The 72,089-nt window shown below is 43.0% G+C and overlaps 1 protein-coding gene across 1 annotated transcript; it reads right to left on the minus strand.

Annotated features, from left to right (window-relative positions):
• Positions 1–27,112: 27,112 nt before the first annotated feature.
• ECHS1 (enoyl-CoA hydratase, short chain 1) lies at positions 27,113–56,705 on the minus strand. Its single transcript, XM_073596930.1, has 8 exons — positions 56,528–56,705; positions 51,796–51,993; positions 45,645–45,772; positions 38,597–38,696; positions 29,819–29,923; positions 28,953–29,072; positions 27,583–27,650; positions 27,113–27,497 (listed from the first exon to the last, which is right to left on the minus strand). The coding sequence occupies exons 1-8, from the start codon at positions 56,694–56,696 to the stop codon at positions 27,432–27,434; spliced, it is 954 nt and encodes a 317-aa protein (XP_073453031.1). The 5' UTR covers positions 56,697–56,705; the 3' UTR covers positions 27,113–27,431.
• Positions 56,706–72,089: the final 15,384 nt, after the last annotated feature.

Below are 72,089 nucleotides of genomic sequence, written 5' to 3' on the forward strand. Positions count from 1 at the left end.
AATGTTTATCAACATGAGGACAGCACTAGCATATAAAGAAGAGATACATTGTATCTCTCCTATCTTTTAGATCAAAGGAATGAACTTCCGTCTGTAAATAAGGTCAGTTTAACCACATAACTACTTCCCACCCGGTCAATGTACATAAACGGCTGGTTGGGCGCTCTCTCCTTCTGAGTGAACGTTCAGGAACGTCCCTCAGAAGGAGCAGGATCGCGCACGCGCGTGCCCGTGCAGCGGCGCGATCCCGGTGCGCTCGTGTCACCCGGACACGGCGCATCTCCGATCGGCAGGAAGGCTCTGTGATTGGCCCTCCTGATCACATGACGGCCGTGTCCAATCACAGCCATCATGTGATGTAAACAAAGCCGGTTGCTAGGCGATCAGCTCTCCTCTCCTCACACAGAAGTTGTCGCAGAGGAGAGGGGATCGCTGCAGCCGGCTGATGATCAGTGAGCATGAGCTGTTTTTTACAGCTTTTTACTCACTGATCACCAACCTAGTGTCAACACATATGTCCCCATACAATGTAAAACACACACATGTCCCCACATAACGTAAAACACACATGTCCCCACACAATGTCCCCAAAACACATGTCCCCAAAACACATGTCCTCAAATAATAAAAAAAGCTGTCCCCCACATATGTCCCACTAAAATCACATGTCCCAATGATTATCTGCACACCGTGATCACCTGCGCACATCTGTACATGATCATTTGCGTGCATATGTCCGTGATCACACGAACCAATTATTATACACTTAACGGGATTTTTTTTTATAAAAAACATGTAGCAGAATACATTTTGGCTAAAATTTAAATTTTTTCCAAATTTCTGCTCTTTTTGCGCTTATATCGCAAAAAAAAAAAAAAAAAATGGAGTCGTGAATAAATACCACCAAAAGAAAGCTCTATTTGTGCGAACAAAATTTCATTTGGGTACAGCGTAGCATGACTGAGTAATTGTCATTAAAAGTGCGAGAGCGCTGAAAGCTGAAAATTGGTCTGGGAAAGAAGGGGGCGAAAGTGCCCAGTATTGAGGTGGTTAAAGGCCAAACCTTTTTCTGACATTCATTGCTTACAGGTTAAAATCAGTATCTTCTGCTAGAAAATTACTTAGAACCCCCAAACAATATATAGAGACCCTAGAGAATAAAATGGCTGTTGTTGCAATATTTCATGTCACACTGTATTTATGCAGCTGTCTTTCAAACGCTTTTTGGGGGGAAAAATACTCTTCAATTAATTTTTTTTAAAAAACAGTAAAGTTAGCCCAATTTTTTGTATAATGTGAAAGATGATGTTACACCGCGAGAATCGTGATCCTCATTCTAAGCAAAAAAATTGTGATTCTCATTTGAGCCAGAATCGTGCAGCTCTACTATGTAGTTTGCAAGGATTTTAGCAAGCTCTTTTTTATGCATGAATTCTTACTTTTCCCTGTCCTGAAGGCATGCTTACATTTCAGTGTTCTTTCTCTAAGAGATTTCTAAATGGGACAGCCAAAATTCTTTACCACTAGAGGATCAATTACAGTGTAAATTAAAAAGGTGCCATGCCTGCATCCCTTTGAACAAGGAATAGCCTCACAAAAGTATGGCAGCAAGCATGAAACTCCTATTGCAGCAGAGAGTGCATGTATCTTGACTAGCTGAATTTAAAGTAGAACTAAAGGCAAAACATTCTCATCTTGGACAGAGTAATGCCCCGTACACGCGGTCGGACTTTGTTCGGACATTCCGAAAACAAAATCCATCGATTTTTTCCGACGGATGTTGGCTCAAACTTGTCTTGCATACACACGGTCACACAAAGTTGTCGGAAAATCCGATCGTTTTAAACGCGGTGACGTAAAACATGTACGTCGGGACTATAAACGGGGCAGTGGCCAATAGCTTTCATCTCTTTATTTATTCTGAGCATGCGTGGCACTTTGTCCGTCGGATTTGTGTACACACGATCGGAATTTCTGACAACGGAAAAATTTTATCTCCTGCTCTCCAACTTTGTGTGTCGGAAAATCCGATGGAAAATGTCCGATGGAGCCCACACACGGTCGGAATTTCCGACAACACGCTCCAATCGGACATTTTCCATCGGAAAATCCAACCGTGTGTACGGGGCATAAGGGAGGGTTATCACCCTTGTCAGGTTTTACTTTGCCATCTGTGTCCTATTGGGGAAATTTCCCTTCACATCCTGTTCCATAGCCACATCCAGGAAGTGAGAGGAAATCCCTCCAAAGCAAGTGTCACCAGGATCACCAGAACTAGCATCCCCATTTTAGGATTTCCCCTCTATTACTGTTCTGGGGATAACCCAAAATTTGGAATTTGTTTTCACTTTCAGTAATGCTGATTATACAAGACATTGCAAATCTCCCTGAATGAGGCACAGTCAGCAATACAAACTGACAAGTATTCTAATCCTTCCCCACACTATACGAAACAATACATATGCCACCCAGAAAGCCCTGTATCTTTTCAGATAATGGTTTAAATGAAAGCGAAGACAGAGACATTCTCTAACAGACTCTCTCATTGCAACCAGCAATTGCACAGATGATGTCACTGTGAAACCAGGGGTTTGCTTATGGAACACCCCACCACTTCCTTAAGATCTACATGACCTCCCACATCCGGGAGATTGCGCACACCTCTCAAGTTCCTGGTATTATCTGGATGAATACAACAAACTCGTGAGACCGCATCCTTCTTGGAGTATATACAGCCACTCACCACCTAAGCCTTGTCCGACCCAATCCGGCGTATGCTCCATTGGGTCCACCTCATCTGGTAAGCCTCCTCAACTCTTGGTGGTAGTGAGCGGATTTTCAGTCAAGATGTCTATATAAGTCTTCAATATTTTGTCTTAACATATTGCCATATAGACTATGTATCTTTGAAGTTCATATGAGGACTATATGCTTAAAAGCAGATACAATTGATCCTCCTTACTGTCTATTGACTTGTTTACAGTTTTATATGACATTGTTCAGGGCCACACTTTTTTGTTGTTTTTCCATTTTACACTTTGTTGGTCGTGTTGGCTGCTTCCTTGTCTTTCGTTTTAGGGTAGCGCAGAATTATTCTATATCTAGTACTTTCACACTGGGGCGGGCGGGCGTCGGCGGTAAAGTGCTTCTATTTTTAGCGCTATTCGGCTGCTAGCGGGGTGCTTTTAATGGGCAGGGGCGCTTTAGAAGCAGTGTATACACCGCTCCTACAGCTCTGTAAAGATGCTGCTTGCAGGACTTTTTTACCGACCTGCAAGCGCACAGCTCCAGTGTGAAAGCACTCGGGCTTTCACACGGGAGAGACAGGAGAGGCTCTTTACAGGCGCTATGCAGGCGCTATTTTTAGCGCTGTATCGCCTGTAAAGCGCTTCAGTGTGAAAGTAATCTAAACTTCTGATCTGCCAATAAATTCTTTCTTTAAACCATGCACTGTTCTTGGTGTCATTTTTTTCTGTTCTAATTGGTTCTATTGGAAAAGCTTTTCTTCTCGTATTTAAAATATATGAACCTTGCTTTTATATGCTGCTGTTACACACATATTTCATGTATGTTCTTTTATGTGATATGGATAATTGTGCTATGTAACGATGAACTAGAATTTATCAATAAAAATTACCAATATATATAAAAGAAAAAAAAAAACTTCTGATCTGTAAAACAATTTAAGTTAAACCAACCTTAAATGTTGAAGAAAATGAAATATATTCATAAACCTTTTTTTCCCCCCATTTAACCCCTTATTAACCCCTTATTAACCCTTAAACATATTTAGCACTTTTTCCCTTACTGTAGCTATTGTTTTAATGATTTGTGATTATGATTTTTTTATTGCAATTTTTTTTATCCATCAACACTTTTGTATCGCAATAGCACACGACGAGTTGCGATGCCATTCATTTTCAATGACACACCACCGCACTGCATTGTAAAGTGTTGCCGTGCATTGCATTAAAAAAAGAAGGGTCATGTGCAATTGTAAGAATGTTGGGGTTCATTGGCTATCCATTCATTTTGAATGAGCTACTTTAAAGTGGGAACTATACTCACCTAGAATCCAGTGATGCACCCTCCCCAGAACTCATCGCTGTCCCTTCTGGCGGTCAGCTTCTGGGTCTTGATCGGCGGTTGCTGTCATTGGCTAGGCTGAGTTGACATCACTCCTTTGTATGTGCAAGAGAGGTCAGATTGGGCATTGCCAAATTGATGCAGTGAACTGCGCTTATTGTACAGGGGAGGACAGGCAGGTAAGTAGCTTTAATGCAGAATGAATGCAGCCTGTCTCTTTAGCATTAAAAATCCTGCCTGTCCGCCCATTTTCATTTTGGAGCCCAAAGTTCCACTGCTTTATAACAGAAACAATATTGTTTTAAAACTACTACTGGTTGAACTAGAACTAAAAAGAGCATTTTTGTTTTGGTTTGGTAACATATATCAACTGCATAAACAATAAAATATTTTTGCAAGACAATATTACCAAAAAAGCCTTTTTTTACAAAATAAAAAGTGTTATTTCATTATCCTAAGTGATGACAAAATAATCAGCGAAAAGCTCAAATAAAATGCTTTGATCCATTAGGGGTATATAGATGTACACTGTAAAAAAGAAGAATAACATACAAATAGAAATAAAACATAAATAATATGGGATGGGGTCTAATAAACAGAGCAAATGGGGATAACACTGTCCTGGCGCCACAGGCACATTATGCCATTGACTCCTATCCCCATCACCATACAATAGATCTCCTATCATCTAACCACATGCACCGAAAGGAAATATACTCTTTTGTGAGAAATGAACACCTCTGACCAATTACAGCATTCAAATCAAGCACCAATTTGATATGAGCACCAAGCCAGAGGGAGAATGTATAATATGAGAGGCATTCACCAGTTACAATGTGTCTTCATGTTAAATACTTTCAGACAGAGTAACCAGAGCCCAGTAATTAATACCGATGAAAAGTGGAAAAGCACAAGAGTGAAAACAGACATTCAATAACAGGAGCTGTACAATGTGACTCAGTCATCATAGGCAGGGAGCTAACAGAGGGTTTTAGCTAATTGGGGTATGTGCTTCATAGCAGCTGAATGCCGCTGTCACAAATATGTCTTGGCAGGAGTAAGCATTAGCTTCTGTGTTTCCATCCTGACTTACGATAATTCAAAGATCAGGTCTGGCTCATATTCAAGCTCTGCAGGACTTGTGCTGAAATCTGACAACAAATGCCGGTTTATGTTAAATTGCTCTCAATCTTTCTGAGTGCACATGTGGACAGATGGACCCACAGCCTCTCTGCAAATTATCGGCATTGAATAAAAATAGTGGCACCAAAAAATATCTTAGAGATTGTTATATATTGTGAATTTTTTTTTTAATGTTATGGGTAAATAGATTTTCAACTGTTGTAGAGAACTCACCTTTCTCTATTATTTGCATAAATATGTCTAACTAGAAGTGGTGGCTGGTGGTATATCCACCCTTTTTTTAAGCCAATTAGAGCCTCAAGCTTTAATCACGTGCTTCTAAAAAGAAAAAATTGGAATTCATGCGTCTGGCATGTAGATTAGGGGTTCGGCACATGGATTAGGGGGGCGGCGCCCCTGTGTCCCGTATGGACAGGCCGCCACTAGCTAGTTTACAGAAAGAGTGGAAGTAAACTCTCTCACTCAACATGACCTATGTTTAATCATTATGTTGCTAGCATTAGTAAACAGATAGGAACCTACTGTATGTTAAATATTCTTTCACCTGCTGTCTGCATGCCTCAGCTAAGGGCAGGTGGATTCCTTGAAGTAATTGCTACACGAATCATCTGCCCTTACTCAAGATGGTCAAATCTAGAAATGCTAGAGAGTGTTTCTCAAAGTGATTTCTCAACAAAATAAAGCATGGAGACATTGCTGATTAAGTTAGTTTGCTTTGAATATTAAAAATGAATAAAACAGCATTTTCATTTGGTGGAGCTCTTGTAAATATTAAATTGGAGAAGTGGGCACACATATGCACGTATGGTGGACCTGTCCTATAGTCATCTTATTCAGATGAAATATTTAGCATGCTCAAGGTTCTAATGGGGACCCACATAGCACTGGACCCTACTATACAGGTACTGCTACTGAACGCGCAATCACGATCTTACAACCGCCCAATTTAAATTACTTCTGTATGTGACCACAGCTTCTAAACAGAACATTGCCAAGGCTTGGAAAAAGCCTACAATATGCATTTTGGAAACTAAACACAGAATAACCCAATTTATGATACATAGTAAAGTTGAGGCTACCTTACTTGACCGCATATTGAAACCTCTAAAAATCTGGCACCCATGGGTGGACCACTATTTTTACCCTCCAACTTTGATTGATCATTATTGGAACCCTAATTTCTTAGTGTGGAATAGAGATGGGCCGAACACCCCCGATTCATTTTGTGCCAGAACTCTCGAACCCCATTGAAGTCTATGGGACCCGAATTTGAAAAATCAAAAGTCCCCATTTTGAAGGCTTATATGCAAGTTATCAACATAAACAGGGTATGGGGGCCCAGGTACTGCCCTGGGGGACATGTACCAATGCAAAAAAAAAAAAAGATTTAAAAAAAGTTTGTAAAGGAGCAGTGATTTTAATGATGCTTAAAGTGAAACAATAAAAATGAAAAATTCCTTTAAATATAGTGCCTGGAGGGTCCCCTTAGTCTGCCTGTAAAGTGGTGCATCTGTACTGTTTATAGAACCTGCTGCAGCAAAACTGACATTTATAAAGAAAAAACATTTAAGTTGATTTTCCCTGCAAGCTTTCTTTATTTTGGAAACAACGGCTTGGGGAGCCAGTCTGTATGATGAGGCCACAATTTAGTGCACTCGAAAAATATTTTTGGGAAAAATTCTAGTGTTTCTTTGACAGATTTTGTATGGAAATAACAAAGTTTTGCACCACAGTGAGCAAGCCTTATGTGAAGAAGCGAAATAATAGTACACTCTATTATGGTCTATTATGGTCTGGTCTATTCTCATGACCCAGAAAACCAGTGGATCGTCTACTGGAAAGCTTTCCATGTCTGAATCTTCCTCCATATGATGCAGGCGCTGTCAATGGGATATTGAAGCTGAAAACCCTGTGCGCCGAGGACCAAAAAAATGTTTTTGATGCATCACTGAGGCGGCCCCATTCTGCACTGCTCCTCCTTTGACCAACAGAAGCCTCAAAACTAGCTTTCATGAGACTGTAACTGTAACCTACCAGAATCTGGAAAGGCATTACATAAACTCCTCTTTAAAGGTGTCCTCAAGATATTTCATCCTGTGCTCCTTCTACGAGGGCAGGATGAGTTCCGAGACTATTCCCTTGTAATGGTGGTCAGGGAGGGTTGCCAATCAATAATGAGCCATCTCCTTGATGCCAAAAAATCTCGGGTCCTTTCTCGGGCTTTGAAGAATAAGCCTATGCACCACAAGTTTGCGGAGGCATGAGAAGCATGAGTCCTCAGGGTCACTCAGGATTACAGTATCTAGAACTTCCTCCTCCCAGCCACATACTACTCCCAAGGTATCTAGGGACTGAAAACCATCTCTTAATGTTTGACGTATGTCTTCCTCTGCTTCAATGCCTCCAAAACTGCCAGAATCCTCCTCCCTCTCCTCGTGTGTTCCGTGGCGTCGCAAGAATGGTGTCTGCATAAAGCAGGCCTTGAAAGGAAAGGGATACCCTGTCCATAACGCTACACAGAGTATGCTCCAGCAGGAACACAAGAGAGATGCCTGCTGCCTCCTCTAATGGTGACTGTACAGTGCATGCATCCTTTATCAGCAGCTACTGGCGTGGGGAAAAAAGCAGAGCTGCCCTAAGCCTGTCCTTGTGCCATACTCACACAGGTACTCGTTGATGGCCCTTTGCTGCATGTGCAGCCGCTGCAGCATTGTCAAAGTTGAGTTCCACCTGGTGGGCATGTCACAAATCAGGCGGTTTATGGGCAGGTGGAATTCCCGCTGAATTTAGCCAACTGAACACTGGCTGTGTATGACTGTCTGAAATGGTTCAGACTCTTCGGGTCTACCTTAGAAGATCTTGCAAACCTGAGTACCTTTTTAAAAAACGCTGCACCACCAAATTGAGGACACGTGCCAGGCATGGTACATGTGTCAACTTTCCCTGTAGAAGGGCAGACAGAAGGTTAGTGCCATTATTACACCATCATTCCTGGCTCAAGCTGGCATGGAGTGAACCACCTCTGGGCCTGCCCCTACAGAGCTCAAAGAATCTCTGCTCCGGTGTGGATCCTGTCCCCTAGACAGACCAGCTGAAGCACTGCATGGCATGTTTTAGCCTGACCCCTTGAACGCTTAGGGGGTACTGGTGGTTCATAGGACAATTCAGCAGAGGAGGGCATGGAGGAGGGAGTGAAGCTGACAGACGTTGCATCCTCACCACCAGCTGCATGGAGATGTGGTGGCAAAACATGCTCCAGCACTGAGACCTATCCAGCATCCTTCCTAGTTGCAAGCAGAGTTACTCCGTGTGCTATGAACAAAATATATCATCCCTGACCATTCTTGCTGGACCACGTGTCAGCAGTAATGTGGTCCTTGCTGCTGACTGCCTCGCCCAACGATGCCAGAACACTGCCTTCCACATGATGATAGAGCTGGAATGGCCTTACGTGAAAAGAAACAGCGACTGGGAACCTGCCATTGTGGTACAGCACATTCTGCAAATTCACAGAAGGGGTGTGCTGGTGGTGTGCTGCTGGCAGACATGTTGCAAGGACCTGTGACATCCTTTCCTACAGGTGATACTCGAAAAATAGGAATAACGTGCAAAAGTTCATTTATTTCACTAATTCACTAATAAAAGGTGAAACTAATGTATGAGATAGACTCATTACATGCAAAGCAAGATAGTTCAAGCCGTGATTTGTCATAATTGTGATGATTATGGCTAACAGCTCATGAAAACCCCAAATCCACAATCTCAGAAAATTAGAACATAGTGAAAAGGTGCAATATTCTAGGGCAGGGGTCCTCAAACTACGGCCCGCGGGCCGAATCCGGCCCTCCAGCATTTTTTATCCGACCCGCGGACTGCCCCTTTAACATTGCAGCACTCCCCCTGCCATCTGCTCCCTCCATCACACAGGACGGGAAACATGACAGGCCCAGACAAAGGGTGCTAAGAAGCAGGTGATTGGTAACTAGGCATCAGGGCGGTCCCAAGAACCAATCACCTGCCCCTCACTTCCAAAGTCCTGCCCTCCGTCCGGACCTACCATGCCTCATGTCCTGCGTGATACAGGTAAGTGTTGAGTGGGAGTACTGTGATATTGATATGGGGGGATCTGTGACACACGGGGGGAGTCTGTGACACACGGGGGGAGTCTGTGATAGGGGTAGATCTGTGATGTGGGGGACTCTGTGCTATGGTGGGGGACTGATGTGGGGGACTGATGTGGGGGACTCTGTGCTATGGTGGGGGACTCTGTGCTATGGTGGGGGACTGATGTGGGGGACTCTGTGCTATGGTGGGGGACTGATGTGGGGGACTCTGCTATGGTGGGGGACTCTGTGCTATGGTGGGGGACTCTGTGCTATGGTGGGGGACTGATGTGGGGGACTCTGCTATGGTTGGGGACTCTGTGCTATGGTGGGGGACTCTGTGCTATGGTGGGGGACTGATGTGTGGGACTCTGTGCTATGGTGGGGGACTGATGTGGGGGACTCTGTGCTATGGTGGGGGACTGATGTGGGGGACTCTGCTATGGTGGGGGACTCTGTGCTATGGTGGGGGACTCTGTGCTATGGTGGGGGACTGATGTGGGGGACTCTGCTATGGTTGGGGACTCTGTGCTATGGTGGGGGACTCTGTGCTATGGTGGGGGACTGATGTGTGGGACTCTGTGCTATGGTGGGGGACTGATGTGGGGGACTCTGTGCTATGGTGGGGGACTGATGTGGGGGACTCTGTGCTATGGTGGGGGACTGATGTGGGGGACTCTGTGCTATGGTGGGGGACTGATGTGGGGGACTCTGTGCTATGGTGGGGGACTCTGTGCTATGGTGGGGGACTGATGTGGGGGAATCTGTGCTATGGTGGGGGACTGATGTGGGGGAATCTGTGCTATGGTGGGGGACTGATGTGAGGGACTCTGTGCTATGGTGGGGGACTCTGTGCTATGGTGGGGGACTGATGTGAGGGACTCTGTGCTATGGTGGGGGACTGATGTGGGGGACTCTGTGCTATGGTGGGGGACTGATGTGGGGGACTCTGTGCTATGGTGGGGGACTCTGTGCTATGGTGGGGGACTGATGTGGGGGAATCTGTGCTATGGTGGGGGACTGATGTGGGGGAATCTGTGCTATGGTGGGGGACTGATGTGAGGGACTCTGTGCTATGGTGGGGGACTCTGTGCTATGGTGGGGGACTGATGTGAGGGACTCTGTGCTATGGTGGGGGACTGATGTGGGGGACTCTGTGCTATGGTGGGGGACTGATGTGAAGGGCTCTGTGCTATGGTGGGGGACTGATGTGAAGGACTCTGTGCTATGGTGGGGGATTCTGTGCTATGGTGGGGGACTGATGTGGGGGACTCTGTGCTATGGTGGGGGACTGATATGGGGGATCTGTGATGGGGGAAGTATGTGATTGGGAGTGGTTCTATAATGAGGGGAGTCTGTGAAATACTGATAAGTTTATATTGATTACAATTGCTCTGTGCTATGGTGGGGGACTGATGTGGGGGACTCTGTGCTGTGGTGGGGGACTGATGTGAAGGGCTCTGTGCTATGGTGGGGGACTGATGTGGGGGACTCTGTGCTATGGTGGGGGACTGATGTGAGGGACTCTGTGCTATGGTGGGGGACTGATGTGGGGGACTCTGTGCTATGGTGGGGGACTGATGTGAAGGGCTCTGTGCTATGGTGGGGGACTGATGTGAAGGACTCTGTGCTATGGTGGGGGATTCTGTGCTATGGTGGGGGACTGATGTGGGGGACTCTGTGCTATGGTGGGGGACTGATGTGGGGGACTCTGTGCTATGGTGGGGGACTGATATGGGGGATCTGTGATGGGGGAAGTATGTGATTGGGAGTGGTTCTGTAATGAGGGGAGTCTGTGAAATACTGATAAGTTTATATTGATTACAATTGCTCTTTATTTTAAATATTGTACTGTTTTTTCCTGGTTTTTTTTTTTATTTTTGCACTACAAATAAGATGTGTGCATAGGAATTAGTTCATATTTTTTTTAAACTATAGTGCGGACCCCCAACAGTCTGAGGGACCGTGAACTGGCCCCCTGTCTAAAAAGTTTGAGGACCCCTGTTCTAGGCTCAAAGTGTCCCACTCTAATCAGCTAATTAAGCCATAACACCTGCAAAGGGTTCCTGAGCCTTTAAATGGTCTCTCAGTCTGGTTCAGTAGGAATCACAATCATGGGAAAGACTGCTGACCTGACAGTTGTGCAGAAAACCATCATTGACACCCTCCATAGGGAGGGAAAGCCTCAAAAGGTAATTGCAAAAGAAGTTGGATGTTCCCAAAGTGCTGTATCAAAGCACATTAATAGAAAGTTATATGGAAGGAAAAAGTGTGGAATAAAAAGGTGTACAAGCAGCAGGGATGACCGCAGCCTGAAGAGAATTGTCAGGAAAAGGCCATCCATGGACTGAGGCTGGAGTCAGTGCATTAAGAGCCTCCACACACAGACAGATACTGGACATGGGCTTCAAATGTCGTATTCCTCTTGTGAAGCCACTCCTGAACAACAAACAACGTCAGAAGCGTCTTACCTGGGCTAAAGAAAAACAGACCTGGTCTGTTGCTCAGTGGTCCAAAGTCCTCTTTTCTGATGAGAGCAAATTTTGCATCTCATTTGGAAAACAAGAACCAAGAGTATGGAGGAAGAATGGAGAGACACACACTGCAAGATGCTTGAAGTCCAGTGTGAAGTTTCCACAGTCTGTGTTGATTTGGGGAGCCATGTCATCTGCTGGTGTTGGTCTACTGTGCTTCATTAAGTCCAGGGTCAACGCAGCCATCTACCAGGAGATTTTGAAGCACTTCATGCTTCCTTCCACAGACAAGCTCTATGGGAATGCTGACTTCATTTTCCAGCAGGACTTGGCACCTGCTCACACTGTCAAAAGCACCAAAACCTGGTTCAATGACCATGGGATTACTGTGCTTGATTGGACAGCAAACTCGCTTGACCTGAACCCCATAGAGAATCTATGGGGCATTGCCAAGAGAAAGATGAGAGACATGAGACCGAACAATGCAGATGAGCTGAAGGCAGCTATTGAAGCCTCCTGGTTCTCCATAACACCTCAGCAGTGCCACAGGCTGATAGCTTCCATGCCACGCTGCATTGAGGCAGTAATTGCAGCAAAAGGGGCCCAAACCAAGTACTGAGTACATATGCATGCTTATACTTTTCAGAGGTCCGATACTGTTCTATGTACAATCCTTGTTTTATTGATTGCATGTAATACTCTAATTTTCTGAGATTGTGGATTTGAGGTTTTGAGCTGTAAGCCATAATCATCACAATTATGACAAATAATGGCTTGAACTATCTTGCTTCGCATGTAATGATTCTATCTCATATATTAGTTTCACCTTTTAAGTTGCATTAGTGAAATAAATTAACTTTTGCAGGATATTCTAATTTTTCGAGTATCACCTGTATACTATCATACCTGTCAGTGGAGGTAGACATGAAAGGGGAGTAGTGAGGAGGAGAAGAATTGTGTCCCTTGTGTGTGTGGCTTTTAGATGCTCTTGTCAACGAGCTGAGTGGTGGGAGGTTAAATGCCTTGTCAAGCATGTGGTACCCAAATGGCTGCTGTTTTTGCCACGCTTGATCTGCTTGTGGCAGAGATTTCAAATTGCAACAGTGTGATCTGCTGCACATGTGCTAAAAAGGCCCCCACAGCTGAGCTGTGGGACGTGGGCCAGGAGATAACAGCTCCACAATCTGATGGAATAGGGTGGCTGCTCTCTACTCTTCCATGATGGCTGCCCCTGGAGAACATCCTACCCCGTTGGTGTTGTTTCTCCCCCTCACTTTCCTCCTCTGCTCTATCTAGCACCCAAGTCACGTTAATGACCTCATTATCATCATCCCCTCCATCCTAATCATCACTGGAGCCAACTTGGCAATATGCTGCAGCTGTGGGAACATGACTACAAATTAGTTGTTTATCAGTGTTCTCTCTCTGTAGGCCCATGTTGTTCCCTTCCTCTACCTCAACCAACAGCAGATTCAAGTAATGTCTGTGCATCCCCAAGAAGCAAGTGGTTTATGTGTTCAAATAATTCAGCTGACTCCTCCATGCATGATGCTATGGCAGGAGTAGCTGTGAACAAGGAGGCAAAATAAGCCACTCTGGCAACTGCAGTGGACTGCGCACTAGTGTCAGCTTGGGTCATAGAGGAAGAGGATAGTTTAGTAAGCCAGTCCACCACCACCTCTGCATGCTGTGGCTGGATAGTATGGCAACATCACTAAACAGAGACAAATGTGCCCTGCACAAGGACAAACCACGTCCACCTTTGCCTGTGGCACCTGACAGAAATGTAAAAACTATAAAATAATAAAAAAAATAAAAAAAGGAGAACACCAGCATTTCATTCAGAAAAACTCTGGCAGACAATTAAAAAAAAGGGGGTATACGGGGACAAGGAAAAAATGGGGGGGTATACAGCACTAAATGTTATGTAATGCTGTGTTAAATACTGCACTACACTACACCAACACACTACAGAGGACACTACAGTGGAGGGTGCGGGGGACAGAGGACACTATGAGGGGACAAATGACGCTACAGTGGGGGGGGTGCAGGGGACAGAGGACACTATGGGGGACAGGGGACACTACAGTGTGGGGGGGAAGTGCAGGGGACAGATGACACTGCTTTGGGGGCACAGGAAACTTGCTATGGGGGAGTGATTTGAAGAGGGACAGAGGACACTGCAATAGGGGGGACCCTACTAGGGACCCCATCACCCCTGGGGACAGGGACCCCATTTTCCCTGGGAACAGGGACACCTTGTCCACTAGGGACAGGGACCCCATACCCCTGGGGACAGGGACCCCTTCTCACCTGGGGACAAGGACTCCTTCTCATCTTGTTACAGGGACCCCATCACCCCCTGGGGACAGGGACCCCATCACCCCCCGGGGACAGGGACCCCTTCTCACTTGGGGACAGGGACCCCTTCTCCCCTGGGGACAAGGACTCCTTCTCACCTGGGGATGGGGACCCCATCACCCCCTTCGGTGTCTGTATTACATTGTATATCCCTGGTTGTTGCGGTCGTTCAGGTGCTTATCTAATATTTTTTTGAAACTATCGATACTCCCCGCTGAGACCACAGCCTGTGGAAGGGAATTCCACATCCTTGTTGCTCTTACAGTAAAGAACCCTCTACATAGTTTAAGGTTCAACCTCTTTTCTTCTAATTTTAATGAGTGGCCACGTGTCTTGTTAATAAATTGAAATCATATCCCCTCTCAAGCGTCTCTTCTCCAGAGAAAATAAGTTCAGTACTTGCAACCTTTCCTCATAACTAATATCCTCCAGATCCTTTATTAGCTTAGTTGCCCTTCTTTGTACTCGCTCCATTTCCAGTACATCCTTCCTGAGGACTGGTGCCCAGAACTGGACAGCATACTCCAGGTGCGGCCGGACCAGAGCCTTGTAGAGTGGGAGAATTATCGTTTTATCTCTGGAGTTGATTCCCTTTTTAATGGATGCCAATATTCTGTTTGCTTTGTTAGCAACAGCTTGGCATTGCATGCCATTGCTGAGCCTATCATCTACTAGGACACCCAGGTCTTTTTGCATCCTAGATTCCCCCAGCTGTTCTCCCCCCAGTGTATAAATTGCATTAATATTTTTGCCACCCAAATGCATCATTTTACATTTTTCTACATTAAACCTCATTTGCCATGTAGTTGCCCACCCCCTTGATTTGTTCAGATCTTTTTGTAAGGTTTCCACATCCTGCGGAGAAGTTTTTGCCCTGATTAGCTTAGTGTCATCTGCAAATACAGAGATTGAACTATATCTTTACCTCCCACCTAGCCACTGCACAAATGGCTGGGTGGTCCTTTCCTCGTTCTGAGTGGACGTTCAGTAATGTCCCTCAGAACGAGTGTTCGCAGAGCCAGGAGGCACGCTGCGGCTCAATCCTGTGATCATTATGATCACAGGATCCAGCTGAGCAGAGATTGGGATATGGGTGCTGTGACTGGCCCTCCTGATCACCTGACTGTGTCCAATCACAGCCGTCACAATGTAAACAGAGACACGTGTCTCTGTGACAGTTCTCCCCGCCAAGCTCAGTGCGGGGGGGGGGGGGGGGAGACAGGGGGAATCTGCAGATCTGTGACAGCTCTCTGTGTGAGGATGATTTTACACAGAGAGCTGTTACAAATCACCCCACAAATAGTACACCAAGCACCACTGATACCCCTGTCCCCATAAAAAAACTGTCTGTCCCCATCACTGCCAACACCAAATAAACACTGATTTGGGTTATTTTTACCAAAGAAATGTAACAGCATCATTTTTGGTCAAAATTATCAAGAGAAATTACTTATTTGCAAAATTTTATAACAGAAACTAAGAAAAATGCATTTGTTTTTATTTGTAACGTAAAAAATAAAAACCCTATCAGTGATTAAATACCACCAAAAAAAAGCTCTATTTGTGTGAAAAAATGTAATTTGGGTCCAGTGTTACATGACCGCACAATTCTTATTTAAAGTGTGACAACGCTGAAAGCTGAAAATTGGTCTGGGAAGGGGGGGGGGGGTGAAAATGCCCAGTATTGAAGTGGTTAAAGTGAGGTAAACCTGAACCTGTTATTATCACTATGTTAGGATATTATCTTCATTTATTAACAGGTGAACGCGGCCCTTCAAGCATTCACATACATTGAATCCGGCCCTTAAGTGGAAAAAGGCTGCTGACCCCTGCACTACACTATACTCACGCACCATACAGTGGAACCTCGGATTGCGAGTAACGCGGTAAACGAGCGTTTCGTAATACGAGCTATTATTTTTTTAAAATCCTGACTTGGTTTGCGAGTGTTGTCTCGCAAAAAGAGCAGGATTCAAGCCTCTGCGGTGTGCAGTACCGCATTTGGCCAGAGGTGCGGGGGCGCCAGTGACACTCGGAGCCGCTCGGAAACACTCCATTCCCAAGTGCATCCGAGCTGTCTCCAAGTATTTCCGAGTCTCTCCGGCGCCCCCCCACCTCTGGCCACATGCGGTATTGCATGCGATAGAAGTCAATGTGGAACGAATTATCTTCGTTTCCATTGACTTCTATGGGGAAACTCGCTTTGATATGAGAGTACTTTGGATTACAATTTCTCCTGGAACGGATTATGCTCGTAATTTAAGGTTCCACTGTACTAAAATGCTACACTCAGAGTCACAATAAGTGAACACACTAACTCACTAGTAGCAAACTGAGCCCTGCTCTATCGCCACTCCAGAAAAAACACACTGCAAAAGCTTCCTGTGGGAAGGAACCTTTTATAGTGTGGGGTGGGAGTATGAGCACCGATTGGACAAAGTTATCATCACTTTGTCCAATCAGGGTGCTGACAGTGCTTTGTGCCCTAATTGGCATTGCCTTGCACCTGACCAGCGGTCAGGTGCATTGCTTCACCCAATTAGGGCCTAGAATGCACTGTGAATATCCCGCCGAGTAACCCGCAAATTCGGGTGTTTGCCTAACGGGCGAACAGGCAATCTTCAGGCCGAACGTTTGCTTGGCCCAAACGGTTTGCATAACTCTACTGTGTTATAGATGAAAGGCTATTAGAACATTGGACTTTGTCAGACCTGGGAGTGACTCCAAACCCCCCTTTCTTCCCTTTACCTCTCACTTTCCTTCTACTTCTTTCTCTAACTTTATCTTAACTATTTTTGCCTAAATCTATACCCAAGGCTTGTTATCAATCACTACGAACGGAGAGTTCTGGAGATATTAAGCTGAAATTAGGGGAAACTATGCTGTCTAACTTTTAAGGAGTTCAATGTAATTATCAAGATCTGTTGATCACCACTTGTACAAATTTTAAAATTTTCATCTTGATGCCTACGGAGTGTATTACTGTGCAATTTGGTTTGAGCTTCATGCCTGTACACTGATGTGTCGTTCTCAATAACATTTTTGAACAAAAAAAAATTGGAGAAGATGCTGCCGCTTATTAACATGAGGCCCTTGTACTAATTAGGAGTGATCACGTCTCTGTTCTGCTGTGACTGATAAACACAGCAGAGGAACTGCATGCTCCAATCTCTCTGCCTATCCCCACCCTTGCTCAGCTCAGCATGAGTGGGAGGTTAACCCTATAGGATCTGGTCATATAGTGTGATCATCGCATTGGCAGAGAGAGGGATGTGCACTGTCTGCTGACAGCTCACATCCTGCACTCAAGCTCTAAACTAGTGGGGATCTACAGCTGTTTTCGATATAGAAAAATACATTCACTCTGAAATAAAAACAGGCATGTGGCCTCTCCCCCTAATGTTGGCTATCAGAACGAAACACGCAAGGCGGGGCTATTGAATGTGATGTTATCATGCACCGTCCACTAAAAGTGGACCCAAAAAAATGGTTTGCCAATCAGATGTATGTATTGTGGCACTGCTAGATTTTAGGATGCCATCCAGGAGTGCACATTTCTACTAAGTAAATTGGAGTGCGTTTCAGACTAGGAGGATTAATCTCTTCATGTGCAATTTGACCATCAGTTAAATACAGCCATCACATTCCCCTCAAGTGGTGGGACCACAGTGGTACCAGGCTTATCCCAACTATTCAGAGTAATGACATTAGGATGCTGGCAGTGCTTTTAACCCTCAAATCCTTGCATCTGCTGGTCAATGCCAATGCTGTTACTTTTCCCTATAAGCACATAAGTCTCATGCCCCACAGGTAAGTGGTGAGGCAATAGGCAGGTGATCACAGCAGTCCCAGGCTTGTCCCATCATCTTAGAGTAATGATATTAGGAAGCCCAGTCTGAGAGTTCTAGTTAATCAACATATTAAATGCTATATAATGATCCCCAACACTAGTGCCAGTGACTGTAATTCTTATAGCCAGCATTAATGTCCGTGCCTGCAATGATAGCCCCCAGCATTGGTGTCAGTGGCCATAATAACAACCCTAAGAATTGATGTTAGTGGCCATAATAACTCCCAACATTTAAGGGAGTGACTATGTTTCTATTACACCCACCCCCCTTTATTGAGGGTCATTGGCAGTGCTGTTAACCCCCTCCTCCTTGCATTGCTGGTCAGTGGCCATGTTGTTACTTTTCTCCAATAACACCACCAGCCTCAGGCTCCCCAAGAAAAGAGGTGAAGCAATGGGTAGGTGATCAGAGAAGTACCAGGCTTGCTCCAGCTGCTCAGTGTAATGACATTAGAAAGCCAAGTCTGACAGTTCTAGTCAATGTACGAAATGTTGTACTACAAAGTAATGTGTACTTTGAAGGAATACATGTTGATCCAGTGCAATGACTGGGTTAACCTCCTGAAGGTGGCAGTATAATCAAACCATGAAGAGCGCAAGCAATGTCCATCAAGGAAGAAAAAAATTCAGTTATTTCATCCACTGTCTGTTGATGAATTTTCAAAAGCAGAATGATTTATTATCATTATAATGCAGCTGGAGCCTCCTCACATAAAAGACATGACATACATCACATGGACATTATCTTCATAAACACAACATACATTGCAAAATACATACTGCATATTTAATTTACCCCAAAAAGCCTCTAGCATTCAAAAACGATATATACTGCAGAAAGAACCTGTTTCGCAGCCTGGTGGTATGAAAGGAAATAGTCCTAAATCACCTGCCAGAGAGCAACACTGTAAACAAAGCATTCGCAGGATGGGATCTATCCTTCAGGATATTCATAGCTCTCTGAAGGCCCCGCCTCTCCCCCAGTTCTTCAATACTTGGTAAATACACCCCCTTGAGGGGACGTGGCTTGGCACGCAGCGCAGATGGCAGCATAGAGAAGGAGCTCCACTCTTCCCGCAGCCTTTCAGCCACACACTGACCGCTCAAATCCGGATCATGGGCAAACCGAACCAGTCTCAGTCCGGTACACCTGCCAGGAGCTCGTCCGTGGTCCCACAGCATACCAGACCTTTTAAGGTCCCGGCGTCAGTCGGCTCGGGGCTCAGATACCTCCAAGATGACGCCCGACGACCACGAGGACAACTACAGCGAAGACTCACAGGCAGCATCAGATGAGATGGTGAGACACCGCTCTCCTCCCGACAAGCCCTTGACATACGCTTATATGTCAGCATTTGTTGCTGACATAAAGAATACCTTCTTTGCTGTTACGGAGCTAAAAGCACATATGCTGGCCCTGAATGAAAGAGCTCATAATGTCGAACGCCTAGGGCAAAAGAGGGATAAAGCAATCGCCAGATTAGAGTTTGTCTCTGATGCCCATACAGCCCAACTAATAGCAGTTAATCGTCACCTAGAAGATTTGGACAATAGAGGTAGAAGGCACAACACCAGGGTGAGGGGGGGTGCCGGAGACAATCTCACCTGAACAAATTGTTCCAGCTCTGACCTCCATATTTAACAACCTGCTGGAGAGGCCTATGGACACTACCATTGATTTTGAGCAGGCACACCGGGCCCTCAGGCCCAAGCCGAGTGAATTGGCGCCGCCTAGAGACATAATATGCTGTATTCCAAACTATAAGCTTAAAGGGGACATTTTAGCCCATGCACGTCAAAATGAGCTGATCATCTTTAATGAGCAAAATAATCACACTATTCCAGGACCTTTCGCCAATCACATTAAGCAACCGCAGGGCTCTGCGTCCTCTGCTGGAAACTCTGAGAGATCACCACCTTAATTACAGATGGAAGTTCCCGTTTGCCCTTTCAGTCACTCTGGATAGGGTTCCACACACCCTCAAAACCCCGGATGAGTTACCATCATTCTGCGCAGCTCTCCAATTACCACCGGTGAACCTGCCTGAGTGGCAGGGAATTTCCGGTTTCCTTCAGTAGCTCAGTCTCACCGCACTCCATGTCAACCAAACATGTACCCAAGAAGGGGAAATACCAGAAGCAGCAAGGAGCGGACCCCATGAGATATTCCCAAGCCACCAGGAGTACAAGAGCTAAAGAATACACCTGAGGTAACTGAACTATGGGTTTCTCTCCCTTTCTCCAGATAAACTGCAATGCGGAAGTGTACGCCATAAGTTACAGTTTTGGCCATTACACCTCCCTGAGTATGTCCCTGTTGAATTTCCCACTGGGAGTGGGATCATTTCGGTTGTTTGGATGTTACCTAGGCGGGCACTTGAACGTTGCTCTTTGTGTCCTAACCGCCATTTCAATGCCATTGCGTCGCTGGCAGAAAAATTACGTTATTAGAAACCCAACATAAGCAATCTGGCGCAGAAGCCGCCTCTTTGGAATTGCTAGAAACTAGGGAACGATTGAACTCCTTGCTCAATCTTAAAGCAAAACGCATTCTTTATTTTAGGAAAGGCTTCTATTATTAACATAGAGACAAATGTGGCAAATTTCTAGCAAAAGCTCCCAAAGAAATAACCCACGCTCAATCTATTTTATCCATAAAAACTCAGAAGGTCAAGCACTACACAAAATGGATCAAATTGCATCACAATTTCACACCTTTTATACAAAGCTCTATAATCTGCCCTCACCACAAACCCCCAGATTTCCAGGGCACTAGAGAACACATTTTGCGTAATTATATCGAAGAGAGCGGAATGCCCACTTTAACCTCATCTGAGTGTGAATTTTTTAGAATCACCTATCACAGAGGACAAGCTTTTATTGGCTATTAAGGTTCCCAAAACGGGTAAGAGTCCGGGCCCTGACGGGTTCACGGCCCATTATTATAAAACCTTTACTGACATCTTAAAGGCCCCGCTCCTCCACGCCCTCAATTACCTCAAGACCTCAACATCCACATCAAGTACGTTCACGTCGGCACATGTCGCATTGCTTCCCAAACCGGCTAAAGATCCCACGGACTGTTCAAGCTATAAGCCAATCTCGCTATTGAACCTGGACCTAAAACTTCTGGCCAAAATTCTGGCCACTAGGCCGACATGCTTTCTCCCAAATCTTATTGGGCCAGAACAGGTGGGATTGATGCCGGGAAGGGAAGCACGTGACAATGTCATAAAGACCCTCAACCTGATCTATTGCGCACACACAAAGAGAATCGACGGCCTTCTCCTGTCAACTGACGCGGAGAAGGCCTTCGACCGTGTGGCCTGGGACTATCTATTTACTACCTGCAGACACACTGGCCTCGGATTGCACATGATAGCATGGATAGTGGCTTTATATCACAAACCACAGGCGCAGCTTAAAATAAATGGTACCCTCTCGGAGGCAGTAGATATCAACAATGGCATGAGGCAGGGTTGCCCCCTATCCCCTCTTTTGTTTATTTTGACCTTAGAGCCCTTTATTCATTTAATTAATGCAAACCCAGACATAAGAGGCTTCCAGATAAGTGCCCGCACCTATAAAGTAGCTGCATATGCAGACGATCTTCTATTCTCGCTTTTACAGCCACACGTTTCAATCACGAACTTGATGAAGGCCTTTAAACTTTTTGGCTACGTATCCAATATGAAAATAAATCACACCAAGTCGGAAGCCCTCAACCTTATGCTACCACCTGACCTACTAGCCAGAGCACATACCTCTTGCTCATTTAAGTGGGTACCTTTATCCACGTATTTGGGAATAAAACTTACGGGCAACCTAGTAGACATCTATAACGCTAATTTTCCTCCATTGTTAAACAACTTACAAACGGACCTTAAGGGTTGGACATCTGAACCCTTTTCATGGTTTGGCAGGGCTACCATACTTAAGATGGTAATACTGCCTAGAATTCAATACCATTTCCATACCCTGCCCATACCAATCCCCTGTCAATTTTTTAAACGACTCCAGGCTATCATGCGCACCTTTATCTGGATGGGGAATAAACCACGCATAAAACTTTATACCCTTACAAAATCAAAGGAGGGGAGGGTATAGGACTCCCTGACTTCAAACTTTACCACTTTGGGATACACTTAGCCAAAATCCTGGATTGGAATTGCCATAGGGAGCAGAAAGACTGGGTCACCTTGGAGGAGGCATCGTCTACACTGCACCTGAGATTCCTCCCCTGGATGAAACTGCCACACAATTTACAACATCACCCACTTGTAGGAGCGACATTGAAAACATTCCACGCGATGACAAGATGCTACAAACTGTCTTCATCCCCAGGCCCCCTCACACCCATCATCCAGATTTCCCACCAGGGATGGATTTACGATTATCCTTAACCTCTGACCAACAAGTGCCCCTTTTATTAACACACTGTGTTGACGCTAACAAGCTAAAGCCCTTTGCCTCTGAGAAGCAAGATTTGTGCTCCCAAAACTATTTCTCATACTGGACTTATCGCCAAGTACACAACTATACTATATTCACACTTCTCCGGCCAAACAACAGCTAATCAGACACACCACCCCCTTTGAACAGGTCTTCCTCTCTGGAACCCCGGTAGCCAAATCTACCTCTCTCATGTACTCTTGGCTTCAGGGGGACAGAGGTGGGGAGACCCATGGAGCACGAGCACAGTGGGAAAAAACTTTACCGACAAACAATGACGACAAGCCTCAATTTTCGCACACAAATGTTCCATTGGAAAAAGATTGCAAGAAATGTCTTATAAGCTATTAATGCATTGGTACGCCACACCGGTAAAGGTTAAAAAGTGGTACCCACTGTCCCCGGACTCTTGTTGGAGATGTGAGCAAGCTCAGGGCATGTTACTACACATCTGGTAGGACTGTCCCCTACTAAGGCCCTTCAGGAATAAGGTGTGTGAACTGATTAAACTCATCACAGCTTCAAAAATCCCTCTCACACCCATGTGCTGCCTATTGCGGATTGCTCCATGAGACGTTACAAAAAGTCTTTGACAAGACACTTGCTGAATGCAGCAAAAATCCTGATTCCCAGGCACTGGGAATCGAAGGACATTCCTTCCATCTCCGAATGGCTTAATTCCATAGGGGATATTTATCACATGGAGAAAACAGTAGCCATTGCTAGGGAATCCTTTGAAAAATTTAACAAACTATGGTTTCCCTGGGTGGTGTTTCGGTATTCTGACCAATATTTACAACTTGATACTGGTTGAAACCATCATTGTAGCTTGGATCACTACTCTAGTAGGTTGGAACACTGATTGAAAGTTCACCACTGTAGAAGATTGATGCCATGGTTTCTTTTATAGGCACGAATTATTTTCATATTCGCTCTATTGACAAATCCGTCATTAGGCTCTCTTACCAAGGACCTTTTATCAATGACCCTTAATCCCCCCCCCCTTTTTATGTATAGCTCATCGTACTGGCCCAGGGCCCAGATAAGCCAACAAGACTAAAGTATTAGATCGCATGCCTTGCTGTGATCCAAGGCCAGGGTCCGGCTAGAGACTAGCTATCATTTTATTGTATATGTTTAATTTTTTTTTGTTTTGTTTTCCTTTCTTGTCTTGAAAAGTTCATGACTGTTACATAGTTACATAGTAGGTGAGGTTGAAAAAAAGACACAAGTCCATCAAGTCCAACCTATGTGTGTGATTATGTGTCAGTATTACATTATATATCCCTGTATGTTGCGGTCATTCAGGTGCTTATCTAATAGTTTCTTGAAGCTATCAATGCTCCCCGCTGAGACCACTGCCTGTGGAAGGGAATTCCACATCCTTGCTGCTCTTACAGTAAAGAACCCTCTACGTAGTTTAAGGTTAAACCTCTTTTCTTCTAATTTTAATGAGTGGCCACGAGTCTTGTTAAACTCTCTTCTGCGAAAAAGTTTTATTACTATTGTGGGGTCACCAGTACTGTATTTGTATATTGAAATCATATCCCCTCTCAAGCGTCTCTTCTCCAGAGAGAATAAGTTCAGTGCTCGTAACCTTTCCTCATAACTAATATCCTCCAAACCCTTTGTTAGCTTTGTTGCCCTTCTTTGTACTCGCTCCATTTCCAGTACATCCTTCCTGAGGACTGGTGCCCAGAACTGGACAGCATACTCCAGGTGCGGCCGGACCAGAGCCTTGTAGAGTGGGAGAATTATTGTTTTACCTCTGGAGTTGATCCCTTTTTAATGCATGCCAATATTCTGTTTGCTTTGTTAGCAGCAGCTTGGCATTGCATGCCATTGCTGAGCCTATCATCTACTGTTTAGGCTCAATGTACTGATTTACTGTACTCACGTACACTTTGAACTCTGGAAACCATCTTTTCCTTAATAAAAAATTTTGAGAAAAAAAAAACACCCCCTTAATAATCTTCTGCTGTTTTTTTTCACCCTCTAACAGTAGGGTTCACATCTATGCGTTGTTGTGGGACGCGTTTGCACAAAATAAATTCAAATGAATGGGCTGCCGTGCCTGTGTTGAAGCAAAAAGGGTGCATGCACTGTTTCAAAAACACAGCCGCAGGGAAATCACGTGGTGTTTGACCACATGATTTCCCTGTGGTTCCTGCACATGTACTGTGATGCCATTCAGAATGGATGGCAGCCCTGTGCATTTTCACTGTGGGTGGTGGCGGGTATTGCTGCAATTACCACAGCCACACGCAGAAGTATGAACCTAGGCTTAGGCATTTGTGTCGAGGACCATGCACATCCCTTGCCACAGACATGCGATAAGTCAGCACACTCTCAATGGCAGCCTTATAGAAGATAAGAAGGATTGGCTCAGAAAAGCCTGCCCGACAGAGCTTTCGCAAGAAGTATACTCTTTGATGAGCTTTACCCACCAGATGGGATATATGTGCCCTGTCAATGACAGATCCTCCCCAATTATTGTTCCCAAGAAACGGAACGGATGTACCCTCTCGACACCCCATCGATCACAACTGGCTCATAGCTGGTCTCCTAAACTCTCCTTTGTCTTATCCACATTTAGCTCTAAAATATTATCTTTGCACCAACCCACAATGTTTTCCTATTTCCTGCCGATGTGCAGCCTCGTCACCTTCCCTCATTCTCCCAACTAATGTGGTGTCATCTGCAAATTTTAGAGCAGCGTTCACCTCAAAGTGAGACACAAATCATACTGTAAGTATATAATGTAAACAAAAAAGGGGCTTAGCACCTGTGGCACCCCTGTACTAAGGGACAGCATCCATGAGTAGCAATTACCAGTCCTTACCCTCTGCTGCTTATCGGCCAGGAAATCCAAAATCCAGTTCCAAAGGGTTGGGCTTAATCCCAGCTAATTTAACGTTTTGCAACATACCTAAACCCAATTAAAATATTGCAGCTTACCATGCCTTACATGTGGTTGCAGCATTAGTTTTCCTTTTTATGTTAGGCTAAATAAGTTTATTAAGAGCATACTTCTATTTTATACAACTACAGAAAAATATCGGATGATCCTATACAGAATTTGTGCCCTTGTAACTTCCTTGGGACCAAACTGAAATCTCAAACATTGTAATCAGTCCTCTTAGCCATCTTTTAAAATGTAGCCAAACTGGGATAGCAGCCTAGGGTGACAATGTTACACCACTATAGATTCAGTGAGATACATTACAGTAGATGAGCTTTGTCAACCCAGGACAGGAAGTAAGTTAATGGCAGATTCACTAGGTGAAAAAATGGTAAAAACAAAAACCAATACAGCAATTACAACTAAGGACTGGTAAGATAAAATGTATCACGTTTTTGTCTTTTGATTCAGGTACGTTTTAGGTTTGTTTTGTTAAACCGATTAAATGTTCCTGTGTTTCCGCATAAGGGGGCTATGCGTTAGCCCAAAAAAAAAAAAAAAAAAAAAAAAAAAAAAAAAAAAAAAAAACACTGTTTCAGTAAAGCTCAACATTACACTCCAGTGCCTATTTTCATACTAACTATCCATAGCGATATTAGCTGGTTTAACTATTGCCAAAATACATTTTACTGCCTGGTAAGTACAGTTTTCGACTACTCAGGTACCTGTTTTGTAATGCCTACAGCCTCAGGTTAGAAAAATAATGGAGGGGGCAATGAGGGACCTAGGGTGAAATTTTCTTTAATGTGTAAATAAAATGGGGGAAGATTTCAATCGTTCATTGCAGTATTCATTAGTGTTGCACTGTTCCCTTTCCATGTGTCATTGTATTTATTTCATTATTGCTCATAGATCATATTTATTCAAACCAAGGACTATTACTCTAGAACAGCCTCTCTCAACCATGGTTCTATGGAGCCCTAGAGTTCCTCCAGAGGTTGTTAGGGAATCTTTGTTCCTTGAGCAATCTGCTTCTCAGATAAGTAACCACTGACATAACTAAAGCCATAAGCTTAACGGTTTCAGAACAGTTACATTCCCGGCATGCCAGGAATGCCATGGGTCACATTTACTTGTACTTTAAACCCGTCAATCCATCAACTGAGCACATGTGCAGCACCCATAGCAGTTACAGATCAAACAGAGACCAAGATAGCAGCTTCCTTGGGTGAAAAGCATAGGAGGGTTTAGTTCTAGTTTAATTATCTTTTTGACCCTCTGAAAGGGGGGGGTCATTTTCTCATTGACCACCAATGTAAGGGGTATTATCCCCACTGAGCACCAATGTAAGCATTTTTAATTCTGATAACCAGTATAAAGACACTCTCCTCTTAATGTAAACCAATTTAATAACGTCCTTCTCCCATTCACCACCAATGTAAAGGAGCATTTCTCCACTGACCAGGAACATTTTAATAGCAACCAATTAGGGGAGCACTACATTGATTAATTTAAGGGGCATTTTTCCACTGACCACCTAATACCTGAAAGTTATTTTAATGGTTCCTCTGTGTTAAAGGTTGAGAAAGACTCCTTTAGATAATTGACATACATTTTTTTCCCTCAGTGTATATAAAGCATTGCTAAAGGTCGTTGACTGAGAATGAAGCGATTGTTGGTGAAACTTGAATAGGTGAAACATGGATAAGAAGACCATAATGATAAATAAAAACCATACAAATTTCTTCAACATTTTATTTATTAACATAGAATGGACTTTGTGACATTAAAATCCCATTGATTTACAATATTTACCAGGGCACAGATCCTTAGAAACCGCTTTCATTCCTTAGACACCAACTAGAACCACAAATCGCATAGAAGGTAATGAAAAGTCAGATGTCCTGAATACCTGTATTAGAAATGTAGAGTCTTCGGCTACTTTATAACCTCTCAAGTGCTTTTCATTGGTAAAATTAAGGCATGGTGTGATTGCACTTTCATTGGCTGCAAAACCACAACATGTTTCAGATTGGTCATGTACATATTTACTGGATAGTTTACTGATCTGTAAAATTTGCTTTCCTTTTCTCCACAAATGCAGTCATTCCTTCTTTTTGGTCATCCTGAAAAACAAATCACATTTGATGTTCAGTTCATTACTTGAGTCAATTCACAGTTAGAAAATGAGAACATCGTGAAACACCTTACCGTAGCAAATGTGGAATAGAAAAGTCGTTTCTCAAGACGGTTTCCTTCGGACAATGACAATTCAAATGCTGTAGAAACAGGCACCTAATAAGTCTAGCATAGTTATTAGGCAATAACAATATATAGACATTTTTAACTTGGCCCTAAAGCAGAACTCTAGCCAAAAAAATTAAGAGTCCATTAAAAGATGAAACAAGACAACACCTCCAAATACAGAGATGTTTAGTTTTCCAGATCATTTAACCCAGTTTCTCTGAGCACAGGCTGTCATGAACCCAACCCCTTGAGCGGTACCATCTTGCAGCTTGGGCTCAGAGCTAATAACTGTCCTCTAGTAAAAGCACTCTACCAGCTTCTAAGTCTTTTCTCTATACCACATTTTAGGAGCACTGGGAAGAAACCTAAGGTTAGCCTTGCTCTTAGGGCTGCCGACTTACACCAAAACACAGTGCAGAAAAGTAGTATTCTGTGCGTGAACATGTGGTGAATGCGTTGCCTTTGCGATCTGCATGTGGGTGCCAATGTACTTCTAATGGCAACTCAAAAGCAGATCTCAAATGCAGCGTGTTTGCAGGCACCAGATCACATTGTACTGCAGTACCATGAGGTTTGAAGTAGTAGTGCTTGCACTATTTTACCTATGTTTCAGTGCGATTTGCAGTCCATTCAAATGAACGAGCTGTCAAAATTGTACCGCACAGGATCACACACGTTGTGGTGTGAACCAGCTGTCAATGTAGTTTTATCCAGCGAAAGATTCTACCACATACTGCTCAAGTCCCTAAGCAGCTGACTTATTTTTCTATGTAAGTATTATAAAGAACATCCAAAAAAGAAAAAAAAAAAAAAAATTGACATATCATCCTAATAGAAGGGCAGGGATTAAAAATACAAATTTCTTTGACCTTTGATGGAGTTGTCCTTTAGGTTTTCCCTTCATTCTTTGGTAAAATGTGGCTCCCGAATTCCTTACCTTTGCCTTTTCAGAAAGAATTAACAACTGTGTCCAGCTTTACTGCACATGTACAAAGCTTTCTCCATTCCTTTCTATGGACAGTCCAAAATATTGGCGAAACTCAAGCATCCAGAAGAGTAATGAAAGGTAAGTACTTTACTACCTGGGCTTCATTGATTGCTGTGGAGGGAAACCTTAAAAGGACAATTTCACGAAAAGTGAAGTTGTCAATTTAAAATTTCCTGCTTCTTTCTAAATTTAATATATAAACTTTCCCACCCGTGCATGAATCCATATATTTTGCAGAGAATTAGTACAGCAACAGTTAATAAAATATTAACTTGCATCTACCTTTTTGTTAGCACAGCTAGGACAATACAGATTTGTAACATAGAATAATGTTTTTTTCCCTCACCCCCATTGACAGCCTCTTTGGCCATAGCCACAATGAGTTTAGAATGCCGAGCTATCTTTTCAGCACAGCCGATAGCCTCTTCAACAACTTTATCTGCTGGGAACACTTTGCTGACAAGTCCTGCAAGTACAAGTAGTAAACATACATTCATTTTGTTAGTTTAAATCTTTAAGGAAGGAAAAATTATTTTATATATATATATATATATATATATATATATATATATATATATATATATACACATACATACACACACACACTGGAAGTTCAACCTACAGTGTATACTGGGTATACTGATAATACATTTTCTATCATCTAACCTATTTTGCAGGGGGCAGAGCCAACCAAAATGAATTTGTCAGACCTAGGTCCCCTCTACTGAATTCTCCTGAAGAATAAAATTAAAAATTCAATAGTGGGTGTGCAATGCTAAGCATAAAATGGAGCCAAGCCATTTACAGTCTGCAATTGTAACTCCCAAAAAAGATCTTTCAAATCTGTGAAAACCCAATTAGATGCATCGGCAGGCTGTTCAATAATATTGGGCTGTCATGACATAACCTGAGTAAAGATACTCTATTACAAGTTGTTTGTTCTCCTGTTCATAAGCTGATGCACATATCTGACACATATAAACTATTCGTACTTCCATGTACAGGCAATTATTCTACCAAATGACATGGTTTCTGTGAATACAGATAAGGGTAAAAAAGTAAAAATGATTCAGGGCAAGTTCTTTCAAATTATAGTATTTCATTTCCTACCTCTGGTAATTCTCCTTCTAAAAAGTATTTTAGTATAGGTAAAAAGAAATGATCCTTCTACAAAGTATTTAGCATAGGCAAAAATCACAAGGAAATGAAAACCTGCTTGCTTGGCGTCATTAGCAGATATGCGATCACCAGTAAGAACCATCTCCATGGCGAGAGATTTCCCAACAGCTCTTGTCAGCCTCTGAGAACCACCTGCCCCTATGTTAAAAAAAAATATATATATATATATATATATATATAATAATAATAATAATAATAACAATATTGGGAGATGACAAAATATGAAATTTTCCAGGAAGCATTGTATTACAAGTATGAAAACACAGGGGAAAATATATGCTTTCTCGGCAAGTCATCTTGTTTGATACGATTGCTTTTTATGTAAAATGATCTTCCTATTTTCTCTGCACTTTAACTACTTCACCTCCAAAAGTTTTACCCCCTTCATGACCAGGCCATTTTGTGCTATTCAGCACTGCGTTACTTTAATTGGCAATTGTACGGTCATGCAACACTGTACCCAAATTACTTTTATGTTAAAGGGGTTGTAAAGGTAAAATTTTTTTTTTTTTTAAAAATAACAAACATGTTATACTTACCTTCACTGTGCAGCTCGTTCTGCACAGAGTGGCCCCGAACCTGGTCTTCTGGGGTCCCTCGGCGGCTGTTTCAGCTCCTCCCCGCAAGCATTAACCACCTTAATGCGAGCTCCCTCGCATGGTGGTTAGTGCTTGCGGGCGCGCTCCCGTGATACAGCCGGCGGCTATAACCGCTCACTGTATCACTCGGCCCCGCCCCCCAACGCGCCGCGTCATTGGATGTGACTGACAGCAGCGCGAGCCAATGGCTGCGCTGCTTCCAATCCATCCACTGTAGCCAATCAGCGGCCAGTGTGAGCGGAGGAATAGATGTCGGGAACGCGAAGCTGACTTTCGAGGCGTCAGGTAAGTAAAACGGGGGGGCTGGGGGCGGCGGTATTGTCAGAAGTTTTTTCACCTTAAGGCATAGAATGCCTTAAGGTGAAAAAATTTTTACCTTTACAACCCCTTTAACTTTTTTCACACAAACACTGCTTACTTTTGGTGGTATTTGATCACCATTGGGTTTTTATTACATCATAAACAAAAAAAAAAGACCTAAAATTTTGAAAAAAATAAATAAATAAATAATATTTTCTACTTTTGGTTGTAAACCATATCCAAAAAAAAAATAATCAATACATCAGATTTCTTCATAAATTTATGTCAAAATGCATTCTGCCACGTCTGGTTAAAAAAAAAAAAAAAAAACCCATTAAGTGTATATTAAAAACTGGTTTGTGTAAAAGATATAGCATCTACAAATTATGGTATATACACTGGAAATGAGCTGCACACAGAAGGTTTTTTTTTTTTTTTTTTACCTTAATGCAAAGAATGCATAAAAATAAAAAAACAGTCTACCTTTAGAACTACTTTAAATGGTACCTACAAATGATACAAATTTACCTTAAAAAAATAAGTTCACCTTTCTTAACATGTTACATCCATATTCAGATGCAGAAATCCTGGTAATCCTGCTATTACCACACTTCCGTGCTAGGGCGACAACTGTACTGCACAGCGTTATTGTCCTAAGAATGGAAGTTAGGACTAGGCCATTGTGTTAGGACTGAACAACACCTCCTTCTCTTCTCCATTAACACAGGAGAGGTGTTCTGTAGTCCACAAAGATAGCACGGAGCAATGCTAACATTGCTTTCTGCTTCTGGGCTGTTATCAGCTTGCAAGGTTTCTGCCTTTTTTTTTTTTTTTTGCACTTGTCGATAATAAAATGCTTTCCATGGTATATGAGAAAATAAAATTCTGCGTAAGACTAAAGAAAAAGCTGCAAGTGTAAAAACAGTGTTGCGCTTAAAAACTTCATGTGTACCAAATGAATAAAAAGTACAGACTATACAGTGGGGACAGAAAGTATTCAGACCCCCTTAAATTTTCACTCTTTGTTATATTGTAGCCATTTGCTAAAATCATTTAAGTTCATTTTTTTCTTCATTAATGTACACACAGCACCACATATTGACAGAAAAACACAGAATGGTTGACATTTTTGCAGATTTATTAAAAAAGAAAAACTGAAATATAACATGGTCCTAAGTATTCAGATCCTTTGCTCAGTGTTTAGTAGAAGCACCCTTTTGATCTAATACAGCCATGAGTCTTTTTGGGAAAGATGCAACAAGTTTTTCACACCTGGATTTGGGGATCCTCTGCCATTTCTCCTTGCAGATCCTCTCCAGTTCTGTCAGGTTGGATGGTAAACACTGGTGGACAGCCATTTTTAGGTCTCTCCAGAAATGCTCAATTGGGTTTAAGTCAGGGCTCTGGCTTGGCCATTCAAGAACAGTCACGGAGTTGTTGTGAAGCCACTCCATTATTTTAGCTGCGTGCTTAGGGTCATTGTCTTGTTGGAAGGTAAACCTTCGGCCCAGTCTGAGGTCCTGAGCACTATAGAGAAGGTTTTTATCCAGGATATCCCTGTACTTGGCCGCATTCACCTTTCCCTCAATTGCAACCAGTCGTCCTGTCCCTGCAGCTGAAAAACACCCCTACAGCATGATGCTGCCACCACCATGCTTCACTGTTGGGACTGTATTGGACAGGTGATGAGCAGTGCCTGGTTTTCTCCACACATACCACTTAGAATTAAGGCCAAAAAGTTCTACCTTGGTCTCATCAGACCAGAAAATCTTATTTCTCACCATCTTGGAGTCCTTCAGGTGTTTTTTTAGAAAACTTCATGCGGGATTTCATGTGTCTTGCAATGAGGAGAGGCTTCCGTCGGGCCACTCTGCCATAAAGCCCAGACTGATGGAGGGCTGCAGTGATGGTTGACTTTCTACAACTTTCTCATGACTGCATCTCTGGAGCTCAGCCACAGTGATCTTTGGGTTCTTCTTAACCGCTCTCACCAAGGCTCTTCTCCCCCAATAGCTCAGTTTGGCCGGACGGCCAGCTCTAGGAAGGGTTCTGGTCGTCCCAAACATATTTCATTTAAGGATTATGGAGGCCAATGTGCTCTTAGGAACCCTTAGTGCAGCAGAAATGTTTTCGTAACCTTGGCCAGATCTGTGCCTTGCTACAATTCTGTCTCTGAGCTCTTCAGGCAGTTCCTTTGACCTCATGATTCTCATTTGCTCTGACATGCACTGTGAGCTGTAAGGTCTTATATAGACAGGTGTGTGGCTTTCCTAATCAAGTCCAATCAGTATAATCAAACACAGCTGGACTCAAATGAAGGTGTAGAACCATCTCAAGGATGATCAGAAGAAATGGACAGCACTTGAGTTAAATATATATGAGTGTCACAGCAAAGGGTCTGAATACTTGGGACCATGTGATAGTTCAGTTTTTCTTTTTTAATAAATCTGCAAAAATGTCAAGTCTGTGTTTTTCTGTCAATATGGGGTACATTAATGAGGAAAAAAAATGAACCTAAATGATTTTAGCAAATGGCTGCACTATAACAAAGAGTGAAAAATTTAAGGGGGTCTGAATACTTTCCGTCCCCACTGTAGATGTATAAAATTATACACCAAATTAATATACGAAGGGGAAACAATATATCCAAGTATACACTCAGCGAAATAATTTTGAAATTCCATATTAACAAATAGTTATACGGTCGCCTACAGGAGGGTTGGACACGGACAACCGAAAATCATTGCAGGCCAGCCCAGGATAACTCCTCCAAATCCCAGCATGCCTCACTGAGTAAAGGATTTTACAGTAAGTACAAGAATCCCCCCCCCTTCTCATCGATTGAGGGACACAGGAAATCTAATATTGTTGGGATATCCAAATGCAATTCAATTGAGGGGTGGCAAAAAAAAAATAAAAAATCAGGGACTGTAGCTCAAAGAGCCACCTAACCTTATCCTGGAAGCTGCATCAGATGGGGAATGAACCTTCAACTGGTAAAACATTTGAAAAGACAACCAGGTGGCAACCATGCAGATCCCAGAAACAGTGGCCTAATCCTGAAGGACCCAAGAGGCACTTACAGACTTATTAGAGTGCGACTTGACAGGAAAGGTGAAATCCTAAAGTGGACCTGGCAGAGTCATTCATAAAAAAAGGGGGAAGGGGGGCGGGCAGGCCTAGGGGTGTGACAACAGGTGGCAGCTGCCTGAACTCGGAAAAGATGAATGTTTCCTGATGACATCACAGAAGAAAATGGCAACCCAGGACCAAACAGAGGCAGCAAAGAAGTAGATTTTAGCAGGACAATGCTGGATCTGCTGGGTGGGCAAATGTCTGAAATGAAGACGACACAGCATCAGGGAAGAAGAAAGAAAGAAGAAGAAGAGAGTGTTAAGCTCCTCTTTAAGACCATAGGCTTAAATGATGGTCTGTTGGAGCCCCTACACACTCAGGAATGACAATAAGAGAGAGTCAGTCTTTCTAAAGGAAAATGCGAGAATCTCTCAGCCTAGACTACATCCAGGCAATGTAGAGAGATCTGATAAACTTGAGCCAGACAGAAAAACGATGTGCTGGGTAAGGTGAAAAGTGAACACTACCTTAGACAGGAAGGAAGTTCTCGGCTTCAACACACCTTGTCCCTGTGTAAGATCGGGAAAGGTTCTTTTCAGGGTAAGGCTGCCAGTTGAGACACTTGCCTCGCAGAGGTGATGGTAACAAGAAATGCAACATATGAGTGAGATTGGAAAAGGAAATAACCCTCGTAGGTTCAGAGGGCAGTTTCTACAGTGTTAAGAGAACCAAGTTGAAATCCCATGGATTTCCAGGGGAGTGAACAGGGAAACCCCCTGCATAAAAGTCTGGATAAAAGAATGGGAAACCGCAGTATCTGAACAGTATCCAAAGTGCAGACAGACCTGACTCTTAATGGTGCTGAGGGCCAATTGCTGGTCTAAGCTCATCTGTAAGTAGAGTATTCATCTTACAGTAAAGTTTTTGGTGGGAAAGCCACTCAACTCACACCAAGTGAAATATTCCTTTCACATAGACCTTGCAAGAAGTAGTTCCTAGTCTTAAGCACCTTGGGAATCACTGATTCATTGATGCAGCTGTCTTCGAACCCAGCAGCCATGGCATTAAAGCCTGAGACTATGAAGCAGGGTGGTACCACATCCACCTGGGCTAATCCAGAGTTATTATTTTTTTTTTTTATTATACAGGATTTATATAGCACCGACAGTTTACGCAGCGCTTTACAACAACATTAGGGCAGACAGTACAAGTACAATACAATTCAATACAGGAGGAATCAGAGGGCCCTGCTCGTTAGAGCTTACAATCTAGGAGGGAGGGTGAATGTCCTCCATCTTGATCAGTCTAAGCAGGCAAGGAAGGAGTTTTAGGAAAGGGAAGGTATAGATCGGGCTGTAATGATCCTACAAGCCCACAAGAGGAGCTCTGTACCTGCAAACAAACCCTTTTAGTGTGGTATTGAGCCTGGATGCCAGGAGATCCACATCTGGTATTCCCATCCTGTGACACAGGTCCACGAACACCCCTGGGTGTAACAACCATATCCCTGAGACCAAGGCCCATTCAGAGAGTTGCTAAGTAGAGACCAGCTAAAATAGCGATGAAGCAGAAATCTTGATTGAAGAAAAAAAAGTAGCTAAAACATTCAGCCTATTCTCAACAGAGCAGAGAAAAAAAACATCCACCCTACTAGGACACTAGCAAGAAACAAAATGCACGCTTAGAATAGGAGGGGTTATCTTGGGCTGGCCCAAAATTTTTTTGTTTGCTAGACTCCAATCTTCCTGTAGGCAACAATTAGTCCCTGATCACTGCCACACCAGTTATATGAGAAAGTTGTACTGCACTGGTGACCGACCGTACAGTGCCTTGCAAAAATATTCACCCCCTTGGCATTTTTTGTGTTTTGTTGCCTCACAACCTGGAATTAACATGGATTGTTTGAGGATTTGCATCATTTAATTTACAGAACATGTCCACAACTTTGAAGATTTTTTTATTTTATTTTTTTTATTGTGAAGCCAAAAACAAATAGGACAAAATAACAGAAAACGTCAATGTGCAGAACTATTCACCCCTCTAAAGTCAATACTTTGTAGAGCCACCTTTTGCGGCTATCACAGCTCCAAGTCGCTTTGGATAAGTTTCTATGAGCTTGCCACATCTTACCACTGGGATTTTTGCCCATTACTCCTTGCAAAACTGCTCCAGCTCCTTCAAGTTGGATGGTTTGCACTTGTGAACAGCAATCTTTAAGTCTGACCACAGATTTTCTATTGGATTGAGGTCTGGGCTTTAACTAGGCCATTCCAACACGTTTACATGTTTCCCCTTAAACCACTCAAGTGTTGCTTTAGCAGTGTGTTTGGGGTCATTGTCCTACTGGAAGGTGAACCTCCGTCCTAGCCTCAAATCACACACAGAGTGGTACAGGTTTTGCGCAAGAATATCCCTGTATTTAGCACCATCCATCTTTCCTTCAACTTTGACCAGTTTCCCAGTCCCAACTGCTGAAAAACATCCCCACAGCACGATGCTGCCACAACCATGTTTCACTGTGGGGATGGTGTTCTTTGGTTGATGTGATGTGTTGGGTTTGCGCCAGACACAGCATTTTCTTTGATGGCCAAAAAGTTAAATTTTAGTCTCATCAGACCAGAGCACCTTCCTCCATACATTTTGGGAGTCTCCCACATGCCTTTTTGCAAACTCAAAACGTGCCATTTTGTTTTTTTGCTGCAAGTAATGGCTTTCTTCTGGCCACTCTGCCATAAAGCCCAACTCTATGGAGCGTACGGCTTATTGTCGTACAGATACTCCAGTCTCTGCTGTGGAACTCTGCAGCTCCTCCAGGGTTAGCGGATAGATTAGATGGTGCTCCTAGGGATCATCAAAGATTTGGATATTTCTTTTTATAACCTAACCCTGACTTGTACTTCTCAACAACATTGTCCCTTACTTGTTTGGAGAGTTCCTTGGTCTTCATGGCAGTATTTGGTAAGTGGTGCATCTTGCTTAAGTGTTGCAGCCTCTGGGGCCTTTCAAAAAGGTGTGTATATGTAATGACAGATCATGTGACACTTAGATTGCACACAGGTGGACATCATTTCACTAATTATGTGACTTCTGAAGGTAATTGGTTGCACCAGAGCTTTTTTTTGGGCTTCATAACAAAAGGGGGTGAATATATACACACATGCCAATTATCAGTTTTTTTCTGAAAAATTGTTTTATGTATATATTTTTCTAATTTTACTTCACCAACTTAGACTATTGTGTTCTGATCCATCACATATAATTCAGATAAAAAAAAAACACTGAACTAAAGGCTGTAATGTAACAAAATGGGTAAAAAGCCAAGGGGAGTGAATACTTTTGCAAGGCACTGTATGTATAAAAAAAAAAAATAAATAAAAAATAAAATAAATAATAATAATAATAATAATAAGTAATAAAAAGTCGTCTTCATTTTCCAAATAATTGTGACAAAAAAAAAAACAAAAAAAAAAAAAAAAAAACGCACCATGCCTTTTACTAAATACCTTGGACTGTCTACTTTCCAAAAAGGGGTCATTTGGGAGTGTTTGTACTGGCCTGGTGATTTTAGGCCTCAAGAAATTAGATAGGCTGTCAGTATATAAGAATTGATCATTTTTTTCCAGTGATGATTAAATACCAAACAAAAGCTCTATGTGTGTGAAAAAAAAATTATAAAAATGTCTTATGGGTACAGTGTTGCATGACCGCGCAATTGTCATTTAAAATGTGACAGCGCTAAAAGCTGGCCTGGGCCGGAAGGGGATAAAAGTGCCCGGTATTGAAATGGTTAAAAGAGGACCATTCAACATTTACAACACTTTGTTGTTTCCTTCCTCCTACCACTCCATTACACAATTTTCATGTTTTGTGACCTGTATATAATTATATTTTTACTCCACCCACCCCGCGAGTTTCTGTGTCATACTTCTAGTCAACAGCCTCCAGGGATAAATGCCAAAAGTATCATGAGATTTTGTAAATGCACATAATTTAATGCAGACATGCCTACATAGATTTAAACCATTCTTTTTCAACCAGGGTGCCTTCTGGGTTCCTCAGGGGTGCTTGGCAAAATGCTTAAAAATTGCCCAAAAATTGTCTACAAGCCGGAAGGGGGATCAAGCCTGCCTTTTTTGTTACACAAAGCCACAAGCTTTAATTGTGCATCATTATGATCTTGGGCTTACTGCTGGCCTTCTAACTACCAATGACTTTATAGGTTGATAAGGAGGCCATCAGGCACTTGAGAGCATCCTTGTGTGTCCCTCTCCATTAGCACTTTAGCAGAACGATGAAGAGAAACTTAGGGTGAAAACAAACACTGGAATACTAGTAAGTACTAGTGAAAAAAGGTGTATTTGTTTTGTAAAAATAAATCAGCTCTAATGTTGGGTGTCCTACGTGTATTGAATTATGTAAAACTTAGTTTTGTTTTTTTATATTTTAGAAAGGGGTGCCTTGAGTGGTGCCTGTGCATAATTTTTAAGGGTGTCTTGACTAAAACAAAGGTTGAGAAACAATGATTTAAAACTATGCCTAGGAGAGAAGTGGGAGGGTAAAAGAAGTAAAAAACTATAAATTGTTCACAAAATATAAAAATTGTTAGCAATTGTGTAATGGACAAGTGGGAGGAAAGGAATGGCAATGTGCAGGGAACAGTAAGGGTCCTCTTTAATGTGAGAATATTCAGATGTACCCCTTTTTTCCACATGCCTGCTTTGTTTAAAATTTGTAATCTGCACCTGCACGTTTGGTCACAGCATACCAGTATATATTCACAGTTTATGAACAGATTTGAATTAGCTTATTGTCAAATGATTAAATAAAATCAAGTTACCTGGAATTGTTCCGAGTAAGATTTCTGGTTGCCCAAACTGGGCCTTTTCTCCAGCATAAATAATGTCACACATCATGGCAAGCTCACAGCCTCCTCCCAGCTACAGAAATAAAGATGAAGCTTAGCCCATGTTGGAGCAGTGCAATATTCTCAAATGATACAGTAATATATGCATTGCAACAGTACCTGCTAAATCTAAAGCTACATTGTACTTTATGGCCGTGTGGAAAAGGGTATAAAGTTTGTTTTATTTTACTCGGACAAAACAGATAGTCTGCTGCTGTAGATTTTACAAATAATATTTAATATGCTTACTAAATAAAGGGGAGTATGGCTTCATTTAGGGACGGTTCACACTGCTACTATGCAAGAACCCATGCAAATCCAGTACGGGTTCCCGCATTGCACGTCACCTGACAGCGGTTCACACTGCCCTATGCAGATCGCTGCTGATGTCAATAGAGTGTTAATGACAACCCCAGACCGGTTTGCATATGGCAGTGCAATTCAGACAGGAATTGGATTGCATGGATGCGAACACCCCCTGCAACCTGATTCTGGTGCGGACTAAAAAAAAAAAAAAAATCCAAATGCGATGCAAATTCAACTACACAGATTGTATGGCTAAAGTCGCATCACACAGACATCGCATGTGATTTGCACAGCAGTGCTGTGGGAATCACATATGCTGTCTGACATTGTGCTGGTGTGAACCCGCCCTTAAACTTGCAGTTGGAGGGTGGCAAAAATGTATGTTGGAGCTATGCTTTTGCTAACTGCTATAGGCAGCAGATGGGGGCGTTTACATGCCGGGATTGTAATGCTTTGCTTCTCACCCATGGCAAAGTTTATCCAACATGTAGTGACACATTTAGGCAAATGGGGAAGTGCCGCAAAACCTCACAACTGCGTGCAATGCAGGAAGATGCAGTGCATTTGTTGGCAAAAATGGTGTTAAAACAGGCAGTGAGGAGGTTTCCATCGCTTCCTCACAGCCTGTCAGTAGCCTCAGAAGCGCGATCCACACAGAGATCGGGGTTCAGAGGAAAGGGAGAGAGTTAGACTAATGTCAAAATCTACCCTGTAACAGGCTTCCTTATAAAAATGCGTGCATAAACTAAGCATGTATATATAAAAGATTTAAGAGTTAGCAAAAAAAATTAAAAAAAAAGCTTCCACTGACCCTGCCATAATTTTTCAGACTTAAAGAGGTTGTATTGCCCGCTTGGTCATTTTTACCTACAGGTAAGCATATAATAAGGCTTACCTGTAGGTTAAATTAACATCTCCTAAACCTGTGCTGTTTAGGAGATATTCAGCCTTCATGCAGCTGCTGACGTCAGCTTGCCGGAACGGAGGACTTCCACACACACATGTGGGGGAGTGAGGTCATTATGGCTCCGCCCACTCACAGCGCCGGAGCCCGTGAACCCGGGAAAAACGCTAAGGGAACATCAGCCCCCTCGGTGGTGACCGGGCGAGCTGCAGGAGCTTCGTTCTAAGGTATTTCATAATGTGCTAGTATGCGTTGCATACTAGCACATTATGCTATGGTCTTGCAGGGTTTTTTTGGGGGGGGGTTTCAGCGGTTTACTATTGCTTTAAAGATAATTGGTTTCTGGCAATTTTTGGCTTGTCAATAAATATTACACTTTTTAAGAGCAATCACCGGAGTGTGGATCATCTTTTCCTCACTTCCCTACTCAGCCAGCGACTGTGGATCGAGCACCCGGGATCTCTGCTTTCTATGTGATGTATGGGTTAGTAGCACTGACTTTTTTGTTTATAGTCTAGATTTTTATTACTGCCTTTAAAATATATAGAAAAAAATAAATAAACAGGCAAGCTAAAGGTTGCTGTATTTGACACGTTTTTGCTGCTCTTTATGCTGCCATATCAATTAACCCTATGTATCATAGTTACATAGTTACATATAGTTACATAGTAGGTGAGGTTGAAAAAAGACACAAGTTCATCAAGTCCAACCTATGTGTGTGATTATGTGTCAACAGCCTTCATATATGAGATTTACAGTAATTATCTTTCATCTTAATAAAAGTAATATAAAAAGGGCATAGTTAAAAGGCTTTGTTAGAAATAAAAAAAAAAAATCAATAGCAAGCATGGAACCGAGTTGACAGCCTAAAATGTTTCACCATTACCTTTTTATTATATGATGACTCAATACAGTTACTTAAAGCTTTTTCAGACGCAGGAAATGTTCACATCCCAGTGATTATTATTTAAAAACCCTGTAATTCTAACAATACATGTGAACTCACACTGATTAAACTTCACAGGCTGACTTAAAACACCCATGGCAAGGACCATGCAATCAGACATCTATTCAATTGCTAAAAATATCTTCTATACTAGTTACTTACACACCAATTATACAAATGGACCTAGAACCACCAGTGACAGTGCTTAGTATAGGCTGAATCGCCTACCATTAAAATACTGTTGACTCACATGCTGGCTCTACAAAAAAATGGAATGACATGTTCTCAAAGAATTAAAATATAACTAAAAGGAAACACTTTTTTTTTTAAAGATTTTTATAGAGGAGAGATGGATTAGAACAACTATTAGAGATTGTTCGCCAATAAGGCGCTGTGGGAGGGGCGTGGCATGAACAGACACGCTGACTGAGCGTGCTGCCCAGTGATCCCAGGAAGATAGGCTGTGGTGTACAGCAGGCTCCAGACAATTTTGAAAAAAAAAAAAAAAATTGTTATATATATATATATATATATATATATATATATATATATATATATATATATATATATATATATATATATATATATATATATTATATATTATATATATATATAAACATTTTTTTTTCCCCTCAGCTTGAGCCGAAATATATTCTATTTTTTTTATAACCAAAAAATTTCGCAATAAGCGATTGATTTGCGCAAAAGTTATAGCATCTACAAAATAGGGGATAGTTTTATGGCATTTTTTTTTTTTTTATTAGTCATGGCTGCGATCTGCAATTTTTAATCGGAACTGCGACATTATGGCGGACACATCGGACAATTTTGACACATTTTTGGGACCACTGGCATTTATACAGCGATCCCGGTTCTCTGTGTGTCCCGGTTCTCTGTGTGTCAGCAGCGATCGTGGGAGCCCGTCGGTGATCGTGACCGCCGGGCACTCGCATCAGCTGCAGGGCGAGCAGCAGCGCGCGCCCCTAGTGGCCACAGGGCGAAGCGACGTAACATAACAGGGCTTTGTTTGTTTAGAAGATGGGACACCTCTGGCATGAACTGTGTCACATGAAGGCAGAGAGAGTTTTTTTGTAAGAAACGCACTTCGTGGCAGGGTCGACTCCTCGTATGCCTCGTTTTCCATATAATCAATGGTTTCATGCACCTTCACCCATTCCTCGGGCTAGACGAGTTACAATAGCTATACACAAACTATGTCCACTAGTACCCACAGAAATACGAGTAGATCCTGAGGGCCGCTCTTTTTGTTAAAGGAAAGATCCAGGACCAGTGTTATACCCTAGCTACTATATATGCCCCCAATAACCATACCGTTACATTTCTATCTAAAACTTTGGATATCCTGGGGAAGTTTTGGGAAGGTCTATTGGTTATGGGAGGGGATTTTAACATTAGCTTGGACGCTAGTCTAGACATCTCTTTAGGGAAAAGCTTTGTGTCTCACAAGGCGTTAAGATATGTTAAACACCGCCTTCACTCTCTGCATTTCAGTTATTACTCCAAAATACACAATGTATATTCGAGGATCGATATGTTGTTGATCAAACAATATTATTTGAATTATGTAAATTCATCAACTATTGAGTCAATAGACCATGCTCCAATAAGTTTAACGATATGTCCGGCATCGATTGGGCACCTGGAAAGAACATGGCGATTGAATGAATCTATTTTGGATGATAAACAGAATGTGGAATCCCTGTCCCGCACATTAGCATTATATTTTGAGACCAATATATCAGAGGAGGTGTTTGACCAAGTGGTATGGGAAGCCCACAAGGCGGTCATTAGAGGGGAATTAATTTCAATGGGTTCGCGTATTAAAAAAGAGAGACAGAAGGAAATGGTTGTGCTCTTAGAAGAAATACATAAACTTGAAATTAACCACTTCCCGCCCGCCCACGTCATATGACATCCTGGGCTTTGGGCGGGTATATCTGAATGATGCCTGTAGTTACAGACATCATTCAGATATTGCCGGTTTCAGCCGGCAAATCTCTACACCATAGGAACGATCATAGCGGCCGTTCCGCCGCTTGATCGTTCCTATGGGAGGCGAGAGGGGACGTCCCCCCCTCCCGCCACCCTCCGGTGCTTGCTCCGACTCACCGTTACGATCGGTGAGGCGGAGAGTGGATCCGCCGGCGCTGGATGTAGATCATAGAAATTTCCAGCGGACCAGATGGTCGCCGGAGTCTCTATGATCATCGGAGGCCGGGCGCGATGTTATGACGTCACGCCCGGCCTGTCCATTCAAAAAAACGGCGCCGCTTCGGCTGGGAAGCGGTGATCGTTTTATTTTTTATTTTTATTTCAGGCTTCCCAGCCTAGTGGTGAGATATGGGGTCTTATTGACCCCATATCTCACTATTAAGAGGACCTGTCATGTTATATTCCTATTACAAGGGATGTTTACATTCCTTGTAATAGGAATAAAAGTGATCAAAAATGTTTATTTTTCAAAAAAGTGTCAAAATAAAAAAAACAAAATATAATTATCAATAAAAAAAAAAATTTAAAAAAATTTCTCTCGCACGCAGAAGCGAATGCATACGTAAGTCCCGCCCACACATGAAAATAGTGTTCAAACCATACATGTGAGATATCGCCGCGAATGTTGGAGCGAGAGCAATCATTTTGTCACTAGACCTCCTCTGTAACTCAAAACATGTAACCAGTAAAAAAATTTCAAGTGTCGTCTATGGGGATTTTTAAGTACCGAACATTGGCGCCATTCTACGAGCGTGTGCAATTTTGAAGCGTGACATGTTAGGTATTTATTTACTCGGCGTAACTTCATCTTTCACAATATGCAAAAACATTGGGCTAACTTTACTGGTTTGTTTTTTTTTTAAAACACAAAACTGTTTTTTTCCCAAAAAAAAAAAACGCGTTCGAAAAATTCCTGCGCAAATACCGTGTGAGGTAAAAAGTTGCAACAACCGCCATTGTATTCTCTAGGGTCTTTGCTAAAAAAACATATATAATGTTTGGGGTTCTATGTAATTTTCTAGCAAAAAAATTATGATTTTTACATGTAGGAGAGAAATGTCAGAATTGGCCTGGTAAGGAAGTGGTTAAACAAGACTCATATAAAACCTGGGGACACGCAGAGATTGGAGAAACTGCGGGCCAGCTTCTCGATCGAAAAGTTCAAAATAAACAAACAGATACTTTGCCCACCGATTCTATGAACAGGGGAATAAGGGTGGGAGACTATTGGCTAGACAACTAAAGAAACAGGATTCACACCATGTTCACACTATAAAGACAGGCGATAAGCAGATAGTGGACTCCCAATCAATAGCAGCTGAGTTTCATCGCTTTTATGGGTCTTCATATAACAGACTCAGTTCCTGTGGGGCGGAGGAGGGTGGAGGTTTGGATAGAATTCAGGAATATCTTGAGGCCTCAGGGCTACTGGCCATTCCATCTGTGGCCTTGGAGGAAATGGAAAAAGCAATCTCCATTGAAGAACTGGGTGGAGCGATTGCGGCTTTACCATTAGGTAAAAGCCCGCGACCTGATGGTTTCACAAATATGTATTATAAAAAGTTTTCCTCAATCCTGTTGGTTCCTCTTTGCAGATACCTTAATTCTATCTCGGTCTCTAACCCATTGCCTCCAGAGGCACTGTTGGCTTATGTGACGGTTCTCCCGAAGGTAGGGAAAGACCCTCAGTGCTGTGCCAGCTACAGAAACATTTCCCTCCTTAACTCTAACACTAAGCTCCTGGCTAAAATTCTGGCCCTAAGGTTACAAGAACATATAGTTTAATTGATTCACCCAGATAAAACAGGGTTTATGAAGGGCCGAGAGGCTAGAGATAATATTATTCTGAAAAAGCAATCGATAGGGTGGGGTGGGAGTTTATGGTTGGAGTTTTGAGGGAGATGGGTCTGAGAGAGCGGATGATGGGATGGGTAACGGCACTGTATGCAGATCCTAGAGCAAGGGTTAAAGTTAATGGTAGACGATCAGATTATTTTGAGATACGGAATGGGACTAGGCAGGGATGCCCAATGTCCCCATTGTTATTTGCTATAGCGCTGGTGTCCTTTCTTTCTGCGCACGATTAGGGGAAGTAGTGTACTTTTAATAATGTTTTTCACAAATTGAGTTTTGGTTATGAGTAGGCAAGTGGGTGAGCTTTCTTCTTTTTTTTTTTTTTTCTTTCTCTCTTTTGAAGAGGACATGATCAAGGATCCGGTGTGTTTTCTCGGGGGGGGGGGGGGGGGGGGGGGGGGGGGTTTAGTGTGCTCTATGTTAATAAAAAGATCTATGCAGATATATTGGGCAATGTGTAGTTCTATCTTGTATGTTGGAATTTGTCTTAATAAAGAAAAAGTGATTATAAAAAAAAAAACAACAACAACTATTAGGTTTTTATTGCGGTCTGTGTCCCCATTAGGGAGATGCACCCTCTCTATTTGCCCATTTCACCATTATCATTGAAAATGTAAGTAGAAGAAAATCCCAAATTTTGGTTTATCCCCAGAAAAGTATCTTTTAGGGCCAGTTCACACGAGATGTAGTTCCATGCAATTTTTTCTGCACTAAAAATGCATGCATAGCATCCCCCAATGGTGCACAGATGGCAAAAAACCTGACAGGAGTTATAACCCTCCCTTACCTTATCCAAAATGAAGAAAAACTTTGACTCCAAAGACTCTATAGTGCTTAGCTCTTGTTTCAAGGCCTCAAATCAAAATCCATTCTTACATTTGTGCTGAGGTTAGGTATGGATACCTGGGTTTTTAAGAGCACCGAGTTTGTAGTAATAAACAGTGTCAGTTATAACTTACTGCATAACCATTAACTGCTGCAATGACTGGCTTCTTTGCAGTGGACACACGATTCCAGTGTGACAGGAAGCCACCACCATAACATTCTTGGAAGGTCCAATTTTGCATCTCTTTAATGTCTGCACCAGCTGCCGGAATGAACAAACAATAAGCCAATGTTAAAGAACTGTGCTCAAACTACAAAATCACAACTTGAGGTCGGCTGCCCATACCAGTAAGACTGGGCCTTCTGTTTTTCCAAGCTCACCCTGAAACGTTTTGTAAATACCTGTTGCTCCTGCCAGTAGAACTACTGGATAGGTACTTCCTTGGATAGGGTAACAACTTTTCATTCTGCAGAAAAATCACTGCAGCGTTGTCATCCATTCTGCTGTTGCTGCTTAAATATTGGTGCCGTTGAATGCCCTATAAGTGAATAACCACTCTATTGCTCTGTAAATATCTAGTGATACGTGCAACTACAGGTGTGATGAGCTAACACATTTGGTGGCATACATTTAATACCTTTAAACCTCTATTACGGTATACTGTATACTCTCTAGGTACAGGAGCACACTCAGGCTACTTCAATTGCTAATAGTTTAAAAAGTGTTGGTAACCCATAGACACACAACTCAATAGAAGTATAGTAATGTGTTGTATTATCACTAAGGGCTCATTGTGATGGGCACTGAAACCCATCCTCCCCTCCCCGCTTAGCTGCACATTGGAGCTGTACGCAGGCAGCATATAAAAGTGGATGCAGATAAAGCAGCTGCAAGGACACAGTCGCATGTCAAAATTTGATGAAGTTTAATCAGCATGCAACACATCAGTTGGGGATGTCTGCTGACACCATCACACTGGGCGGGGCCATCAGGACCGCTGGGATTACAGCGTTAGTAGAGTATGACTAACTGGGACATTACATATTCATACTGACAGCCGATTGATTTCTTTACAATTGTGAGTGTTTTTATCATACATTTTAAGTGGTGAGCACTGTGGAGTCTTTTTATTTCTCTACATGAGAGCTACTGTACCCAGTGAAGGTTACTGTCAGGCTGGGGTGGCATATGATTACCTTAGGGTACTGTATTGACTTCCTGTGATATAGGGGTCCATCCAGAAAGGTGAGAGCACATTCAACAGCACGTGGGGTTTGCTATGGAAAATGGAGGTGTACAACTGGAAGAGTTGTTTGATAATTTGCACAAGAGAGACTGACTTCATATTACACTAAGCACTGAATGAGTGACACTCACTGTGAAAGTATTATTGGAGTTGCACACAACAAATATTGGTTTTAGGCACTTGCATATGCATTATTATTTCTGCATTCGACTACACAAAGACTGAATTGTTTTATGTATATCTTTTTTATCTTGCATTACACAGGGTGGATTTGTCACATTTGCACATACTGTGGGTATTCAAATTAATTTTATTGGTGTACTGCAAAGAGTGGGATTTTACACATGCTATATTTGGTTTGTTTCCCATTTTCTGAGTTGGTTGCATCTGTCTGAGGGGACCGTGCTCCGATATAGGTGTATGGTTTTGCTAGTTATTGTGTGAATCACACAATAGTGATAGCATCTCTCAATCATAATTATCCGTAAAAAAGGGAGGAGTGTTGACAGCAGCGCAGGAGCATTTTGTTGTTAATTTTTGTGGGAAGAAGCGGATGCACAGATCCCAACGCAGACACCGTTCATGGTGGATGAAAACGCAGTACAAAGAGGCTCAATAGAGAGAACAGGTCTCAGCACCCGTCTGAATGAGCCCTTAAAGCATTTTGTATATGTCACCTAATTATGACGTCTCTAAATACCCTTTTTCCTTCTTTTTATAGTTGGTCACATGATCTGTATGGAGTAAACCTATGTGAAATTTTTCAGAGCTAATTTCTCAGAGCTAAATTCACGTTTGGGGGAAAAATTATTTTTATATATTTAAATGTAGGTGTAAATTTCCACATATGTCCGCATGATGGAGTTACATCAAAAGATCTTATGTGAGGATTAGGGATGAGCCGAACACCCACCCCAGTTCGTTTCGCACCAGAACTTGCGAACAGACCAAAACTTTGCACGAACGTTAGAACCCCATTGAAGTCTATGGGACGCGAACATTCGAAATCAAAAGTGCTCATTTTAAAGGCAAATTTGCATGGTATTGTCCTAAAAAAGGTTTGGGGACCTGGGTCCTGCCCCAGGGGACATGTATCAATGCAAAACAAAGTTTTAAAAATGGCTGTTTTTTCAGGAGCAGTGATTTTAATAATGCTTAAAGTCAAACAATAAAAGTGTAATATTCCTTTAAATTTCGTACCTGGTGGGTGTCTATAGTATGCCTGTAAAGGGGTGTATGTTTCCCGTGTTTAGAACAGTCTGACAGCAAAATGACATTTCAAAGGAAAAAAAAAAAAGTCATTTAAAAACTACTTGCGGCTATTAATGAATTGCCGGTCCGACAATACACATAAAAGTTCATTAATAAAAACGGCATGGGAATTCCCCACAGGGGAACCCCTAACCAAAATTTAAAAAATAAACTGGCGTGGGGGTCCCCCTAAATTCCATACCAGGCCCTTCAGGTCTGGTATGGATATTAAGGGGAACCCCGTGCCAAAATTTTTAAAAAAAATGACGTGGGGTCCCCCCAAAAATCCATACCAGACGCTTATCCGAGCACGCAACCTGGCAGGTCGCAGGAAAAGAGGGGGGGACGAGAGAGCGCCCCCCCCCTCCTGAACCGTACCAGGCCACATGCCCTCAACATTGGGAGGGTGCTTTGGGGTAGCCCACCAAAGCACCTTGTCCCCATGTTGATGAGGACAAGGGCCTCATCCCCACAACCATTGGTCGGTGGTTGTGGGGGTCTGCAGGCGGGAGGGCTTATCGGAATCTGGAAGCCCCCTTTAACAAGGGGACCCCCATATCCTGCCCCCCCCCGTGTGAAATGGCAAGGGCTTACCATTTCACAAAAAAACTGTCAAAAATGTTAAAAATGACAAGAGACAGTTTTTGACAATTCCTTTATTTAAAGTCTTCTTTTTTCCATCTTCTATCTTCCTTCATCATCTTCTTCCTCCGATCCTCTGATTCTTTCTCCGGTGTTCTCGTCCGGCATCTCCCTCCGCGGCATCTTCTTCTCTTCATCTTACCTTCATCTACTTTTCGGGCCGCTCTGCATCCATGATTGGATGGAAGGCTCCCACTGTGTGATGCTTCTGTCTTCATCCTCTTGTCTTCATCCTCTTGTCTGGCCGGTCCGCATCCATGATTGCATGGAGGGAGGCTCCCGCTGTGTGACGCTTCTCCTCTTCTGACGGTTCTTAAATAAGAGGAGGCGGAGCCACCCAGTGACCCCGCCCCCCTGTGACGCACAGGGACTTGACGGGGACTTCCCTGTGGCATTCCCCGTAACGTCAGAGAGGAGTGGGGTCACCGGGTGGCCCTGCCCTCCGCTATTTAAGAACCGTCAGAAGAGGAGAAGAGTCATACAGTGGGAGCCTCCCTCCATGCCAGCATGGATGCGGAGCGGCCCGAAGAGAAAAAGATGAAGAGAAAAAGATGAAGAGAGAAGCGTCACACAGCAGGAGACTTCCATCCAATCATGGATGCGGAGCGGCCCGAAAAGAAGATGAAGAGAAGAAGATGCTGCAGAGGGAGATGCCGGACGAGAACACCGGAGAAAGAAGCAGAGGATCGGAGGAAGAAGAAGATGGAGGAAGAAACCGAAGGAAGATAGAAAAAAGAAGACTTTAAATAAAGGAATTGTCAAAAACTGTCTCTTGTCATTTTTAACATTTTTGACAGTTTTTTTTGTGAAATGGTAGGTACCCCCTTACCATTTCACACAGGAGGGGGGCCGGGATCTGGGGGTCCGCTTGTTAAAGGGGGCTTCCAGATTCCGATAAGCCCCCCGCCCGCAGACCCCCACAACCACAGGCCAAGGGTTGTGGGGATGAGGCCCTTGTCATCATCAACATGGGGACAAGGTGCTTTGGTGGGCTACCCCAAAGTACACTCCCAATGTTGAGGGCATGTGGCCTGGTACGGTTCAGGAGGGGGGGGGGGCGCTCTCTCGCCCCCCCTCTTTTCCTGCAGCCTGCCAGGTTGCGTGCTCGGATAAGGGTTTGAGGGGGACCCCTATGTCATTTTTTTTTTTAATTTTGGCGCGGGGTTCCCCTTAATATCCATACCAGACCTGAAGGGCCTGATATGGAATTTAGGGGGACCCCCACACCAGTTTTTTTTTTTTTTAATTTTGGTTTGGGGTTTCCCTGTGGGATAAAAAGTTCAGTTTTTATCAATGAACTTTTATGTGTATTGTCGGACCAGCAATTCATTAATAGCCGCGAATAGTTTTAAATGACTTTTTTCCTTTGAAATGTCATTTTGCTGGCAGACTGTTCTAAACACGGGAAACATGCGCCCCTTTACAGGCATACTATAGACACCCCCCCAGGTACGAAATTTAAAGGAATATTACACTTTTATTGTTTGACTTTAAGCATTATTAAAATCACTGCTCCCGAAAAAACTTCCGTTTTTAAAACTTTTTTTTGCATTGATACATGTCCCCTGGGGCAGGACCCAGGTCCCCAAACACTTTATGACAATACCATGCATATAAGCCTTTAAAATTAGCACTTTTGATTTCTCCCTTAGACTTTTAAAGGGTGTTCCGCGGCTTTCGAATTTGCAGCGAACACCCCAAATTGTTCGCTGTTCGGCGAACTGGCGAACAGCCGATGTTTGAGTCGAACATGAGTTCGACTCCAACTCAAAGCTCATCCCTAGTGAGGAGATCTATATTTTTAGGTAAACAAGTAGTTTCACCATAAGGCTTCATCAGGCAGAATAACACTACTTGGCAATACTGCACTTGTGAAAAAACAAATAATTACAAATAATGAATATCAATAAACAAACATTGTCATTGTTTCTGTGTGCTCCCTCTCCATGTTAACCCCCCGGTGCCCATCCAGGCCGGCTATCATCTTTCCCGCAAGTAGGGTCCCCCAGCACACAAATCTGGACCAGGAAAGGCCAAAACTGAGCCACAGGAAGAGGACCAGAGGAAAAGGTTGCGGACAATCTAGAATGTATCCAAAAAAAAGTTAAATAAAATAATCAAATAAAAAAAAAAAAAAATTCATGCCCTTTTTTATTGATTTTATTTTTTGATACATTATATATTATATTGTTAGCAACCTTTCTTCCTGTGGCTAACTTTTTGCCTTTCCCGTTCTGGATTTGTGTACTGGTGGACCCTACAAGCAGGATTGGTGATGCGGATTATAGCCTACCAGGGAAGGCGTGGTGGGTTGACACAGTGAGGGCACACACACAACATTACGTTTATTGGTATTCATTACTTCTAATTAAGTGTATTCTTCATGTGCTGTATTTCCAAGTAGTGTTATTCTTCCTGATGAAGCCTTATGGTGAAGCATGTTGAAGATGAAGATACTCACACATAATATCCTTTGAGATAGCTCCATTATGCTGACATAAGTGGAATATATGTGTGATTTTTAAACCCCTTTATATCAATCTTCTATTTTATGTATGAATTGTTTTTGTGTTTTTTTTTTTCTGGCACCTTAAAAGTCCCACCATGGCATTTTTACATTTGTCGCTATTTAGGGATGTGGTGCCTTGTTGATTCTCCCACAATCCATTGCACTTTTATACGTTATTTTCAAAACACATAGTGAGGAGAATTTTTCCTATCACACAGACATCAAGTATAATGTTCTCATTCCATTAAAGCCGATATAACAAAATCTGGATACAGATGGAACCACTTGCAGTCCGCCTAACTGTATATTTACGTCATTACTTTGAGGTTAAATACCAGGCTTATGGCAGCAGCAAGCTGCCATAAGCCTGGTATCTTTTTTTTCGTTAGGCGGCCGGCTTTCCAAAAAAAAGTTGTCCCAGCAGCGGATTCACTTTATAGGCGACGGGAGAGGTGCCACTTTCCGTGCTTACCCGAGCTGTCGGTAAGCCCCAAAACTGATCCGATGAGGCCGATGGCTAGGCAGGAGTTGAATGACGGCAAGATAGCCCCCACTCGGCTGATACTTTCTGCATGTTGCCAATATATTGTATGACAATTTAAAAGTTCAAAAGTTGCTGTTATAAGCAATACTAACCAGCAAAGGCTTTCTCACTCCCTGTAATAACAATTGCTCCAATCTGAGGGTCCCCTTCAAAGGAGTCCAGAGCCTGGTTGACTTCGGTCATCAGTTCCTCACACAAAGCATTCAGAGCTTTGGGGCGATTCAGCTGTATAAAACCCACATTTTCATTCTTCCCTTTGCGCTCCACTAAAATATGCTGATAAGATGGGCCTGCCATAAGAAAGAAAGAAGTGATCACCAATTAAGTAGTACAGTTATGCTTACTAAGCCAATAGAGACATAGTATTTAATTGCTACACAACTCCAGCCCTTAAAAGCAGAGTTCCGCCTGGGAAAAAAAAATTAAAAGTCAGCAGCTATAAATACTGCAGCTGCTAACTTTTAATAGGACAATTGCCTGTCCAGGGAGCCCGTGATGTCAGCACCTGAAGCTGACCCGCCCCTCGGCTCCGGACATTGCGTAGTTAGCCGCATCGGTTGCAGCAATCATTCCTCAGAAGTGGGAGCAAATACCTGGATTTGACAGCGGAAGTTCCATTTCTGGATGGAACTCCGCTTTAAAAAAAAAAAAAAAAAAGGGAGTTCCTTAAAGAGGTTGCAAACCTCTGAACCCCCCCCCACCAAAACAAAAAAAACTGCAAGACAAAAAGGCATAATAAGCTAGTATTAGAGCTGCACGATTTTGGCTAAAATCAGAATCACAATTTTTTTGCTTAGAATAAAGATCACGATTCTTGGTGTAACATCATCTTTCACATTATTATACAAAAAAAACTGGGCTAACCTTATTGTTTCGTATATTTATTTTTTTTTATTGCGTTTGAAAGACCGCTGCGCAAATACGGTGTGACATAAAATATTGCAACAACCACCATTTTATTCTCTAGGGTTTCTGCAAAAAAATAAATAAATAAATAAAAATCATGTTTGGGTGTTCCAAGTAATTTTCTAGCAGAAAATAATGATTTTTACTTGTAAGCAACAAATGTCAGAAAAAGTTTGGTCTTTAAATGGTTAAACCTCCCTCATTTACACGCCTGAGTTCTTTCCTTTGATGAAAGAACGAAAAGATACTTTGTTTCTACTTATTAGAGTGTTGTGATAAAACTTGGCAGGCTGCTTGGATTTTTTTTTTTTTTTTTTTGCAGCTGAGAACTCTCTGCACTTGTTAAAAAAATGTGAAGATTAGGAAGGGAAAAATAGATTGCGATTTAGATTCTTAACGATTAATCATGCAGCTCTAGCTAGTATGCATCGCATACTAGCTCATTATGAAATACTTACCTTAAAACAAAGCTGTTGCAGTGGTCCCCGCACACCGCTGTCACGGCCAACATCTTTCCTGTGCTTGGCCGGAGCTGCCTTTCACGGCACGGGATTGGAAGGAACGGCACCCGTGGGCCGTTCCTTCGGAGCACATGAGCCAGTGATGTCACTGGCTGCATGCACTGGAAATATCTCCTAAAATGTACAGGTTTAGGAGATTTTTTTGAATACCTATAGGTAAGCCTTATTATAGGCTTAGCTATAGGTAAAAGTTTGCAGAGGAAGTTTACTTCCTCTTTAAAGTGATTGTAAAGTCTCGTTTAAAAAAAAAAGAAATAACAAACATGTTATACTTACTTCTATGCAGTTGGTTTTGCACAGAGCAGCCTGGATCCTCCTCTTCTCAGGTCCCTCTTCTGTGATCCTGGCCCCTCCCACCTGTTCAGTGCCCCCACAGCAAGCAGCTTGCTATTGGAACACCCGAGCCAAGTCACAGCTCCCTGTGTCCATTCAGACACGGAGCCCCGACCTGGCCTTGCCCCTCTCTCCCCTGATTGGCTAAATGAATTTGAGAGCCGCGGGAGCCAATGGCGCTGCTCTTGTGTCTCAGCCAATCAGGAGGAGAGTCCCGGATGGCTAAGATGCTTGTGGACATCGCTGGAGAGAGATGGGGCTCAGTTAAGTATTAGGGGGTACAGGGGAGGCTGCTACACACAGGTTTTTTATCTTAATGCATAGAACGCATTAACCACTTAAAGCGGAGTGCCAACCAAAAATGGATCTTCTGCTTATCTGGTTCCTCCGGTGTCACATTTCCCACCTTTCAGGGGGGCAGATACCTGTGTAATCCAGATATTTGCTCCCACTTCCAGCGAAAGATCGCCGCAGAACCCGTGGTGATCTACGCCATGTCCGGGTCGGATTCGGGTGAGGACATCGTGGGCGCCCTGGACAGGTGAGTGTCCTTATTTTAAAAGTCAACAGCTGCAGTGTTTGTAGCTGCTGACTTTTCATTTATTTTTTCAGCAGCTGAAAAAATAATTGAAAAAAATAAAAATAAAAATTGAGGCCTCGTTCACACACATGACAATTTGATCTGTACTACGTGCAGGGTTGTGTTTACAAACATGGGGTGCACAGGTGTTCCGTGCATCCCAGTGCTGGCAGTCCCATAAATGTCTATTCAGAGACAGCCGCTGCTCCCAATGCAACATCCCTGCAGGTGCAGGGCTCCAATCACACCTTGGGGGAGTCCAGAAACACCTGTAGAAAGTGACGGCAGAAAAAGACTGAGTAGTCCATCGAGTCTGCCCTTTTTTTGTGGGGGGTTTGTGGTTTTGGTTTCTTTCTTTAACTTTGTTGTCCGACTATAGATCTATGTTTATCTCAGGCATGTTTAAAGTGATACTATAGTCTCGGTTTTTTAAAGAGAAAAATATAAAAAATGTCATACTTACCTGTTCTATGCAGTGGATTTGCACAGAGCAGTCCAGATCCTCCTCTTCTTGGGTCCCTCGTCGGAGCTCCTGGCCCCTCCCTCCTGTTGAGTGCCCCCACAGCAAGCAGCTTGTTATGGGGGCACCCGAGCTGAGCTACAGCTCCGTGTGTCCATTCAGACATGGAGCCGCAGCCCTGGCCTCGCCCCCTTTCTCTCCTCAATGGCTGACTGACCTTGACAGCAGTGGGAGCCAATCACACCGCCCTACTGTCTCAGCCAATGAGGAGGGGAGTCCCAGGCAGCCAAGTCACTCCTAAAACATTGCTGAATCTAGATGGGGCTCAGGTAGGCCCCCCCACCCAATACTAACCTGAGCCCCATCTAGGTCCAGGGATGTCCACGAGTCCCTCGGCCATTCAGGACTCTCCTTCCTGATCGAGACTGAAACACAGCAGCAGTGTCATTGGCTTCTGCTGCTGTGAAAGTCAGTTAGCCAATCAGGAGAGAGCGCGAGAGAGGGCATGGCCGACCCACAGCTCTGTGTCTAAATGGACACACAGCTGCTGCTTGGCTGCCCCCATAGCAAGCTGCTTGTTGTGGGGGCACTCGACAGGAGGGATGCCAGGAGCACCGAAGAGGAACCCGAGAAGAGGAGGATCAGGGCTGCTCTGTGCAAAGAAATAAAAAGAGAAAAGGGCGCACCAGCCATGTGCATTATCTTTTGTAAAACATTTATTGAGTAAAATGATAAAGGAAATTACTCACAAGCAGTAGTAAATCATGTGCCGTAAACCTTGGACATCAACTAACAGCGAGAGGTTAAAATGATGAACGAAGCCTTCCAAAGGTCTTTTAGAGGAATATATAGCACTGCTTGCTAACGCGTTTCGAAGGGCTCGTCCCTTCTTCATCAGAGCTCAGCAGTGATAGTAGTCACTGCTGAGCTCTGATGAAGAAGGGACGAGCCCTTCGAAACGCGTTAGCAAGCAGTGCTATATATTCCTCTAAAAGACCTTTGGAAGGCTTCGTTCATCATTTTAACCTCTCGCTGTTAGTTGATGTCCAAGGTTTACGGCACATGATTTACTACTGCTTGTGAGTAATTTCCTTTATCATTTTACTCAATAAATGTTTTACAAAAGATAATGCACATGGCTGGTGCGCCCTTTTCTCTTTTTATTTCTTTGTTTGCTAGGATTCCCCATCCTTGAGGGCAGCAAGGCCTGTGTCTCCCTTTCATCCATTTGGTCGACCACTTGTGCGCGAAGTCATTTTCTGTTTTTGTATCGGCTGCTCTGTGCAAATCCACTGCATAGATGAGGTAAGTACAACGCTTTGGGTCCCCAGTGACACGGCGACTGCGCGCGAGGGTGGTGGCAGCGACTGCGCGTCCCCTGGTGGGCAGAGGAAGGCGAGGGCGTCATGATGCCCTTCCAGAACAAGAGACGCGCCGCCTGGTCGTCATATGACAGCCTGGCGGGCGGCAAACGGTTAAAGCCATTTACTGTTGACTGTCTTACTACCTCTGCTGGTAATTTATTCCAAGCATCAACTACCCTTTCAGTAAAATAATACTTTCTATGATTAGTTTTGAACTTCTCTCCAGTTAGTTTGAGGTCATGCACCCCCTGTTCTGGTAAACATATGGTCATGGCGCACAGATCAAATCAAGAATCCCATTGAAATCGAGTCAGGAGGAAACTTATGGCTATACGATTGCTTGTAAATTCAATCACACATCGATCAGATAAAAAAAAAAAAAAAACACACGTGTGTGTGTGTGTGTGTGTGTGTGTGTGTGTGTGTGTGTGTGTGTGTGTGTGTGTGTTCCTTTATTCAGCTGTGCTGTCATATACCTCTATACCGCTACCTACACACCACATAGACATACCGTACAAGGGGCTTCTTATGGACGCACTGCTGTCTAATCACGTGATGTTCCATGTAGGGCACACACTATACTATATCCTACCTACTGTCACAGCTACAAGTCCGCATACAAACACAGAACAGATCTCTCTCCCACCCCCCGCAATATACCAGAGCTGTAGCCTCGAGAAAGCCCATGACGGATCGGAAATACAGATGACAGCCGAGTGATCCCCCTGCACAGCGTAGCCATGTTGTCCTCGTCACGCATGCGCACAGCGAGCGCCCTTGTAATTCCCGGGACTCGCTCCTCCAAGCAAGGACGGAGCCAATAGCGCATGCGCGGACTGTACTGAGCTTTGTAGCTGTAGCTAGCTGGCTTTTACTGTAGTAGTCACATTAGAATTGCTGTTTTTATATTTGTGGGGTTAGACAATGAGAGAGAAAGCTTGTAAAAAATAAATAAATAAAAAAGCTCCAAATACAGAAACTTGTGGGATAATGTGAGGTGATATTAATGAACCACTTCAGCCCCCGGAAGGATTTACCCCCTTAATGACCAGGTCATTTGTTTGCCATACTGCACTACGTTAAGTTAACTGACCATTGCGCGGTCGTGCAACGCTGCACCCAAATAAAATTGATGTCTTTTTTTCCCACAAATAGAGCTTTCTTTTGGTGGTATTTGATCACCTCTGCATTTTTTTATTTTTTGCATTATAAACAGAAAAAAGACCAACAATTTAAAAAAAAATATATTTTTTACTTTTTGCTATAATATATATCCAATAAAAAAAAAATAAAAAAACAAATGTATTGATGCGTTTAGGCCAATATGTATTCATATATTTTTTGGAAAAAACAAAATTGCAATAAGCGTATATTGATTGGTTTGCGCAAAAGTTATAGCGTCTACAAAATAGGGGATAGATTTATGGCATTTTTTTTTTTTACTAGTAATGGCGGTGATCAGTGATTTTTAGCGGGATTGCGGTGGACAGATTGGACACTTGACACTTTTTTGGGACCAGTGACATTATTACAGTGATCAAAGCTAAAAATATGCACCGATTACTGTATAAATGGCACTGGCAAGGAAAGGGTTAAGTGTGTCCTAAGGAGGTGCTTTCTAATTGTAGGGGGAGTGGACTGACTGGGAGTACAGAGAGATCGCTGTTCCTGATCACTAGGAACAGACGATCTCTCTGTACTCCCCTGTCAGAATGGGGATCTGCTTTGTTTACGTTAACAGATCCCCGTTCTGCCTTTCTGAGGAGCAATTGGGGGTTGCTGGCGGACATCGCGGCTGCCAGACCCAAGCATCGGCTCCCCGCCGTGCAGCAGGCGCGTGCGCCCGCAGTGTCTCGTTTTGCGCAATGGGGCCACCCTGCCGCAGTATAGATGAGGTGGGCGGTCCTTAAGTGGTTAATGGACATTTGTTGCTAAGGCCCCTTTCACACTTGTGCAGACATCCCAAGTCTCCGCTGTCTTCTGTCCATTCATCTTCAGTGGTGAGAAAGGAAGGGTTGTGTGTGTGATTCCGCGCAAAGGAAATCTATAAGACAGATAAAGACTTTAAGAAAGTACTGCTGCCCCTACAAAAATACTACCACCTGGGTGGAGTACAGATGAATTAATTAGGGAGGGTGTAGGTGTGGTGCTGTTCTCCTTAGCCCCGGTTCACACAGGGGCGGCACGACTTGCAGGTCACCTCACCGAAGCGACCTGCACACAACTGCCATGGCGACTTGCAAAATGACTTCTGTATAGAAGTCTATGCAAGTCGCCCCAAGTCGCCCCCAAAGTAGTACAGGAACCTTTTTCTAAGTGACTTGCGTCGCTCCTATTAGAACGGTTCCATTGTACAGAACGGGAGGCGACTTGTCAGGCGGCTAGGTCGCCTGACAAGTCGCCCCTGTGTGAACCGGCACTTAGAGAAACTTATGTGTATATAATATTAAAGTGCCTGAAGTGCTAAAAAATTCTCAATGAACCAATCAATGTGTGTAGCAGCTTTAGCCTGTAATTAAAGTGATTTGTGCTAATGTGTTACACCCTCTGCAGAGTGCAACACTACCAGGGTTTGGATGCCTTGCCTTCAGAGTTAATAGTGATGAGTGCTGCTGAAACGTATAATGATTAGCCTGTAATTAAAGTGATTTGTGCTAGCGTGTTACACCCTCTGCAGAGTACAACACTACAAGGGTTTGGATGTCTTCAGGGTTAATATAGTGATGAGTGCTGATGGAACGTATAATAATTATAACCTCTGAATGTTCCTACTCCTGCTACCTGCTCTGTTGGTGTTGAATGTGAGGGGGTTGGACCTCCTGTTAGTTTATATAACAAATGCTAGTAGTATTGTTATTATCAGCATGCCATATAGATACAATAAACCATTAACAACAAAAAAATTAGATAGAATCCAAAAAATATATATAATCCAAAAAAAAAAAAAAAATCAATATGAGCCCTTGCACACTGGGGCGGTTTGCAGGCGCTATTGCGCTAATAATAGCGCCTGCAAACCGCCCCGAAAGTGCCGCTACTTTCATTCCAGTGTGCAAGCCCCGAGGGCTTGCACACTGGAGCGATGCGCTGGCAGGACGGTAAAAAAAGTCCTGCCAGCAGCATCTTCGGAGCGGTGAAGGAGCGGTGTGTATACCGCTCCTTTACCGCTCCTGCCCATTGAAATCAATGGGACGGCGCGGCTATACCGCCGGCAAAGCGCCTCTGCAGAGGCGCTTTGCGGTGATATTTAACCCTTTCTCGGCCGCTAGCGGGGGGTAAAACCGCCCCCCTAGCGGCCGCATACCGATGGTAAAACGCCGCTAATAATAGCGGCGTTTTACCGCCGACGCCGCCCCCCGCCCCAGTGTGCAAGGGCTCTATGTCTCACATAAAGTGCAATAATAAATAAAAGCAAACAAAGTGACTTGTGCTCTATAAAGTGTCCAGTGCTTTGCAAAGATGCTTTTTCTTATCTTCTTAATTGAGTGATAATAATGTTGGTGATCTTAGCTGTGTTCTTATTATGAATGCACTCACCAATAGCCTTACCCCCTCAGGGGTACTGCGCAGTCACAGTATACCCCACTGTGTAGCAATCTTGGGATGCTCGATCTGTATTTTGCTTTAGCACGGATAAGATCACCAACACTATTATCACTCATTTAGGATGATAAGAAAAAGCGTCTTGCTGGACACTTTTTAACCACTTGCCGACCAGTTACCGCAATTGTACTGCGGCAGAATGGCACGGGTGGGCGAAACGTTATGTAACGTCACTTTGCCCTGTGGCCACTAGGGGCACGCGTGCCCCCTGCTCGCCCACATAGCCGATGCGAGTGCCCGGCGGCCGCGATCACTGCCGGGCTCCCGCGATCGCTCGGGGCACACGGAGAACCGGCATCTGTGTGTAAACACACAATTTCCGGTTCTCTGAGGGGAGAAGAGAGAGATCGTCTGTTCATACAGAGTTATGAACAGCGATCTCTCTCTTCCCCTACACAGTCCCCTCCCCCCTAAAATTAGAACACATACTGGGGAACACAATTAACCCCTTGATCGCCCCCTAGCGTTAACCTCTTCCCTGTGCCAGTGACATTTTTACAGTAATCAATGCATTTTTATAGCACCGATAGCTGTAAAAATGCCAATGGTCCCAAAAATGTGTCAAAATTGTCCGACGTGTCTGCCATAATGCCACAGTCCTGAAAAAATAAAAATAAAAAAATAAAAAATAAATAAATTAAAAAAAAAAAAAAATCGCAGATCGCCGCCATTACTAGTAAAAAAAAGAATAATAATAATAGAAATGCCATAGAACTATCCCCTATTTTGTAGACGCTATAACTTTTGCGCAAACCAATCAATATATGCTTATTGCGATTTTTTTTTTTTTTTTTACCAAAAATATGTAGAAGAATACATAGCGGCCTAAACTGAGGAAAACAATAGTTTTTTTATACAGTATATATATTTTTCGGGGATATTTATTATAGCAAAAAGTAAAAAATATTGCTTTTTTTTCAAAATTGTCGCTCTTTTTTTGTTTATGGCGCAAAAAATAAAAGCCGTAGAGGTGATCAAATACCACCAAAAGAAAGCACGACCGTGTCAGTTAAAGCGACGCAGTGCCAAATCGCAAAAAGTGCTTTGGTCAGGAAAGGGGGTAAAATCTTCTGGGGCTGAAGCGGTTAAAGAGCACAAGTCACTTTGTTTGCTTTTATTTATTATTGCACTTTATGTGAGAAATATTGTATATTGGTTTTTTTTTTGGAAATATATATATATATAATTTTTTTTAATTTGTAATTTTAAATGGCTTATTGTCCCTATATGACATGTTGATAATAACAATACTACTAGCATTTGTTATAACCCCCTTTCAGGGATTATACCGGGATGATGCCCGCAGCTGCAGGCATCCCGGTACTGTTTTGTAGAGCGGGCGATCGGCTTTCCAGGGATAACAACCGATGCGGCTAAAAGCCGCTCGGCTGTTATCCCGGAGGTGTGGGAGGGGACATCCTCCGCGTCCCATCCCACCAGGAGTCCCGCTCATCGATCCGCCTCTTCCGGCGGCTAGAGACAGACTGGCACAAAGCCAGAAACAGCTTTGTTCCAGTCTCCTGATTGTAAACACTGAAGCAACGTCACTTCCTGTTTACTCGGTTGCCAATGGCGCCGGTTTTAAAAAAATACACAGTATTCAGAATCGCCGAAAACGTCATTCTGAATACTTTGAAGAGCAAAGGAGGGATCGGGGGTCGCGCCCGCATATGTAAACGGTGTTCAAATCACACATGTGAGGTATCGCCGCGATCGTCAGAGCGAGAGCAATAATTCTAGCACTAGACATCCTCTGTAACTCTAACCTGGTAACCGTAAAAAAAATGAAACCGTCGCCTCTGGAAATTCTTAGGTACCGTAGTTTGTCGCCATTCCACGAGTGCGTGCAATTATAAAGCGTGACATGTTTGGTATCTATTTACTTGACGTAATATCATCTTTTATATTATACAAAAAAATTGGGCTAACTTTACTGTTTCGTTTTTTTTAAATTCATGAAAGTGTCCCTTTTCCCAAAAAGTTGCGTTTAAAACACCGCTGCACAAATATCGTGTGACATAAAATATTGCAACAATCGCCATTTTATTCTAGATTCTCTGCTAATATATATATATATATATATATATATATATATATAATGTTTGGGGGTTCTAAGTAATTTTCTAGCAAAAAATATGGATTTTAACTTGTAAATACCAAATGTCATGAAAGGGATAAACTAACAGGGGGTCCAACCCCCTCACATTCAACACCAGCAGAGCAGGTAGCAGGAACATTAAGACCCGGTTCACACTGGGACGACTTGTTAGGCGACCTAGTCCCCTGCCAAGTAGCATCCCGTTCTGTGCAATGGAACCGTTCTAATCGGAGCGACGCAAGTCACTAGTTAAAGCAAGTTAGAAAAAGGTTCCTGTACGACTTTCGGGGCGACTTGCATTGACTTCTATACAGAAGTCGTCTTGCAAGTCGCCGCTGAGTCGTGTCCTGGGTCGCCTGAGGCAGTCGCGCTGTAAGTCGTGCTGCCTCAGTGTGAACCGACCCTTAGAGGTTATAATTATTATACGTTTCATCAGCACTCATCACTATATTAACCCTGAAGGCATCCAAACCCTGGTAGTGTTGTACTCTGCAGAGGGTGTAACAAGCACGAATCACTTCAATTACAGGCTAAAGCTGCTACACACATTTATATATTGGTTCATTGAGAATTTTTCAGCACTTTAATATTATATGTGTCACGGACCTGGCCGGGACGGAGGCTGTTGGAGAGGACTGTATGCAGGCCTGTTGCCCACCGATTATGGGCCCTAGCATTTGGGGGAATGGTGCTCTCTGTGAGCTGTATGCCTGGGGACCCTGGGGTTGATGTTACTATGGATTCAGCTCCATGTCCCCCCAAAACACACAGACTCTGGAACCCTTTATATGCCATATTAGAATGGTGACTGATTTATACCATTGGGACTCGTACTGTTAAATGCTAATGTCATCAACACTGCTATAATGTGTTTATTGTGGCTCTAAGAGTCTTTTCACCCATTGTTGTTTATGTTAATTGAGAGAGCTGATCACATTAGCCACCAGCCCTGGCTAATAGAGGAATGGTCTAGGCTGAGGAGGGGGGAGATTGTTGTTTGTATTGTTAATTGTATTATACAAGACTGTCATCTGGTCTGGGTACATTTTGTAGTAAATTAGGTCATGTTAATTAGGTTAGCTTTGAGTCATCCCTGACATAAGAAGGTCTGTGAGATCTCAAAATAAAGGCAGTTCTGATGTACTCCAAGACTGGTGTTGTCTAGTTCTTGGGGTTTCTATAGCCAGATCCATTGGACTCGTGTTCCAGAACTTAGGAAGCGGTATACAGACGGAAGCACTCAAGCGGAGTGTGGGGCGTTCCGTGACAATATGCACATAAGTTTCTCTAAGAGGAACAGCGCCACACCTACACAGTCCCTTTCCCTGTCTCAAAGAGGAGATGTCAGGGGTTGATTAAAAATAAAATGCAAATATATGTATATATATATAAATATTGTAAACAAAAATTATAAAAAAATTAAATTATAAAAAAATATATAAAATAAAAAACTACTGACACCACCCCCCTACCCTACCAACACTGTGCTGTGCCCCAACCCCCTCCCCACAAAAAGCATTGTGAAAAAAAAAAAAAAAAATTCAAATTTAATTGTAAAAAACTACTGACACCATCCACCACTGCCCTACTGACACCATCACCGCCACATAAGCACCATGGGAAAGAATATATATATATATATATATATATATATATATATATATATATATATATATATATATATATATATATAATTTTTTTTTTTTAAATAATAATAAAGAAAATAATAACAAAACTGTAAATAATAAAAACAAAAAACTACTGACGCACTGCTCTACTGACACTGCCCACTACCCCCCCCAATCATTGTGAAAGACAAGAAATAAAAAAGTAAGTTGTAAAATAATTTAAAAAATACAATTGTAATAAAATAATAATAAAAATAAAGAACTACTGACACCATCCTGCACATACCACTCACCGCTGTACACTCCACACACCTCACATGCATATACTCACTGCCATACACTCTGCACTGTATATACCCTATTTAACATTACTACACTATGCAAATCATCTCAGACGCTATTAAACCACACCACATTTAAGCCACGGCCACCTCCCTTAACCATTTGCCGACCGAGCCATAGCCGAAAGATGGCTGCAGCATGGTCGGCTTATTCTGGGAGGGCGTCCATGGACGTCCTCCCAGAATATTGCTCGGGCGTGCACCCAGCAATATCCGTGACCGCCGGGTCACGGATCACGGTAAATGGCTGCTCACAGCGGCCGTTTACCATGTGATCGCTCCAAACCGGCGTCATGTCCGGTTCCTCTCTCCTCTCTCTGTACTGATCGGTACAGTGTGAGCGGAGAGGGGAGAGATCGGGTGCAGCAGCGCTGTGGGCTGGATGTGTACTGCCCATAGCGCTGATCTGTGCCCATTCCTGCACTCATCCAGTCATCCATCCATGCTCAGCAATACTCATCTATCCATCCATCCTCAGCAATACTCATCCATCCTCAGCAATAATCATCCATCCATCCAAGCTCAGCAATACTCATCCATCCATCCATGCTCAGCCATCCATACTCATCCATGCTCAGCAATACTCATCCATCCAGACTCAGCAATACTCATCCATCCATACTCGGTAATACTCATCCATCCATACTCAGTAATACTCATCCATGCTCAGCAATACTCATCCATCCATGCTCAGCAATACTCATCCATCCATGCTCAGCAATACTCATCTATCCATCCATCCTCAGCAATACTCATCCATCCTCAGCAATAATCATCCATCCATCCAAGCTCAGCAATACTCATCCATCCATCCATACTCATCCATCCATCCTCAGCAATACTCATCCATCCATCCATACTCATCCATGCTCAGCAATACTTATCCATCCATGCTCAGCAATACTCATCCATCCATACTCAGCAATACTCATCCATGCATCCATGCTCAGAAATACTCATCCACCAATCCATACTCAGCAATACTCATCCATCCATACTCATCCATCCATACTCATCCACCAATTCATACTCAGCAATACTCATCCATCCATACTCATCCACCAATCCATACTCAGCAATACTCATCCACCCATCCATGCTCAGCAATACTCATCCACCAATTCATACTCAGCAATACTCATCCATCCATACTCATCCACCGATACTCATCCACCCATCCATGCTCAGCAATACTCATCCATCCATACTCATCCACCCATACTCATCCACCCATCCATGCTCAGCAATACTCATCCATCCATGCTCAGCAATACTCATCCATCCATGCTCAGCCATACCCAGCCATACCCGACCCAGAAAAAAAAAATCTTGATTTTGCAAAGAATTGTGGGAAAAAAATACAACTTCAAAAAGCTCATCATGCCTCTTTCTAAATACCTTTGAATGTCTACTTTCCAAAAAGGGGTCATTTGGGGGGTATTTGTACTGTCCTGGCTTGTTAGGGTCTCAGAAAATGAGCTAGGCCGTCAGTACTTTTGATCAATTTTCAGTGTTTGGCACCATAGCTTGTAGACTCTAATGCCCCGTACACACAATCCAAATATCGTACGACCGATCGTACGACTGTAGTCGCAAGTAGGAATTGAATAGCTAAATAAAAGTCACGGAAATTCTCGTACGACAGACAAAGAAAAAATCGAAAGTGATGTTATGTGTTGTAATGTATTTGTATTGTATTTTCGAACGACAACTATACTGACTAAACGAAAATCGGCTGTCGAAAGTAGTGTACACACGATCCGAATATCATACAATCCTTCCTCGGATGACCGTTTTCGTACAATATTCGGATCGTGTGTACGGGCCATAACTTTTACACAGACCAAATAATATACACCAATTTGGATTATTTTTACCAAAGATATGTAGCAGTATAAAATTTGGTCAAAATTTATGAAAAAAAAATTACTAATTTGCAAACTTTTATAACAGACACAAAGAAAAATGTATTTTTTTTTTTTTTTTTTTACAGAATTTTCGGTCTTTTTTCATTTATAGCGCAAAAAATAAAAAAAACAGCGGTGATTAAATACCACCAAAAGAAAGCTCAATTTTGTGAAAAATAGGACAAAAATTTCATATGGGTACAGTGTTGTATGACTGAGTAATCATTCAAAGTGTGAGAGCACCGAAAGCTGAAAATTGGTCTGGTTAGGAAGATGGTTTAAGTGCCCAGTGGTCAAGTGGTTAAATGAGCTAATATTTGAAATCAGTTTTTGCAGGTTGGGATGTCTGCTTGTGCGACATGGAACTGCCAAGTCACATGACAAGTTGTACCCCATGATTTTGTAATGAGTACCATTCATATCTGTGCGACTTTAAGTCACACCTGCATTACTTTGGTCTGACTTTGATGCGACTTGAGGTCCATAGACCTCAACATTACGCAGGCATTGCTTCAAGTTGCGTCAAAAATCACAGCAAAATTGCATCAAAGTCATGGCAAAAATTGCGTGACTTTCAGGTTGCACAAGTGTGAAAGGGGCCTAAAATAGACAGTAATTTTTTTCATTTTGGATAAAGTAAGAAGGGTTATAATCCCTGTCAGTTTTTTGCCCGCTGTGTCATATTGGGAGATTTCCCTTCACTTCCTGTCCCACAGTCAAATGTAAAGTGAGAGGAAATCCCTCCAAAATGAGGGAATCTTTGGTTTTCAGCAGAACTAACAACCCCATTGGACGATTTCCTCTTCCGCTATTCCTGTTCTGATGACAAAACAAAACTTGGGATTTACTTTCACTCTTGGTGATAATGGTAAACTGACAAATAAAGAAGGTGAATATCCCTATCTGAGGCACAGAGAGAAATAAAAACCTGACAGGTGTTCTAATCACTTTTTACTTTATACAAAACGAAAAAAGTTTTTCTTTGTAGTTTTTAGTATTTTAAATCTGCCTACTCATCAAATGCAGCTACTATACCCTAATTAGTTACATAGTTACATAGTAGGTGAGGTTGGAAAAAGACACAAGTCCATCAAGTCCAACCTATGTGTGTGATTATGTGCTTATCTAATAGTTTCTTGAAGCTATCAATGCTCCCCACTGAGACCACTGCCTGTGGAAGGGAATTCCACATCCTTGCCGCTCTTACAGTAAAGAACCCTCTACGTAGTTTAAGGTTAAACCTCTTTTCTTCTAATTTTATCAATGCTCCCCGCTGAGACCACTGTCTGTGGAAGGGAGAATGATGACTGAACTGGGTAAAGTTCAGTTTGCTTTACATTTGCCAAACCCAATAGGAAATTGGGGATTGCAGGGTTGGTCAGACTTCAAAGATGCATAAGATTGAGCAGCTGCCACTCCCTCAGATACAATTTTCTAAATACAATAAAGCAGAACCAAACCCTCTTCTTCTTTACAGCCAAGGAAGCTGCCATCTTGACCTCTGTTGATCTGCACTGCAGTTGCCATGGTGCTGTTTGTTTGTGAGGCCACTCGCCCTGAAAATGGGGGTATTATTTGCGTGGGTGCCCAGGACCAGGTGGAAACTGTGTTTATGTCAAACTTAATGGAGGTTCCCTGGCCTAGAGATGAGCCGTAAACAGTGTGCAGTATTTTTTTTTTTTCTAATATTTTATTTAAATCTCAACAGGCGATTCCAGGTTATCACAATAACAGTTTGTAGTTCGTAACACAACAGGTACATGGAGATGTTAGATCATACATATCATATCCAGTATATAATCTGTGTGGAAATAGTGCCTGTAATATGGCAACTAAGGGGTGACCTCGTAAAGATTTGTCTCCGGACCGCTTATTTCTTTTTCCATTTTCTACGTTTCAAAGGTGGGAGTATAGTAAAGAACCCCAGCACACATTAGCTAGGGAGAAAAAAAAAAAGATTGAGAAGGAAAAAAGAGGGGGGAGAGGGGGGTACCCTGGGAGGAATGAGGGAGCCCAGTCTGTGGGCAGCTAGGCTGGAAATCTGCTCAATGATTATGTCCTAAATAGGTTTAGGCCTTCTTCAGAGAGGATAAACATATTCCATAGTCTCCACAAATTGGAGCATTTGTCATGTTTAGTGCTGAAAGTGTGAGATCTTCCAATTTGTTGATCTCCTCCACTTTTTGTAGCCAGCAGCCAACTGTTAGTGGTAAAGCGTTTTTCCATTTAAGAGGGATACATGCCTTAGCAGCGTTTATCAAATGTCGTATAATTGATCTCTTATATTTTTTAGCTGGAATGGTCAAAACGTGCAGTAGGAATAAGGCGGGTCATCGGGTATCTTATAGTCAGTGAATTTTTGGGTAATGTTCCATACTTCCCGCCAGTATGGTGTTAACTTTGGGTAAGACCAAAAAACGTGCAGCATCGTGCCTCCCTCCTCCTGGCATCTCCAGCAGCAGTCAGGCACCTCAGGGTAAAATTTATGTAGCATCTGCGGGGTGTGGTACCATCTTGTCAGTATTTTGTAATTTGTTTATTGAATTTTTGTGCAGATAGATGACTTCAATGAAAACCTAATCATATTTTGTCTTTGATTTGTCGTAAACTTACAGTTCATCTCTTTCTCCCATTTCTCCATCCAAGGTAGGTGCAATTGTTCCGGGGGGGGGGGGCTATCAGTAGACCATACATTTTCGAGAGTACTTGTATCAGAGGTCCAATGTCTGAACGGTACTCTAAAATGTGGAGAGTTGCCAACCATATCTTCTGGGGGTCTTTAGAGAATGAAGGAAGTGATGAAGCTGCAGGGCATTCCAAAAAGCTGCTCAGTGTGAGGCTGTGGAACTTAGTCCAAGTGGAACTGGTCTAAGTGGTGAGTTAAAAACTAGAGTTTAAAACAGGAGGTTATAACAGGGGTCATAGTACCTGTGTAGTGTGAGTACCTGAGTGTTGTCTGAGTAGTGTGTGTGGATCGTTAGTACTTGTGTATTGTGTACTGTATACTTGAGTATTGCGAGTGCACGTAGGTCTGCGACTGTTCTGCGATTGCACGTAGGTCTGTGAGTACCTGTGTATTGTCTTGTTGTGTACCTGTGTATTGTCTTGAGTATTAGTGCCAGGAAGCTAGCTGTTAGGTAATTAGGACAGGGTAAAATCCCCAAATCCTCACTAAATTTAATAGGTACGATGCCCGGTGGGTGTGGAGAGGCGACTCTTTGTACATCTTGCTGCATGTATGCGTTCCTTGATCATCCGATCGAGGGCGAATACTGCTGTGCAAAATGTAAGCACATTGTTTCCCTGGAAGCCCAGGTTCTGAATCTGAGGAAGCAACTGTCAGCACTGAGAAGTCCCTCCATACTAAAGGAGAGCCAGGAACGTACACGGCAGGTGCCGGCAGGGGCCAGCACAGAGGCGGGTGGAGACAAAGAGGTGCAGGCAGTAGCAAAGAGTAGATGGGTGACAGTGAGGAAGGGTAGAGGGGGAAGTGCCAGGGAGGATGATCCAGGACTGGAGCATCCCAATAAGTACGCTCCATTGAGTGACATTGGTGAAACCAGTCAGGGACCAGCTCTGCTGGAGCTGAGGGACTCTCCTAGCTGCCGGGGGAAGAACTCCTCCAGTGAGAGTGGGGGGGGCAGCAAAGGGAAAGGAAAGACAGATTCTGGTGGTAGGGGACTCAATTCTTAGAAGGACAGAGAGGGCAATCTGTAACCAAGACCTGAAGCGCTGAACAGTATGTTGTCTACCGGGCGCTCGGGTTGGGCACATCACGGATCTTGTGGACAGATTACTGGGAGGGGCTGGGGAAGACCCGGCTGTCATGGTGCACGTTGGCACCAATGACAAAGCCAGAGGCAGATGGAGTGTCCTAAAGAATGATTTTAGGGACTTAGGAGCTAAATTGAGGAAAAGGACCTCCAAGGTAGTATTCTCAGGAATACTACCGGTACATCGAGCCACACCAGAAAGGCAGAGGGAGATTAGGGAAGTAAACAAGTGGCTGAAGAGTTGGTGTAGTAAGGAGGGGTTTGGGTTCCTGGAGGACTGGGACGACTTCTCAGTCGGTAACCGGTACTATAGAAGGGACGGACTGCACTTAAATGAGGAGGGTGCAGATCTGCTGGGAATGAAGATGGCCAAAAAGTTAGAGGGGTTTTTAAACTAGGCGATGGGGGGGAGGGTCCAGAGACAGAGATAGCCAGCGCGGAAGATATTCCAGAGGGTAGTATTGGGGGCATTAGTGGTAGGTTAACCAAAGCACAAAAACGCAAGGTGAGTATAGTAGCAAGTCCTAGTTGCAATCTCGAAACACCCAATACGAGGACAATATGCGACCGGTCTAAACTATGCGGCATGTTCACCAATGCCAGGAGCATGGCGGACAAGATGGGTGAACTAGAGATACTGTTGTACAAGGAGGATTTGGATTTTGTGGGGATTTCAGAGACCTGGTTCAACAGCTCTCATGATTGGCTGGCAAACATTCAAGGGTATACCCTATACCGCAAGGATAGAGAGGGGAAAAAAGGGAGAGGGGTATGCCTATATATCAAGAATAATGTACAAGTGAATGTGAGAGATGACATCACTGAGGGAGCTAGAGAGGAGGTGGAATCCTTATGGGTAGAGCTCCAAAGGGATGAAGCTAAGGGGAAAATAATACTGGGAGTATGCTATAGGCCCCCTAACCTGAGGGAGGAAGTGGAGACGGATCTCCTATCACAAATTGGATTAGCAGCAAGGATGGGAAGTGTTATCATAATGGGGGATTTTAATTATCCAGACATAGACTGGGCGGAAGGAACCGCGCATTCATTTAAGGCTCGCCAGTTCCTTAATGTCTTTCAGGACAATTTTATGGGTCAGATGGTAGACGCACCAACTAGAAATAAAACATTACTGGATCTACTGATTACCAACAATACAGACCTGATCACGGATGTGGAAATATGGGGCAATTTAGGTAACAGCGATCACAGGTCAATTAGTTTCAGTATAAATCACACAAATAGGAAACATAAAGGGAATACAAAGACACTGAATTTCAAAAGAGACAACTTCCCTAAACTACAAACCTTGCTAAAAGGCATAAATTGGGATAAAATATTAGGAACAAAGAATACGGAGGAGAGATGGGTTTGCTTTAAGAGCATATTAAATAAGGGCATTAGCCAATGTACCCATTGGGTAATAAATTTAAAAGAGCGAACAAAAATCCTGGATGGCTTAACTCCAATGTAAAAATGCATATAAAAGCAAAGGAGAAGGCCTTCAAAAAATACAAGGTTGAGGGATCATCCTCAGCATTCAGACATTATAAAGAATGCAACAAGAAATGTAAGGGTGCAATTAGGACGGCTAAGATAGAACATGAAAGACACATAGCGGAGGAGAGCAAAAAAAAGCCCAAGAAATTCTTTAAGTATGTAAACAGTAAAAAAGGGAGGACAGACCATATTGGCCCCATAAGAAATGAGGAAGGACATCTGGTTACAAAGGATGGGGGGATGGCGAAGGTATTGAATTTATTCTTCTCCTCAGTCTTCACGAGTGAATCGGGGGGCTTCAGTAACCAAAACTACAGTGTTTATCCTCATGACACAACACAGAAAGCACCTCCATGGTTAACAGAGGACAGAATTAAAATTAGACTTGAGAAACTTAACATTAATAAATCACCGGGACCAGATGGCTTGCATCCGAGGGTACTTAGGGAACTCAGTCAAGTGATTGCCAGACTGTTGTTCCTAATTTTTACAGATAGTCTACTGACTGGAATGGTACCAGCTGATTGGAGAAAAGCCAATGTAGGACCAATATTTAAAAAGGGTCCAAAATACATCCCTGGGAATTACAGACCAGTTAGCCTAACATCAATAGTATGTAAACTCTTGGAGCGGATGATAAGGGACTATTTACAAGATTTTAGTAATAAGAACGGTATCATTAGCAGTAATCAGCATGGATTCATGAAGAATCATTCTTGCCAAACCAATCTATTGGTGAGTTGCCATCTAGATAAAGGAAGGCCCGTAGACGTGGTGTATCTGGATTTTGCAAAAGCATTTGACACAGTTCCCCATAAACGTTTACTGTACAAAATAAGGTCCATTGGCATGGACCATAGGGTGAGTACATGGATTGAAAACTGGCTACAAGGGCAAGTTCAGAGGGTGGTGATAAATAGGGAGTACTCAGAATGGTCAGGGTGGGTAGTGGGGTTCCCCAGGGTTCTGTGCTGGGACCAATCCTATTTAATTTGTTCATAAACGATCTGGAGGATGAGATAAACAGTTAAATCTCTGTATTTGCAGACGATACTAAGCTAAGCAGGGCAATAACTTCTCCGCAGGATGTGGAAACCTTGCAAAAAGATCTGAACAAATTAATGGGGTGGGCAACTACATGGCAAATGAGGTTCAATGTAGAAAAATTTAAAATAATGCATTTGGGTGGCAAAAATATGAATACAATCTATACACTGGGGGGAGAACCTCTGGGGGAATCTAGGATGGAAAATGCCAAGCTGCTGCTAACAAAGCAAACAGAATATTGGCATGCATTAAAAGGGGGATCAACGCCAAAGATAAAACGATAATTCTCCCACTCTACAAGGCTCTGGTCCGGCCGCACCTGGAG

Source organism: Aquarana catesbeiana, linkage group LG08 (assembly GCF_042186555.1).
Source record: "Aquarana catesbeiana isolate 2022-GZ linkage group LG08, ASM4218655v1, whole genome shotgun sequence".
Taxonomy (NCBI): domain Eukaryota; kingdom Metazoa; phylum Chordata; class Amphibia; order Anura; family Ranidae; genus Aquarana; species Aquarana catesbeiana.

Coding starts and splice junctions, on each gene's coding strand:
- ECHS1 (XM_073596930.1), bottom strand. CDS start 56,696: ATGCGCTATTGGCTCCGTCCTTGCTTGGAGGAGCGAGTCCCGGGAATT. Junction 45,773..51,795: donor GAGTGAGAAAGCCTTTGCTG/GTTAGTATTGCT, acceptor TCATTCCGGCAG/CTGGTGCAGACATTAAAGAG. Junction 27,651..28,952: donor CAAAGAGGCTGTCAATGGGG/GTGAGGGAAAAA, acceptor CTGTTTCTACAG/CATTTGAATTGTCATTGTCC.